The 72089-nt window shown below is 37.0% G+C and overlaps 5 protein-coding genes and 1 pseudogene across 5 annotated transcripts; 4 read left to right on the plus strand and 2 right to left on the minus strand.

Moving 5' to 3' along the window:
- Nucleotides 1-15605: 15605 nt before the first annotated feature.
- LOC137718421 (uncharacterized transporter C405.03c-like) lies at nt 15606-19395 on the plus strand. Its single transcript, XM_068457968.1, has 8 exons — nt 15606-15986; nt 16978-17379; nt 17641-17855; nt 18043-18113; nt 18212-18313; nt 18460-18577; nt 18691-18826; nt 19039-19395. Exons 1-8 carry the CDS (start codon nt 15903-15905, stop codon nt 19099-19101), a joined length of 1191 nt encoding a protein of 396 aa, XP_068314069.1. The 5' UTR covers nt 15606-15902; the 3' UTR covers nt 19102-19395.
- Nucleotides 19396-25063: 5668 nt separating this feature from the next.
- On the plus strand, nt 25064-27687 carry LOC137718318 (ER membrane protein complex subunit 7 homolog). Its single transcript, XM_068457842.1, has 7 exons — nt 25064-25271; nt 25374-25420; nt 25980-26088; nt 26244-26307; nt 26403-26519; nt 26614-26722; nt 27363-27687. Exons 1-7 carry the CDS (start codon nt 25177-25179, stop codon nt 27452-27454), a joined length of 633 nt encoding a protein of 210 aa, XP_068313943.1. The 5' UTR covers nt 25064-25176; the 3' UTR covers nt 27455-27687.
- Nucleotides 27688-28195: 508 nt separating this feature from the next.
- Nucleotides 28196-33416, plus strand: LOC137718547 (hydroxyproline O-galactosyltransferase HPGT3-like). The gene is made up of 12 exons (XM_068458099.1): nt 28196-28552; nt 28737-28800; nt 29189-29238; nt 29334-29521; nt 30040-30100; nt 30259-30331; nt 30659-30782; nt 30869-30956; nt 31698-31748; nt 32374-32445; nt 32631-32743; nt 32996-33416. The coding sequence occupies exons 1-12, from the start codon at nt 28428-28430 to the stop codon at nt 33016-33018; spliced, it is 1032 nt and encodes a 343-aa protein (XP_068314200.1). The 5' UTR covers nt 28196-28427; the 3' UTR covers nt 33019-33416.
- An 11093-nt stretch (nt 33417-44509) lies between these two features.
- LOC137717066 (tricyclene synthase EBOS, chloroplastic-like) lies at nt 44510-51324 on the minus strand (annotated as a pseudogene).
- Nucleotides 51325-57214: 5890 nt separating this feature from the next.
- On the minus strand, nt 57215-57526 carry LOC137717067 (uncharacterized). The gene has a single exon (XM_068456380.1). The coding sequence runs from the start codon at nt 57524-57526 to the stop codon at nt 57215-57217; it is 312 nt and encodes a 103-aa protein (XP_068312481.1).
- A 2328-nt stretch (nt 57527-59854) lies between these two features.
- On the plus strand, nt 59855-61506 carry LOC137717068 (uncharacterized protein At1g05835-like). The gene is made up of 3 exons (XM_068456382.1): nt 59855-59988; nt 60897-60910; nt 61211-61506. The coding sequence occupies exons 1-3, from the start codon at nt 59855-59857 to the stop codon at nt 61504-61506; spliced, it is 444 nt and encodes a 147-aa protein (XP_068312483.1).
- The last annotated feature ends 10583 nt before the right edge of the window (nt 61507-72089 follow it).

A 72089-nucleotide genomic window follows, 5' to 3' on the forward strand; every position in this document is an offset into this window, starting at 1 on the left:
TTTGGAGGGTCGGCGTCGTTTTAGGTAGAGCTGGAGGCAGTATAGAGAGCACATGGGATTAGAGAGCCGAGGATGAGGCCGCCTCTGCCTTGGACGACGCCTTGGAGTGGCACAATCAGTCTCATCGCGGTGACTCCGGTGGGCTTGTTTCGGGTTGGGTCGGAGTCGGGTTCGCGGGTCCGGGTCTCAAGCTGCAGTGGGAGGGTTTCGGGTTGGCCGTTGGTTGGCGTGGAGGGATTGAGTGAGATTCGAGAGCCCTGCGAGGGAAGTGTGTGTTTTGCAGTTTTGCTTCCAGAAACTTTTGGTCTGTTTATGATTGGCGCCTGCCAGTTTCGATCTTTGCATCTTTTGTTGGCGTACAAACACATCGTCGTATAATAACAAAAAGAGTGGACTATCCAGGACTATTATCCATGTTTGTTAAGTTTGGGGACTAAGTTAAATGAGACTAGCCTTCACTCGCTTGGACTCGGGGCTTCGTTAGGTTGTCAAATTAGTCCCCTGCTGAACCATGGGATTGCTAAGGACCTCACTAACCAAAGTATTGATTACAAAAACTGTGACATCTAACGGATCAAAAGAATAATCTTTACATTGATAACATACAAATGCACTTGGAGCAGAGACTGGCAAATCCGCTGAACTGCAAAGATTAACCTTTCTTTCATTCGTGTGTATTGGCTCTTCTGCACGAATGAGTCATGCAAACCTTGAACCCCATTGCCCCAAATTCAAACTCTCCAAAACCCTAAAAGAAAATAAAACAGAGCAATCAAACCTAAATATCTAAACCCCTTTTGACCAAAACCCATAAATTAGAACATAAAACCCAGCATTAACCTGGTAATTTTTTTGTAAAAAAAAATTCTTCTCATTACTCATTTACAAAATATATTAAAATTCATATAAACTAATAAAACCCAAAAAAAGGAAAACAGAGTTTGAAGTTTTTTTATGAACTTACAACAAACAAAATAATTCTTTTTTCTGCAACCATGTGGAGTTTCTTGATTCAATCACATAAAACAAAATTCTTAAGTTCAAAACAAAAAAAATATTACAAATTAAAGTGAAGAAATAGGAAGAATAAAGAAAGAAGAGCGTGCAAACGGAGGAGAATAAATAAAAACGAAGAAGTTCAAAATAAAATCATACAACAATCTTTAGATAGAATGAGAATGAAGGAATTAAAATTTGTAAAAATTTGGGGACAAATATTAATTAAATTACTGTAGCAACATGCTAAAAAGGGCGAAGTTGGAAATTCATGTACCGTTTGAAACGATCAGTATAATCGTTGCATGTCTCTTATCCTAATCTGCATGGAGGAAGCTGTCTCTTTTGCGCTTTCTTTCTGGGTTGTCTCTGTTTTCTCTCCCACCTATGCCTGTTGATTCAAACATAATGCTTGGTGCCCAGAGAGCAATCTGTGCAGGTTGATCAAGAGGTCACTAATTGGTTTTAGCCAACAAAAAAACACACATCGGTCATATAAAAAGAAAAGCAATAATTTAAATATCTTAACCTCACTCTAACTAATACTGAGGCCTTTTGTGATAAAACCCCACACCTGACAGATTGTGCAAGTGGTAATTACCAAGTTGGGGACAATATCGATGTTGTTGGAAGTGGGCCGTATGGCCCGTCTCTCTGATAATTCTACAAGGTATCAGAGCCAGGAAGCGGGCCTGTACCGTACTGTCACGTGCTGGGTGGGTCCCCTTGGCCCCGCGCGATGATGGTGGGTCCCTTAGCCCCGCATGTAAGGTGAGTCCCCTTGGCTCCACGTGGTTGTCGATGTGTGAATCTCCCACATGTGACCCACTAATTGGGTCCCACGTGAGGGGGCGTGTTGAAATGTCCCACATCGACCATCTCAATGAGAAAAGAAGAGTTTAAATATCCTAATCCCATTCCAACTAATACCGAGGCCTTTAGTGATAAAACCTCACACCTGACGGATTGTGCAGGTGATAATTACCAAGTTGGGGACAATATCGGTGTTGTTGGAAGTAGGCCATATGGCCCGTCTCTCTGATATTTCTACATGGTATCAGAGCCAAGAAGCAGGCCCGTATTGTATTGCCACGTGATGGGTGGGTCCCCTTGATCCCGCGCGATGATGGTGGGTCCCTTGGCCCCACATGTAGGGTGAGTCCGCTTTGCTCCACGTGGTTGCCGATGTGTGTATCTCCCACGTGTGACCCACTAATTGGGTCCCACATGAAGGGGCATGTTGAATCCCACATCTGTCATACAAAAAGAAAAGTAATAGTTTAAATATCCTAACCCCACTCTAACTAATACCGAGGCCTTTTGTGATAAAACCCCACACTTGACGGATTGTGCAGGTGGTAATTACCAAGTTGGGGATAATATCGGTGTTGTTGGAAGTGGGCCGTATAGCCCATCTCTCTGATATTTCTACAGTGCCTTCATCAAAGACAAATTCATCCTACAACCTAATCCATTGTCCTAACAACCATAATGTAGAGAAATTTGTGATGCTCCATTGCACATATGCAGCAGGCTATTAAGCATATCAATATTTGCATAAGATGAACCAACATTTGAAAAGTATACGCAGATGGACCAACACAGAGAGAAAACATCTAAATTTACAGCAAGATGAAAGCTTAATGAAAAAAAAAAATTGGGTAAAAAATACCTAAATTTACAGATATATGCGAAAATATGATGCAAACATAATGTGCCTCTTTTTTAATGTGGGTCAGTGAGGGTAAAAGAGAGTGTCCTTGGTGTTCTCTCTCTCAATGCGACCTTGCTTGACAGAGATATGACCTTACTACCAGAATGGAAAGAAGCCGGTATAACAGCATTGGTACTTACATTGGATATATGCAACCTGCTCTGGGAACTATGTGTCCAAAGTGGCAGATCTCACCAACAAAAGCATCCAAATCATCAGAATAATGCAGATAAAAATAGAACCGAAACTCATTAGCATAACGCATAAAATATGGACTTGAGTACCTGTTTGGACCTAAATTTACATCATCGGCCCGTGTAATCAAGGCCGTTGAGTAAGCATAACCGTTGGATGGAAAGTGAAGATAATTTTGTTATTGTTAAAGGATAATATTATGATTTTTATCATAATAATTATCTTTTAATATGAATTATCTTGGCATATTCTTAAACAGGATAGATAGGCTGCAGATTATATCCCCAAGTAAGCAGTGTAGTTTGAATGGGATTGAAATTCTTGTCATTGTATTGGAGCAGCATGGGTTTGATCAGAATTGTTAAGATGCATGATCTTCATGCATGCAAGGGATAATGATGAGGTAAAAATAATGTGATGTGATAATCACAAGTGAGGTGATATTGCTCTCTACTTGCAATTAGCTTTGCATGTTGAAGCGTGTGGAATTAGATATCATGGCTAGATGAGTTGTTTTAATATTAATGGAAGGCCACATTATTGGGCTCGACGTACGTGTTGAATTTCTATCCAGAAATTTAGGTTCACAAGGAAATCAAAAGGGATTTGGTTTGGTCACTGGTGGTATATCAAGAATATTCCGATAAGCATCACAGAGAGACGGGTGCAATTTGGAAAATGTATTGGCAAGCTGCAGCTAAAAAGCATGAAGGAGACATCACTGCTATAAATGTAAGACGATGTGCAACATGCCAACGACCTCCAATTCAACACACAACCGCCCTGCGCAAAACCTCTCAAACATCTTGAGATTTTTTTATTTTCTTTTTTCTGCTGACACATCTTCAGTTTGGATAAACAGCACTGTGAAGGCAACCGGCGAACACCTTCAGTTTGGATAAACAGCACTGTTGCCGTAGAATCAGCCGACCGATGAGCACCTTCAGTTTAGATAAACAGCACTGCGTCGAGGCCGACTAGTTACCTATCTAAGTCTCGATCAAGAAGGGTTTCCGAATCCTTATTGGCAGAAGTCATCTTATTAGCCTTCTCGACGAAGTAAGGTGTTACGAGTTACGACATTCGGTGCATTGAACGCCGAGTGATTTTATGATTGGATACTCTCAAGTAAGTTTTAGAGTTCCACATTTTGAGGGCCGAACCACATTTACCATCAAGATACACATTACCTTTGAATACTTGTGTCTATATAGTCTGGTGTCGATTCGATGTGCTTATACTCTCACGAATATAATCACTGTGACCGAATGCGGCGCTGGCGATTTGTGAACTTCGCAGAACTAGCAGTCTTGTCTTCAGGCTCGAGAACCAGAAGGCTGAGATTTGTTCCTTCCTCGGCCGCAGTCGCAAGATAAAGAAGTCAGCAACGCGCTCAACGCAACATCAACAAATTTTACTCCTCGGTCGAGCTCGGTCGACGAGTTGGCACGCCCCGTATTCAACCGAATGACGTGGTTAGCTTATTAGTTACTCGGCCTGCGCGCCATGTAGGCTTTGTAATTTTTAGGATCAACATTTTGGCACGCCTAGTAGGACCCAGTGCTAAAACTGCAAAGTTCATATGATATATCAAGATTCCAATCTGGCTCAACGTAGCCGATTGTACGAGCGCCTAGTGGAATTGACAAAACACAATGAGGAACAAAAAAGTTCTTTGGAAGTGGAAAAAGTTCTTCGTGGCCATAGAGAGATGCAAAAGTCATTCGCTTACTTGTTGAGAATAAAAGCTCTTGTTACCCTGCAAAAGCAATGGGTAAATGAAGATAGGGCTCAATTTAATGCCTGGCTAGATGGAGAATATTTTCCTTACGTTTTCGACTACAAATCGATTCCATTTGAGGAATAGTTGGTTGAAAAGACCGGGGGGCAATTTTTCGCTCCGGCCGTAATCAGACATCGGCCTAAGAAAATTGTTAATTTGACCGAAGAACAAAGGCCACCTATTTTTTCAGTCGAGACTGAAAGTGTGGTAGGCCTAGAAGAAAATGTTCAAGTTTCTAAGCCAAAAATTGATTCAGAACATGATTCATCAGATGAGTGTTCCAATGATAAACAAAACCAATACACGACTTCAGACCATAAAACCACATCAATTGATATGGTAGTTGAAGACATGGTTTTAGACGCCGAAACTACGCCAATCGATATGATTATTTGTGATAAAGTCGATATGGAGAAATCCCGTTTGGCTAAGTTGTTCGAATTGAAAGTTGAAATTGACGAAATTATTATGCCTGGGGGGCATAATAATTGTCCAACACATTTGGCGGCCGATGATAAAAAATCTTTTGTCAAGTTAGAAATATTTGGAGAAAATTCTTTGTTCGGCCTAGAGCGAAATCAATTTGAGAATTTTGATATTAAAAGATCTCGGCTTGGAATAAAGCATCGTTGGCTTCCTCCTGATTATGATTCAGTCGTTTTCATTTTCTTTTGCTAAAAAAAAAAAAAAGAAAAAAAAGAGAGTGAATAAATTTTTTAACCATTCGGCCTCTCGGCCTATGCATAAGAAAATAAGGGGACAACATGTGGTATAATCGGCGGTATCGACATTTCAGCGGTTAAGTTTTCATTTTAAGCCTCGCCGAGAGAAATTATTTGCTGCATTGTTGCACGTTTAATTTTACGAAGGCCACGAGGTTTGATGGCTGGGGTCCATTTGCTAGGCTACGGCAATAAGAACTAGGCCGAGCTTGGTAATCCTGGTCTTTTGTGCGGTTGACATCATCTGACAGCGCCTTGGGTCATCATCATTCTTTGACATTTTTACTGAAGGAGTCTAATCCAAGAGGCATGCTATTTAATTGGATATAGGCTTTGATGGGGTTGGAAGTACTAAAAATAGGCCACTTTTTGGTGGCCATTCGGTGTATACATGCAGCATCCTTTCTTGGTGGTAGAAATGCATACAAATTCAATATTATATATGCATGGCTCGGTTAGGAGGACTATCAAAGATGTATGGTTACAGAACGTGCTTAGTTGAGTTTTCTACATGGGCTTTAATACGTATGTATACATGATTAGCAGTATCACATCAGGGATTCAAGATGCCGCTACCAAATTTAAAATTGCCGAGGAGTGGATGCCCGAATGAAAAATGCAAATATTTCTTGGAGGCAAGCAGGCTACTTGGTGCGGCAAAAAGAGCCGAGAAAGAACCCAGATTTCAACACAGAAGAATTTTTGTGGCTGAGAAAGTATATGGTGAACTTATTTTGGTGGGCTCGGCCAGAAACATTATGGGGTTTTGGTGGTCAAGGTTGGTTTGCCATGATTTGGGCCAAGTACATGCATGCTGCATCCTCCAAATGTTGGAAGAAATGCATATAATAAAATTATATTATATACACATGGCTCAAGGGCACAAGGTTGCAGGACTTGCTCGGTTTATGCCTGCTATTTCATAAATATGTATGCATGGTTGGGGCTCCAAGTCTCGATTGTGTTATAGGTTCTCCAAGTCGGTAGGATAATGACGGCCGAGGCGCCATTTCATATTTGGCAGGGGTATGAGCATTCGGTAGAATTATGGAGTGCTATAAAGCTTAATTTCCTTTAAAATTCGGCCTATTGGTTGAAGCTCAAGGAAACTGGGGGGGGGGGGGGGGCAATGTTTGGACCCAAATTTACATCATCGGCCCGTGTAATCAAGGCCGTTGAGTAAGCATAGCTCCCAACCGTTGGATGGAAAGTGAAGATAATTTTGTTATTGTTAAAGGATAATATTATGGTTTTTATCATAATAATTATCTTTTAATATGAATTATCTTGGCATATTCTTAAACAGGATAGATAGGATGCAGATTATATCCCTAAGTAAGCAGTGTAGTTCGAATGGGATTGAAATTCTTGTCATCGTATTGGAGCAGCATGGGTTTGATCAGAATTGTTAAGATGCATGATCTTCATGCATGCAAGGGATAATGATGAGGTAATAATAATGTGATGTGATAATCACAAGTGAGGTGATATTGCAATCTGCTTACAATTAACTTTGCATGTTGAAGCGTGTGGAATTAGATATCATGGCTGGATGAGTTGTTTTAATATTAATGGAAGGCCACGTTATTGGGCTCGACATACGCGTTGAATTTCTATCAAGAAATTTAGGTTCACAAGGAAATCAAAAGGGATTTGGTTTGGTCACTGGTGGTATATCAAGAATATTCCGATAAACATCACAGAGAGACGGGTGCAATTTGGAAAACGTATTGGTAGGCTACAGCTAAAAAGCATAAAGGAGACCTCACTGCTATAAATGTAAGATGATGTGCAACATGCCAACAACCTCTAATTCAACACACAACTGCCCTACGCAAAACCTCTCAAACATCTTGAGATTTTTTTATTTTCTTTTTTCCGCCGACATATCTTCAGTTTGGATAAACAGCATTGTGAAGGCAACCGGCAAACACCTTCAGTTTGGATAAACAACATTGTTGCCGTAGAATTAGGCGACCGAGGAGCACCTTCAGTTTGGATAAACAGCACTGCGTTGAGGCCGATTGGTTACCTATCCAAGTCTCGGTCGAGAAGGGTTTCCGAATCCTTATTGGCAGAGGTCATCTTATTAGCCTTCTTGGCGAAGTAAGGTGTTACGAGTTACGACATTCGGCGCATTGAACACCGAGTGATTTTATGATTGGATACTCCCAAGTAAGTTTCAGAGTTCAGCATTCTGAGGGCCGAACCACATTTACCATCAAGACACACATTACCTTTGAATACTTGTGTCCATATAGTCTGGTGTCGATTCGACGTGCTTATACTCTCACGAATATAATCACTGTGACCGAATCCGGTGCCGATGATTTGTGAACTTCGCAGAACTAGTAGCCTTGTCTTCAGGCTCGAGAACCAGAAGGCCGAGATTTGTTCCTTCCTCGACCGCAGTCGCAAGATAAAGAAGTCAGCAACGCGCTCAACGCAACATCAACAAATTTTATTCCTCAGCCGAGCTCGGCCGACGAGTTGGCATGCCCTGCATTCAACCGAAGGACGTAGTTAGCTTATTAGTTACTCGGCCTGCGCGCCACGTAGGCTTTGTAATTTTTAGGATCAACAGTACCATACAAATAATAAAACGAATTTGATGCTTTTGCATAACTGAAAATTATACCCTTGATATATGTACCCCAGGACTCCTATGGATCCCTGAACATTGCATGCATATGAAGATACCAAGATTCACGCTAGCCAATCGTGAAGCTCTGCACCAAAAAATGGAAATACTACAACAAATTAGAAAAAAAAAAATGTTTGACATATCTGTTTGAGGTTACCCACATGACATGCAGTGTGAAAATATATAGGATGTTGTTTAAATTGAAAATATATCTAGTATTGCTGCAATGACATATCTGCAAATCAAAGTAATATTACAAAAATAAAATAAAAATTAGATTTCACCCATCTTACATAAAAATAAAACTCTCTAAAAAATTTTAATTTATAAAAAAAAAAAAAAAAACGAAAAAAACAAAAAAAAAAAAAGAAAGAAGGAAAGCTAAAATTATATTTAAGATCTAATATCAATTGGCAACTGTTAATTGACTACTCTCTTTGATGACATGCTTCAACTGAAACAAAGGTTCTAGGCAATTACATCTTTTATATGCATGCCTCTGTTTCTCCAAAGATCAGTGACGAAAAGCCTTCATCATTATTTGTAGATCTGTAACAGAAACAAACAATGAGAAACATGTCATTCAATTCTTGATTGTTACTAAGACAACTAATGAGGATGGAATTAGAAGTATGTCATTACATTTCTCGATTGTCATTCCAATGTGGATGTTAATTGGACTCTATTAATATTGAACCTATCGGATGATAAATTAAACAGAAGAAAAATCAAAAGTTTCTTAACTGAAAATGCTCATGAATGGGTAATAGGTTGTTGATAATAAGGGTAGTATTGCAAAAGATAAAACTTAGCTAGAACTTTCTGTTATTCTAGTTAGTTGAGTAGTTCTTTCATAAGTGTATATATAAGCATCAAGTGTAATTTGATTGATTGAGTGAAATACAGTCACATTTATATTTTTTACTTCTCTCTCTACATTCCTTTCTTTCACAGAATCTCTCTCTCTAGATTCTTTCATGGTTTCATCGCCATCTGTCTATCGACTCTCCCGATCCTAACCGGTTCTGCACCACCTCTCCTCACCGCCTCTTCGCACAAACCCTAACCGCCATTGTTTCTCCATGGCAGACTCTTTATCTCCTTCCCATCACATTGTTTCTCCGATCACTTCCTCCGCTGTTTCCACACCTTCCTCCATTACAATTCAGAACATTGGTTCTATGGTGCCAATCAAACTCACCACCACTAATTACCTCACCTAGAGCGCTCTCTTTGCTCCGATCTGCTGGCGGTACAATCTTACCGGCATAATTGATGGATCTCAGGTGGCTCCACCCAAATATCTATGTGATTCTTCTGGAAATCGTACCTCAATTGTGAATCCGGCATTCGGCGCTTGGTATGAAAATGATCAGAATATCCTGATTTGGATAAATTCAACTCTCTCCGATTCTCTGATTCCTTAGACTAACTCCAATTGGTGGGCTAAAAGCCAAATTACACCCCAAAATTCCCCCCTAAACCCAATCCAACCCAAGGGGAAAATTTGGGCTAAATGCTAAATGCTAAACCAGGCCAAATTCCCTCCAAAATTTAGCCCTGAAATTGGAGTGGACTCCACCCAATATTTATCGGAATTTAAATTTTTTTAGATTAAAATGTTCATAAAGTTAATTTACTATAGTCCACATATTTATTTATTTATTTTTAAATTTAATTTAACAAAAAAAAATAGCCTAAGTTCATTCTTTAATAATCCCGGTCTAAAATTTTAGGCTAGAACGGTTAGAGCAGAAAAGCTATTTCTAGGTTAAAAGCTAAATTTTCCAGGCTAAAGTATTTAGCTTTTAGCCCAACCATTGGAGATGGTCTTATACTGTTGGTGTGGCTTCGTCTCGTGAACTCTGGGCTAAACTCGAATCGACACTTGCGACGGCATCACATTCTCACATCCATGAACTTCGATCTCGGCTTCATTCTATAACCAAAGGTGATGCCTCTGCCGCTTCATATCTTCAGCGAATCGAAGAAATTGCTGATGCTTTAGCCAGCGCCGGAGCTCCGATTGATGATTCTGAGTTTATCTCTATGATTGTTCACGGCCTGCCTCCTGAGTTTGATTCCTTTGTTGATGCGATTCAGATTTGCATTGGATCCACAACTATTGATGAACTTCATGGACTTTTACTGAGCAAATAAATCCAAATTGAAAACGCAAGAAATCCACTTCTGCACCAATTCGGCCTTCCACACTTCCACTAGAATTCTGCCTCTACCTTCTGAACCGCCAATGTCTCAGGCCTACGTTGCTCAACACTTCTCAAATTCCACCCTTCCTTCAGGTCGTGGTTCTGATTACAACTTCTCAAACCCTAGAAATTCTCAGAATCGAGGAAATTTCAGAAACAAAAATCAGCGAACCGGTTTCAATCGCTCCAATAATTAGAAGTATAATCACAATCGTGGTTCTCGATTTAACAATTCAGGCTATGCTAATTCTGGGAGGCGAATTACTTATCAAATCTGCAAGTAATTTGATCATGAAGCTATTGAATGCCCTTAGCATCTGAATCCTACTTTTGGCGCATCCTCTCCATCTGCATTCTGTGCTAATATTTCTACCCCTCATCACTCGTGGTTGCTTGATTTTGGTGCATCCTCCCACATGACCAACTCCTATGCCAAGCTGCAGAATCCGGAATCCTACAGTGGACCTAAGCAAGTATACATTGGAGATGGCAAAGGTTTGCCTATACTTCATCTTGGTTCCTCTAGCGTCTCTACTTCTTCTCACTGTTTTAATCTCAAGAATGTTTTACATGTTCCTGACCTCAAGCAAGATTTGTTATCTGCAAACAAATTCATTCTTGATAACCAATGCTCAATACATCTATATCATTTTCACTTACAGTGAAGGATCTTTCTACGGAGAAGGTGCTTTTTAAAGGACCTGTGCGAGAAGGCTTTTATCCATTTCAAACTTCCATTGTTGCCAACCAACATGTGTTTGCAGCTTCATCTAAAGCACCTCAGGATATTTGGCATCAAAGACTTGGTCATCCCTCTTCTAGAATACTAAATAAAGTTGCATCTCATGTTGGTATTTCTTTTTCTACTGGTATAAATAAATCTCTGTGTTCCAACTGTGCAATGGGCAAATGTTCAAAATTGCCCTTCAGTTATATTTCTGTTATTCAAGTTAGTTGAGTAGTTCTTTCATAAGTGTATATATAAGCATCAAGTGTAATCTTATTGATTGAGTGAAGTACAATCACATTTATATTTTTTACTTCTCTCTCTACATTTCTTTCTTTCACAGAATCTCTCTCTCTAGATTCTATCAGCTGATACAAAGAAAAAAAGACAGATTTTATCTACACATCACCATAAGAAAGAAAATGATCACAAAGTACTTTTTTTCTTGGCAACTTCGTGGAACAGAAAGAAGCAGGATACATAAGAGGCAAAACAATCTTCTTACTTCTACATCAAAGCAAAAGAACAACCATTATATTAGTATGCCATCACCTTGTGCACCTGCATCATCATCATGGCAAACATTTTCATTAAACATTTCTATTCCATTTGTAGTGTCAGAAGTATGATCTTCTTGTATCCCCTGATTTCTTTTGCTATTTCTAGTTCTTTTTCGCATCATGTGCAAAAAAATTGTAAATGCCAAACTACAGATTGATAGCTGGGAAGAAAATAATGAAATTAAATTTAAAATTTTTCATCACACCTAAATTGTAATTAAATAAAGAAAATATATAACATCATATCACAGTCACAGAAGCAAGAATTTTAAAATGCCACAACATTTAAATACTATGCATAATTTTTTTTTTTTTGTTGTAATTCTTTCCAAACCCATTTGCATGCATTTCCTCGCTTTCCCATTTCCCTTTTCCAATTTTCTGTAATTCTTTCCAATAACAACTAATTCTTTCCAAATTCCAATCAAGAAAAATAAAAGATTGTATGTCAATTTAAGCTTTACCTGTAGATTAGCAACAACAACAACAAACTGATTCCAACGGTCTGGAGAAATTTGGGTTTTAGGGATTTGAGATTGTATGTAAATTTAAGCTCTACATGTCTCTAAGTATAACTATAACCAATGCAACCACTGACATCAATATGTACTCACATGAAGCTTACCTGGGCGTTCGCAGCATCATGCAATAATATGCATATCTATACTACTGCATATACTAAAATGTAATGCAATTGACATGGCATTTAAAAACATAAATCCATTTAAAACAATTTATGGGAAAATTAAAAACATATATACGTATACATAGAAAACCAAAAGCCCACTCACCTGAAGTCCGCACTACAACTCCCTAGCACAAACATCAAGGCGTCACGAATGATCGGCGCCGAGAACAATTATCAACTCATGTCTTAGAATTCTTATCATTAGAACATATAACTTACATATCCTATTCGGAAAGATCCGTACGTCGGATTCCCGATCCATAACTTTCTAATATCCTCAAATATTATGTATTATAACATATCAAAGTTTGGTGACGATCCAACGGTCGGATCGTCAATTGCTATAATAATCAAGCGGCGGACCTTAATGGAACTATGCTCAAATGATGGAAATTCGTCAATCGGACTTCACCAATGGAATCAGGATATTGAAATTTAGCCTAGGAAGGTCAGGGGACGTCTCAGCCCATGCGCCACTGCAAGTGCCGCAGGAGGTGATGGTCGACCGCCCCGACTTGCTGGAAAATTTAACTCAGTGAATAGAGCAACTTTCATACCTTTGACTAAGGCCAATTTGGCGGGGAAATGTCCCAATTTCATCCAAACCCGCCGAAACCCTTAAAATTGGGTAGTTGTTGATTCATCTCCAAACAAACTTCGACGCCTCCTCCAAGGCTTGGGCATTGCTCCTAGGATTGAGGAGAGTCCATTGGTAGTGGTGGTTGACGGAGTTAGCTTCACGATCATCGGATTTTCGTCGTGCACCCCTGGAACCCACGAGTTCCATTCTTCCTGAAATCAAAGCTAAATCTAGTGAAATTTGATTGGAAATGGAAGATGGGAGGTCATGGAAGGTTTCTCAAGTGGTGGGTGGCGACAATTTGACGGAAAAGCAGACGGAAACCGCCGGAAAAGATGGCGGAACCCGGCTGGGTCACGGGTCAATGGAAAACCCAGCAGGTTCCTTTCCTTCTCCCATTCTCTCCTTTTTCCTCCTTTCCTCTTTTCCCATTAGTTCTCCTCCTTTTCGCTTTTCCTTATTGGTCCGGTTCCTCCCTCATTTCTCTCCTTTATCCTCCATCTCTACCGACCATCTTTCTTTCTTTTAATCTGGGTCACACACGTGGCTCCACCAAATTTGGCTCCAAAAATCTGGAGCATTCCAGAAAATAACTAATTTACTAAAATGCCCCCGACTTTAAACGTTAATATCTCCTTCGTTATAACTCCAAATCACAATCCGTTTGCGCCCACGCGTCCGTAGTGACAAGTACTACCAGAATATATCAAGAAAATGAACCTTACGTGACACGACACGGCAGTCAAGAAAAGTCAACACTTTGTCTTGAAGGGTATTTTCGTAAATTCATTTTTTAAATTATAAAAATCATAATAATTGGGGACGGGTCGTTACATCTTTTGAAGTACATGAAACTGTGAAGAGAAAACCCTAATTAATCTGATTATGGGGGTTTTGGTTTTATATCAAGATATTGAAGCAGAAGCCACACTTTGAAGAATACACACTACACAGAAAGATGATGAAATGCCCCCCATTGAATCCATCATTGATCCACTGGAGGCAGAGCTTAAGCTCACTGCAGGAGGTATATTTTTGCTCTGCAATATGACCCCTTTAATTTTGTTTTAAGATAGATAGGCTTGAAAAAACTTCATGTAGTATTTTGTATCAGTTTTGAGTGTCTATTTTGGCTTCCATATTTGGTTTGTACCTATGAGGTATAGAGTGTTCAATATGTATTTGGTTTCTATATTGTTAATGGATCTATCAACTCATTTATTTACATGAATTAATAATTATAACGAGTTAAATTTTGGGAACTGTTTAATAACAATTTCCTAAATTTTTTTATGCTTTTGGATGTATTGGTTTTTTAGGTAACCAAGTTGCAGGATGACAACAAAACACTTGATCAACTTACTAAATCCAAGGAGGCTGGTCTGCTTGAGGCCGAGAGAACTGATCAGATTGCTTGGGCAAAAGCATCCTTGGTTGATGATCTGCAGGTAAACCTTCAATTTCCACATGAAGTTTGCATTTTCGTTATTTTTGGAATTTGAGTTTTTATTTTATTTATTTTTTATTTCTCAAGTCTATCACATAGATTACGATTTCACATATGTATTATTAATGGCAATTATATGGTAGAAGAATTGGGAGTGATGCTGCTAAACCTTATTATATGTATTATTAATGGCAATTATACGATTTCACATACATATGTATTATTTCTCAATTCTCATAACCTCATGCTCTGTAAACAATCTGTGTAGGTTTTGGAAGTGATGCTGCTAAACCTCATTTACCCCATATCGTGAGCCCAATCAAGTTGTTCTCCCCTGAACTCATGATAAAATTTATGGATCCGCCATGTATGAATACGAATGTATCTACTGATAGTGTTTAATTTTCACTTGGTCTTTTCTTTTTATTAATTTGTGGACCAATTTTAGATGCTAATCATTGTTGGAAAGATTAATTAGTCCCATTACTTGAGATGGGAGTGTTAAATTATGATTATGGTTTTAAACTTGCAGCAGAGCGCTGACATCTTTGCTAATAAAAACTATAGCATAACATGTCTGCTATTTTAAATTCATATTTCCTCCACCTGCAACATCGTTGAAAATGCCATTCCCTCTGTACAAGGTCCTGTCTTTTCTACCCATAGAGAGTTGCGATTATTTATTTGCATTATTTTGTTGTTGAGTATGTTTTTTTTTATTCAACTTGTATGGCAGTCCTGCCCATATACATTATACATATTTATGGCCCTTAATTTTCTATGTAAATAAATTTAATTTGTTTAAAAAATCAGATTTTCTTGTTGAAGCTATCACATGGAATATGCTATAAAAGTTTAAGAAATATATGTTAAAACTACTATATAGACATATAATAATAAAAAATAACTACGAATTCTCTTCAACTAAGTTTTCAATTTCTTACGTGGCGTTGAGTTAATTTAAGGCATAACTTTTTGCTGTTAAATTTGACAACGGTTGTCAAATCCATTTAATTTTTTTTTAACAGATGTGATGTGATGTGATGTATAATAAATGTCCAATTATTTAATCAGATGTCTTAATAATTAGACTCTTCAAAAAGATGAATTTTTTTATATATAGAATAACATTATTATCAGGTATAATTGCTACATAAATCATCAAATATGATTGTAATGTTTAAATTTTGATATCTGTTTTAAAGATACTCTAAATTCTTTACTAAGAGATATTTTTTAATATATACAAAACATGAGCTGTACTCTGTATTATTATACAAATATTTTTTTTTTCAATGTTACTCAATTGAATGAGATAAAACGTACTTGCCGTATTTCAGACAGGTTGACAAATCTCTCATCCTTTAGCTTTCAAGTTTACGTTTGATCCCACAAGAGGGAGGTTTTTAACCAATAACAGTCAAAACGTTTTCAGTTTTCTTTCCAATTTCGTCAACTTCCCTCCCGATTCTCTTTCTTCCCAAAGTTTCCGGATTTCCTTGTCACCCAGCACCCTAAATCTCGCTGCTTATACGTCGGTGACAGGGGCAATAATATCAAAGATCTGAGGAGCAACAACCAACCAATCAGATCTTTGAAATTCCTCTGATTTCTCTATCTGGGTTTTGCTGGGTTTATGATGGGGTGGAGATACAGAGCTGGGTTGTTCCTAATTGCTGCTGTTGTTGTCATTTGGGTCACCTCTGCAGAAGTTACCCAGGTTAGTTACTCCTTTCTTTTGACCTTTGTAAATTTGGAAACTTTAACATTAGTAATTTACTTTTGGAGTTTTGGTTTGAATTTTCTGCGATTTGACTTTTTTTTTCTGATGGTTTTGTGAGTTGTAGGGGTTGGAAATGATTGGAATTTGTTAAGGATTTGTACCCAACTGATGAACTTTATCAGAAGATTGTATGTTAGCTTGAACTTGTTTAAGACGATGTCCTCGGGCTTCACCCATTAGAGGAACATGGTTAAGATATTAGTTCAGTTATTGTTCATGAGTTAGTAGGGATCAAAAGAATAGTTAGTGAATGTTGTTCTTTTCCTTCGTTTTTACGCTGAGATCTATTGCAACCATGGGGCATAACTAATGCTTCTGGGTTTTATCAGCATAGGGAAAATAAGGGTTGTTAGATTTCCTCCTTGCATTAGGTGGTGCTTCCATGGAGGACAGCCATTAGCAATACTAAGATTGAACTTTTTGAGTTCTTTGCCTTGGCTTAGTTGGTTGACACTGAGTTGAATCCGAAAACTCTATGTTTATCTGCTTTTGAGTCTCCTCCATGCCCTCATCTCAAACTTAGTAATGAAAGTTTTGATTGATTAGTTGGTAAACCAACTTTATTTTTTGTTCTTGAATTGAGCTTGGAGTTTATGTGGTGGCCGAATATAATCCTTTAGTAAACAATTGTGATTATTTGATCATCTTTGACCGTGGGGGAAGTGATGCTGCTCAAACTCGAGCTGCTTCCTAAAAGCTATGGTGAATTGAACCCTTTTAGAAGATGATTGTGATTGTATCTAATTGCTTCAACTGGAATCTTTCCACATATATCATCCTCAATAGTCTGATTTTAAGCCGCAAATTTAGTCACGCATTTTAGAAATTTTTGATTGAGTTCTTTGATGTGGCGCATCCTATTTACATATATATTTGATAATATTGTGCACCGTGAGGTTCTAGCTGACCAATATTGTGACTTCTGCAGGGTATATTTACGGACTATAAGCAGCCATTTGCAGTAACATATCTTGGAGCTTCTCTTATGGTAGTTTACATCCCAATAGCATTCATTAAGGATTGGTTGTGTAATTTTCTAAAATGCCGCTCTTCTAGAAGTGGTAAAAATGTAGAAAGCGTGAATGAGTTTTCTGCTGGATTTAGTTCTTCTATAAAACTCAATGGATTGCAGAAAGAATTTGAATTGGAAATTCATGGGTCCTTGACCAGAAAAGACAGTGATGCAGAGCTTTCACCTCATATTGAAGAACAACCTTTGGTTTCTAAATACAAAGATGACTTGAATGTGCTGAAACATGATAAGGAGGTTACCACGAGGCAAATTGCTACTTATGGGTTTTACATTGCCCCTCTCTGGTTTATTACGGAGGTAAGGAACTTCCTAAAGCTACTCTGTTCAAGACTATATCCAATTGACTTTACGTGGTGTTGAGTCTGAGACATGTTTCTCATGGAATACACCCAAATCACTATTAGGATGTTCTCTTTTGCTTGCAGACAGGAAAATTTCCATATCAATTTTCATATTTATATGTGTTTATCAAATGAGATACGTTTCTTTGAATTGATAATTCAAAATTATTGTGAAGGACGTCAAGAAAATTCTTATTGATCTTTGTAATTGTTTCAGTACTTTTCAAATGCTGCTCTCGCGCGTACAAGTGTTGCAAGTACAACAGTATTATCCTCAACGTCAGGACTATTTACTCTTTTTGTTGGTGCATTCTTGGGCGAAGATTCTTTAAATATAGCAAAGGTGGTTGCTGTCTTTGTTAGCATGGCTGGTGTAGCTATGACAACTCTGGGCAAAACGTGGGCTACAGATGAGTCACAACTCAGTGCTGCGTATGTTTAATCAGTCAACCCCTGTTGTTCACGTCAAATTTATTCATGACTTACATGATATTTGTCTCGTTTTTTATGGAAGAAAAAAGATCTCTTTTTAGATATCAATACCATTACCATTATATATAATATCAAATTGCTCTTTGTAATGCATATTTTGGCATTGACAGTTAATATTTTTGTTCAGCAATGGGAAACGCTCTCTTGTTGGAGATCTGTTTGGTCTTCTCTCAGCCATGTCATATGGTCTATTTACTGGTTGGGGAAATATCCTTTTTCATTTACTCCTTGGCCCAAGTTTTTCATAGATTATTTTGACAATAATATTAACATTTCATCTTACTCTTATGCTACAGTTCTTCTCAAAAAGTTTGCGGGCGAAGGAGGAGAAAGGGTCGACGTGCAAAAGTTGTTTGGGTATATTGGATTATTTACACTTGTATCGTTATGGTGGCTTGGTAAGGGTTGCTTGAGTATTTATGATTCATTTCAGTTTTTCTCCTTCAGATCTGATTTCCAGAAATCAAGCAAGGCACAGTGAAAGGCAATCCATCACTTCTTTGATTGAATCATTATATTCTCTAATTTTTCTTTTATTTTCCAGTTTGGCCGTTGACAGCATTGGGCATTGAACCCAAGTTTATGATTCCTCACTCTGCTAAATTGGAAGAAGTTGTTATTGCCAACGGCTTTATTGGAAGTGTACTCTCTGACTACTTCTGGTATGTTTAAACAATCATTTTTCAATCTGCGATTCACACACTTATGTTTTCACAGACTGCTTGCTTTAAACTTCAGCTTTCCTATTCAGCCAATAAATAGAAATTCCCTACAGGGCACTATGTGTTGTGTGGACAACTCCACTTGTTGCCACCTTGGGCATGTCGCTCACCATCCCCCTTGCTATGGTTGCTGACATGTTTATCCATGGCCGCCATTATTCAGCAGTTTACATACTTGGCTCTGCTCAGGTACGATGTTTTCATGAATAATCGTTATATTGTTGTATTATTTAGCATTTATAGTTACCTTTGTGAAACTTTTTTTCCAGAAGGCGCTTCGTTTCAGCATTTCTTACTACCTTTGGGAGAAAATGATCTCTCAGTTGCAATATACGTATAAAAAAAACTTATGTCCTGTTGCATATATGAACTCTTTTTGTTCCTTCTGTGGTATGTTGCAGGTGTTTGCAGGATTTGTAATAGCTAATCTTTCGGATTGGTGCTCGAAGAAGTTGGGATTATAGCATTGTGTCGAAGACTACGTGATTTGTTTGGGAATCCTGATTCTTTTATGGGAACATTTTCTCTCTTCCGTTCTGATCGGACGTCAAGTTCTTAAGTTTACGAGCAGGAAATTTGTCTTGAATAGGGGTGGTTGGTTTGTGGAGAGGGAGAGCGAGGGGACGGAATATAGTTGTATCATACTTGATTGTGTAAATCAACTCTGGGGTGAGGTTTGTTCTTTCACCTTCATCAGGTCCGAGTGTGGAGCCCTGAAATGTAATAAACCTTTTTGGGTTCAAAGTAAAATCTTACATCGCGCGCTCTGTTCACGTGTCGTTTGTTTCTGTATTCGTCTTGAGTTGATCGCAAATCGTTCTTTTTAATGGCCACTGCTAACAAATCGTGACAAGCGAGTAAAGGTACGAAACTTCTAATCTGAGTTGGACTCTAACAGGTGCATTTATTGAGGTCACCGATTCTGTTTTGGCGAGGCTGCATGTGGGGATTTACTACGATGTCATTCGATTTAACTGCGGTTTTTTCCGAATCAATTTTTCATGCGAATGCACATCGTGCTAACAATTTGTTGACAATTTTGACAAAAAGAAAAACAATGTGTACAAATCGTTGGGTTTTAAGAATGATTAACACGTGTCAGTACAAACTTTGTGGTTTAAAAAAATGAAAATTAATTAAAAGGGTTTGAAAACTTTAAGTTTTAATGATAACGACAAAATAAAGGGTAAAGTGAATAGTACCAGGATTGACTTTTTAGTGTAAAAATGTGGTTATAACAGTACCGGCAGCTTTTCATTAAAGTTCTCTTTTAAAAATGATTAACATGTGACGGTTGCTTAGATGGTTCCAGCCTATCCTAAGGCCATCTCCAACTGAAGGGTCCAAAGGGTCGAAAATAGCCCGAAAACCATTTCCAACCGACGGCCAGGCTAGAGGGCTGGCCAGAAAATATAGCATTCATGTCGGTTATAACCGACATGAATATATTTATATTAAAAATTAAATGTATTCCTGTCAGTTATAACCGACAAGATTGCTTAAAAAAAATTTGAATACAACGGCTAGCTAGCCGTTGTATTCAAATTTTTTATTTTTTGGTTTTTTGGGCATTTTTTTTTTTTTTAATTCTTAAAAATTCTAATATTTTTTTCCCTATAAATACCTAAACCATTCATTAAATTTAAGTTCTAATTTTTTTGGTTTTTTTGGCTAGTTATCATTGTAATTTTTAAATTTAAGTTGTTGGATTTGAATTTAAGTTGTTGTAGTTTTTAAATTTAAATAATAAATTATGTTTGGCCCTCGGTTGGAGACAGTTTTTCGTGACAAGGCTAAAACGAGCCCTATGGCCCTCAGTTGAAGACGAAGGTAAATATGACCTTGTACTATTCATTAAAATATTAATATCTTGGAGAATCTTAGAGGACCAGATGGCTAAAACGAGCCATCTAGCCAGCCATCGATTGAAGATGGCCTAAGCCTCATTTGGAGGCAAGTATAAGGGATCGAATAGGATTAACAATCCAAATCCAGTTGTTTGGTGTTCTCTTGTATTAAATAGCCACCGAATTTTTTAACCGGTTCCACTTATTTTGTCCGGTGTTTACCCGCTTACTAATAACGTTCAAAATGGTTGTATTATTAGTCGGGTCGCGTTCACTTTCCTTCTCTCGTGAACTCTTCTGCACTGAAAAATTCATTTGCTGTTCTTCCTGTTTCTTCTCCGACCCAACAACAATTCTCTAGCTTTTCGACCGGCAAATTAAACCCAACCTGACCTCCTGCCGACCAACACAACAGAAAAGATCTTGAAATTCCTTGAATGTGTGTGGCCACAATCACGCCGCTCAGCAGCCACACCATCTTCGTTTTCACACCCATGATGGTGGATCAATAATTGAGAGATTTCATCTGGATTTTGGGATTAGTTGATGATTAAATTTTGTTGTTGTGAGGTAATTATACTCAAAATTGGGAAAGTTTGGAGATGAAAATCTGGCAGTAGTGATTGCGAAGAGAGATGGAATATGAGCTTTTGATTTCAATGGTATATGGTGGCGATGGTGAGTGCTAGGCGGCTGGCTGGTTTTGCTCTTCCTCTTTTCTGGGACTTTTTCTTCCTCTTTTTTGGGTTTTTTTGTTGGTGTAACAATTTTTTTTAATTATTATTATTTAATTTTCTCTTTTTATTACTCCATTTTATCTTTCATGAGTTTTTGAAATTTGTTTTGCTTTAATTTTTTTTTTTCCATTTTATCATCAATTTTTTCTTAAAGAAAAATCTTCTTATCTGATGCAGTACCAAGGCAATATAAATAATCTGCCGTTAGTCCGATACTGCATTAAACGTCCGATTATTTAGTCAGTACTATCCGATGTACAAATTATCATATCCAATTGAAATAGTTAGTACAGTTCAACTTCCCAAACAAGGTTTGAATGTCTTCAAACTTCCCAACAACTTTTGTTGTGATATTGATGCGGTCATTGCTAGGTTTTGGTAGGGGCAGAAAGAAACCGAAAGACGTATCGATTGGGTTAGTTAGGATGCTTTGGGGGCCACCAAAAAATGATGGGGGTTTGGGTTTTCAGAATTTGTAGTTCAACCTGGCTCTACTTGCTAAGCAATTTTGGTGTTTAATCCACAATCCTACCTCGCTTTGGGCCTGGGTTTTAAAAGACCGATACTTTCCCTAAGTATTGTTTTTGGAAGCTAAAAAGAGTGGAAGTGCTTCCTGGGCTTGGTCTAGCTTGCTGGAAGGGAGAGATTTACTTTTGAAGGAAGCCATTGGCAAATAATGAGTGGTGATCAAACAAAGCTTGGACTTGATCTAGCTTGCTAGAAGGGAGAGATTTACTTTTGAAGGGAGCCATTGGCAAATAATGAGTGGTGATCAAACAAAGCTTTGACTTGACAGGTAGGTCTCTAGTATTCCTTTGGGGCACCCAACACCAACCCTCGGGACCATTGTTGATGTCAACCAACAGGTTTCCTCCATTATCTACCATGAGACTAGGTGTTGGCAATTGGACAATATTCGTGACATCATTCCTAATGTGGTGTGTTCAGCCATTTCCGACACTTAAGTTAGCAATTGCAGACGAAATGATCGGCTAATTTGGCCGGCAAATGTAGGGGGTCAATATATCGTTGAACACAGGTATGGGTGGCTTTATGCCAATGCTCTATGTCTGAGAACTCGTCGGCCCTCTTTTTCTAGGGATGTGGATCTCATGGTGTGGAAGTGCATTTGGGGTATCAAAGCCCCTTATAAGGTTTGGAATTTTATGTGGTGGGGACTTCGGGAGCTTTAACAACTCAACTAAGTTTATTCAAGAGAAAGTGTTCCCTTTCTTCCATCTGCCTCATTTGTAACAAGTAGGAGGAATCTGTCGAACATGTTTTACTTCTATGTCTATGGGTTAGCTCGTGTCTCGTGGTGTGGAAGTGCATTTGGGTTATCAAAGCCCCTTATAAGGTTTGGAATTTCATGTGGTGGGGACTTCGGGAGCTTTAGCAACTCAACTAAGTTTATTCAAGAGAAAGTGTTCCCCTTCTTCCATCTACCTCATTTTCAACAAGCAGGAGGAATCTGTTGAACATGTTTTACTTCTATGTCTATGGGTTAGCTCATGTCTGGTTGGTGGACCGATCTTCCGTTATTACCCTTAATGCTTGGATCTTAAAGGCGGGTCAGCAGTGCTTTGGAAGTAAGGAAGAGAGGAAACATTTCCTCACGACGGTTGCCTTCACTTGCTGATATATTCGGAAGGGCCGGTGTGGGGCTATTTTTTACCATAAGCCTCTATCCCTTATTCTAACGATCAACGCCATATCTTCTGTTGTAGAGTTGTTCACGTATACTGGCGCCTAAGTCCCTAATCATACCCCTATTACACCGTCGCATCTGTAGCGACCTTCATGGACTCCCTCACCCTATCACATGGTCAAAATCAATGTTGATGCAAGTTGGAAGCTAGGGAGCTGTTAGGGTGTGGTTGGGGTAGTGGTTCGGGATTCATTGGATCGATGTCTTGCGGTTAAGAGGCGGGTTGTCAATGCGTCATGTGCGGTTGTGGTTAAGGCTTTTGCTGTGCTTCAAGGTTGTCTCCTTGCCCAACAAGAGAACTGGCCCCATGTCATCATGGAGTTTGACTCTAAGCAGGTCATCTCTAGTCTGTGAGGTGGTATTGATAACACACATTGGGAGGCAGTCCATGTCCTTTCTCAGGCACTGGATATTGGTGTCTCATTGGAATCTTGCACGTGATCTTGGATCCCAAGATCAGGGAACGAAGCGGCAAATTTTGTGGTGTCATATCAATTTACGAAGATGTGCGATTCTATTTGGGTTGATCTACTCCCATCTTCGTTTGTAAGAATCTTGAACAAGGATGGCTTGCCTTGTCCCCCTAATTAGCTAGCTTTTGTATGTCTTTCTTTGTCTCATTTGGCTGTTTGCCCTGGTAATAACATTTTCAATTCCTCAAAAAAAAAAAAAAGAACACGCGGCTTGTGATTTTTGCCATGTTGCCTACATTGGGGTTTTAAGAATGATTAACACATGGTGTGTTGTCATTGCTGCGATGTGGAAGTAGGACGAGGATTCTATTCGGATCCTCTTTGTTAGGATCTTAGGGATCAATTCATCTTAGTCATTTATCGTATAACGTGTAGTCAACTTTTGTTAGGTATTGTTTGTGCTTAATTTTAAATAAAAAAATTAAAATAATTTATGGCCACAAGATGACAAATGAACGAATGAGATGAACAGGTTTCTAAAATCCTCACAAAAGAATCCGAATCGGATCCTATTCCGTAGGGATATGATTTTCTCTCTCCTCCTATTCTCTGCCCTCCTATTTGAACGGTTGAAATTAAGCCATGTCAATATTTTATGTTAATTCTTTAATGACAAAAAGCAATATGTGAAAGGAGGGAAGGAAAAAGAAAGAAGGATCCTACTCCATTCCGTAGAAGTACTCACCGCACCATTCGGATTAGAGTCAGAATTAGGGATGAGCAATGGTTATGACGGACGGGTAACTGCGGTTATTTATTCATAACCATTTATGCTCATACTCGCATAATCATTTACCTGTTGGGTAATTGCCTAAACGGTTATCCCATACCCATAATCATTTATAAACGGTTAACCATACCTATAACTGTTTATAAGCGGTTAACCATACCCATAACCGCATACCAATTTAACCGTAACCGTTTAATACCTGTTTACCCATTTACCCTTTTTAACCCGTTTATCTTCTTTTTTATTTATTTATTTAATTTTATTTTATTACCATTATCCATTTTTCACCCGTCTACATGTTTTTTAACAACTTGAAAATTTAAAAAAAAATTGTCATAATTTTCTTTTTTTTTGACAATTAAACACCGTTATAGGTACATTCATCATACATTTCTGTATTTAAAATTTTTAAGTCCATATACCATTCCAATAATTGAAATAATAGTTTACGGACGATATTTTTAACTGTTACCAATGAAGATAAATATAATATTTGCTAAGTATTATTGGGTTACAAAAATTGTTTACCAGACATTTCTGTCAAAGTATTTATGTTAATTTCACGGTTACCCGCAAGGAATTTAAATTAATTTGGTGAATTCCTTGATGATGAGAATCATCATTCCTGTAACAGTGTTATTGAGAGAAGGACCGATGAATTCCTTGCTAATTTATTGGGTGCTAAGTATTATTGGATCGAGAACATGATTTGTGTTAATTTTACATATATAAAATAAATTGATAAACGGTTACCCGTTTATAACCGCAGTTAATACACATAACCGCCCATTTAAATTTCATAGGTAAACGGTTATATCCATAACCATTTATTTATCTAAATGATTATCTATAATCGTAACCGTTTAATTTAAATAGACAGGTAACCGCGGTTATCCATAACCTATGGTATTTGCCCTAGTCAGAATAAACAAGTGCAGACCTGATTTCGCCGGCTACAACAAAAACACAGCAAGCTGCGTAACACCAGATCCTCAAAACTCTCTCTCTCTCTGAAACTCTCGCAAAACCTCTCACTGTTTCGTTATGGCGCGGAGCTGGAGATCCAATCCGGTGGTTCTCGTGCTTTTCCTACAGCTCTGCTTGTCGCTCATCTCTTCGTCGCTCGCAGTTTCTCCCGGGTACGATTGAAAGTTCTTCTCTTTTATCCATACGAACTACGACTCATCAACGATTTCTGAAATTAATTTTGTTCAATATTCTAATTAAATTATCTGTTGCAGGTCTGCCGACGGATACACCATTCATGGCAGAGTGAAGATCCCACCCAGTAAGTCTTTCAATTGAATTTAGCTTCCTGTTGACTGTAATTTGTACCCTTTCGTTTTTACAGAAAAGTTTGAAAAATTATGATTTAGTGTGCAGTTTTTGGTGAATTTTTCGTGTTAGACGAATCAAATAGTTAGTTAAATTAAGAATAAGAATGTGAATTCAAAAAGACTGAAAAATCTGAAATTTTGATTGATTTGTTGTTGTATTGGGATGAGGAGATAGATGTAAACTGATAAGGGCTTGTGGAGTAGGACTGGTTTCCTGTTAATTTGATCGCTTCTGGTAGTTTGTGAGGTTATGGATTTTTACCCTGATTTTGGATGAGTGGTTCCAGTGTGGACTCAGAACTAGCTAAATTTGTGGTAGAAGATTTGCTCTGGGAGGGTTAGTCTGGATTACCCTCTACACTTCAATCACCGATATTAAACTCAAATTTCTTCCAAGGAAAAAGTTCTTTTACTGTTGCATTCTGTCTATTAGTTAATCGGACTGTGTTTCTTTCTTCTATGACACAAGTGCGTAGCCCATGTGTTTTAAGTCACAAATTTTTTATGCAGGTCTCGGGGTGAAAGGGTTTGCACCTTACGGAAAAATATCAAATATCAAAGTCATACTAAATGGTGGTCAAAGTGTTACCTTTCTGAGGCCTGATGGATTTTTTACATTGTATCCTATTTGTTCTCTTGATAAGGATATTTCTAATGCTGTTTTTGTATGTGCCTTGTGCGTATGTGTTTGATATTATATCCCGTATTAGAGAATCAAGAAATGATATATTGATTATTATGTATACCACGTTTCCTTAACGTGAGCGCTTAAAGCCATAATGTGCCTGCGGGGACTCATTTGATCGAAGTGTCTGCGATAGGCTATTTCTTTTCTCCGGTGAGATTCCTCTATATAATTGCCTCAATTCTTCGTGAAATGGAAGGATCACAAATCTGATATCCCCATGTTTTCATTTTCTTAAAAATGTTAAGGTCCGAGTTGATGTTAGTGCTAGAAACCCAGGCAAGGTTCAGGCAGCACTGACTGAGAATAGGAGGCCTCTAAATGAGTTTGTTTTGGAGCCATTGAGAGAGGAACAGTATTATGAGGTTGGTTTCGGTTTTTTCATTCTTCTTTATATGTTCATCACATTTCTGTATCGTTATGACTGTTTCACCACATGTCATGTTTGTGTAATTGCAGATAAGAGAACCCTTCTCCATAATGTCTCTTGTAAAGAGCCCCATGGGTCTGATGGTTGGATTTATGCTAATTGTCGTATTCCTGATGCCGAAGTTAGTGGAGAACATGGGTAAGTGATGTATGCTTGTATGGGTTTTAAAATTTCATCTACGAGATTGAGACTCTGGTGTGCTTTAGATTTACTTCCATCAATAATATTCGTAGGGACTCGGTATTCTCTTTTGAGAGTTATCTAGGCTGAATCCTTCCCTAATGGCATATAGCATGTTTTCTTACCTTCATCAATTTTTTACTTTTTACTCCTTAGATGGCTGTACAGTATTTAAAATGCACTTGATTGTTACTTTTAACTGCTGATTTTTTCCCCTCTATGTATAAATCGCTTGCAGTTTTATCTCCTCCAGTAATACCTTTGTTCGAATGAATGGCATCTGTTTTGATATTATTACACATGCCGTTCATATTCATCCCTTTTTGTGTCCTATCATGCTTGTTGACGGTGGTGTGTTTTGGTAGAGTATACATTTGTAAGAGTTGATGAATAAGTAATTTTTATATAAATCGCTTGCAGTTTTATCTCCTCCAGTAATACCTTTGTTCGAATGAATGGCATCTGTTTTGATATTATTACACATGCCGTTCATATTCATCCCTTTTTGTGTCCTATCATGCTTGTTGACGGTGGTGTGTTTTGGTAGAGTATACATTTGTAAGAGTTGATGAATAAGTAATTTTTATGGTGACAACAGATCCTGAAGAAATGAGGCGAACACAAGAAGAAATGAGAAACCAAGGCGTTCCCTCACTGGCAAGTTTGTTACCTGGTGCTGCGAGGAGTTAAAGATTAAAATGGAGAAGTTGGAACCCTCTCTGCAATGGAGGACTTATGTTTTCCTCTCCAGAAGCTGGGAGCTTGTGTATCTTTACGGTTACGAAAGAAATCCAAGAAATATTACGAATTGGTCTCACTCTTTTTTTTTTTTTTTTGTTTCCTTCTGTTTTGGCTAGGACCGTGATGCTATAATGTTCGTAATGTGTTTTTGATTCTGTATTTGATGGTTTAGCGTTGTCTTTGATTCTGAAACGTTTTTATTTATTTATTTTTTTTTGGGGTCAAAGTAAATTAGAATAATTTAGAACATAGCAAATGATGAATTGTGGTATTGTTGTGCTTTGAAGAAAAGCTGATTCTGCTGTGCTGTAAGAATAAGCGGCTGTGAAATAAAACAGCAGAGTGTTTGGTAAACTTTTTTGTAAAAGTGCTTTTGAAAAAAAAAAAAACAGTATTATAGTGTTTGGTAAACTTTTATGTAAAACACATGTGAAAAAAAACCGATTTTTCAAAGCTGGGTTTTGCATCTTCTTGTTTTTGGCTTTTTTTCATCCAAAATTGTGAACATACCAAACTGGTTGGCTACTTAGTACTGCAGTTTAACGTTATTCATTTTCACCAGTAAGTGAAATGTTTTAAATTTAATTTTTGTTAAAAATGAATTTAAACTACATTATTAATAATTTATTATGAGCGAACTGCCACCCAGATAATATCATGTTGAAAAAAAAAAAAAAAAAAAAAATCGGCCCTAAAAGGTAACCGCTCCAAATTTCCAACCAAGCCTCTACCCTTTTCTCTCTCGCGGAAAATTCAAAGTTTATGATTTCAGATGCCTTCCAAATTCCGCATAACCTAATGCAGTTTCAGAATCCCTGTCCGAATCAGTAAATCCGCCACTAAATCTGCACCTCCGATTTCTCCACCGAATCATTGCTTTGCACTCTTCGCTCTTTCCGTCTCTGCTGATTCGGAATCCGGGATGGAAGGCTTGCCGACGATGATGAAATCAGAGCGGCGATGGCGATCGAAGCCGCTTCAGACCTCCAAGCCCTCCATTCTCATGGCCTTCTTCTCCTGCGTCGCTTGGCTCTACGTCGCCGGCCGGTACGTTATCTCCTTCCAAAATTGTTTCCAAAAATGCACTCTTCCAGCTTTAAATATTCAAGGTTTACTATTCATATTCAAATTCCTGAGCTTTCTGTTTGATCTGATACAATTCAGTGTCGATCGCGTGTTAAGAGTTCATGGTAATTAATTATCAAGTTGATGACTTGTTTGGGAAATGCAGGTTGTGGCAGGATGCGGAGAACAGAACAGTGCTTTCTAATCTTCTAAACAAGCACTTGGGCCAGGTTTGATATCGGATCCTCTTTGTTTGGAATATTTTTTATTCGAGTGATATCGTAATTAATTTGATCTAAACGACGGGAGCGGGATTTCAAACTTGGCTGTAGAGTTTAGAAGAACTCGGGGCAGGTTTGATTTTGGATCCTTCTTGTTTGGATTTTTATTTTTATTTTTTTTATTCTTGCGATATTGTAATTAATTTAATCTGAACCACGGGAGGAGGATTTGAACTTGGGTGTAGAGTGGAGCACGCAGCTCTTTTGTTTCAAACTTTAGTATAAAGGTTTTGCTTTTTTCGATTTTGATTTCCCAAGCTAATCCAACCGTCGAGATGAAATTGCGAAAATTGGTGAATTTTATTTTTAATTCAATATTACTTCTGTGATGTTTCAGAGACCAAAGGTTCTCTCGGTAGAGGACAAGTTAACAGTGCTTGGATGCAAGTATGCTCTTACTTTTCATTTCTCTTTGATCGGTTTATTTGAGTTGTGTGTAGTTTTAGTGTCCGTATTAAGGGTAGCAATTTGTAATTTTGTAGAGACCTGGAGAGGAGGATTGTGAAAGCTGAGATGGACTTGACGCTGGCCAAGAGTCAAGGGTACCTCAAGAACCACTTGCAACAAAAGGTGTCTTCTTCTGGCCGATTGCTCGCTGTTATTGGAGTTTATACTGGATTTGGTAGTCATTTGAACCGAAATATGTTTAGAGGGTCTTGGATGCCTAAAGGTCAGTTGGAATTTCTGATGGCAATTTATACAGATTTACCACGTGTTCTCTCTCTGACTAAACTTACCGTGGCATCGCTTGAATTCAGATGAAGTATTGATTCTCAATCTTTTTACTTACACTCCTCTGGTTTGAGTTTTATGTTCCATCCTGTTAAAAGTAGCCCCTTTGTGAAAGTCAAGGTATTTTTTAATAATCCCGTAGTGTTCATTCAGGCAGTCCCTTGGCCTAATTTGAGTAACAGATGTTAGAATGAGTTGTACTGTATGAATCAGGTTAAAGCTGTTAGATATGCATACTAAGACAACCATTAAGGTGCAATTATCGGGTTACATCAGGCATCAATTGCAGGTTAACTGAATTAATTTACCATGGTAAACCCCCAGTGTTCAACAACAGGCACCTTCTGTGTATGTAGCGGTGGTGGTAGATAATGTGGATTCATGATTACTGTAGTCATTTTAAGTCAAAATTAAACTGGTTTACTAACAACCATTGGATCCTATTGGCCTTTGCAGGTGATGCTTTGAGGAAGCTAGAAGAAAGAGGAATAGTAATACGCTTTGTAATTGGTCGGAGGTTTTTCTTCGCACTTTAATCTCAATATTAGTACCATGCATTCCTGATTCTTATTATTGTTTTGTTTGCTTGGTCGAGTCACTATGCTACTATAAGTGTTATACCTGTGGTAACTATGGGTACACTCTTCTCATAATCTTTTTGCTTTTAACTTGCAGTGCCAATCGGGGTGATAGCTTAGATCGGAATGTTGATAAGGAAAGTCATTTGACAAAGGATTTCTTGATTCTTGTAAGCAGTACAATCTTAGGGTTACTAAAACATATATGTTCAATCTTTTACCCAAGACTGAAATGCCACACATTGTGATATTATGGTACATTACTCGTAATACCCATTAAAAATATGCGGGGAAATTCTATAGCTAAATTTTTGGAAGTCGGTTTATTGGATGCATGGTGGAAGTTATGTCCATATGTGGTGATTAGGCTTTTATTGTATTATGTTGAATCCTTGATAATATGTAATAACTAAAAGTTCAACATCTAATCATAGTTGTAGGATTCCTCTTATATATTTGAAAATATATAGTTCTAAACTGTAATATTGTTATATCAGGAAGGTCACGAGGAGGCTCAAGAAGAGATGCCCAAGAAAGCAAAGTTCTTCTTCAGTACTGCAGTTCAGAAATGGGATGCGGAGTTTTATGTCAAAGTTGATGACAGTATCAATCTTGATCTTGGTACAACTTCGACTCAAGACTAGAATCCAACTTATTCATCAGAACTTTTCATACATCATTGAAAATATCTTTCTTGACCTAAACAGAGGGGCTAATTGGACTTCTTGAACATCGTCGTGCTCAAGAAGGTGCTTATATCGGCTGCATGAAGTCAGGAGATGTGATTTCTGAAGAGTATATACTTTACCATCCTATATCTTTGTGCAACTTGATATTATTTTCCACTTTATTTCTAGATCTTGAGGTCCATAAGACCATCTCCAACCCATGGGATAAAGCTTAAAATATAAGCTTTAAAACCCTCCTAAACCATCTCCAACCATTGGGCTAAAATAAGCTCTGGCGAGAAAATATATCTTTGGGCTAGATTCTCCCCCCCCCCCCCCCCCAAAAGGATTTAAGCTTGGCTTAAATTATTCTGGACCCACCAAAACTGTCATATTTCAAACATTTGTTTTTTGTTTTTTACTTATAATCCAACGGCTATGATCAAATGAGATCAAATCTAATGGTAGAAAAAAATTTGACGGCCCAAAATTAAATCTAATGACTAAAATAATTTAAGAAAGTTATTTAAATCAAATTTAACTTTAAACTTTATAAATACCTATGTATTTGTATGATTTTTAATTACTTATCAGAATTTAAATATTTTTAGATTATAATGTTAGTACAAATAAATTAGGATAATCTACATAAATTTTATTTTCAAAAAAGTTACTGCCAAAAAAAAAAAAAAAAAAAAAACAAGGCTAAAATCATTGTGATAATCTCGGGCTAAAATTTTAAGCCATTAGGGTTGGAGGAGAAAAGCAGTTTCTAGGTTATGGCTTAAAATTTTCTGACTTAAATTTATAAGCTTTACCCCCAAGGGTTGGAGATGGTCTAAGGTTATACAACTGTTTTGGTCTGCAGGGGAAAGTCTTGGTATGAACCTGACTGGTGGAAATTTGGGGATCAGAAATCGTAAGTGATTGAACCTAAGGAAGAAAACTTCATCTATACTTTATTATGTGTTGATTACTTGATCCAGATGTGTGCACACACACCCACGATTTGGCTCTGGTAAAGTGCCAATACATGGAGGTCATTTGAGTTTTTTTAATCATGGTGATAGGAAGAAATCTGATGGCCTAAGATTTGCTCCGTACTGGAGCCTCTGTTTGTGTATGTGTTTATGTATGTAACTATGTATGCGCATATCTAGAGAGAGATTGGGTGATAGAAAGAAATCTGATGGCCTAAGATTTGCTCCGTACTAGAGCCTCTGTGTGTGTTTGATGTCTGTAATACCCATATCTAGAGAGATTGTTTTTGTCTCTGATTTTCTGTAGAGTTATGTCATGTCTGGACTGCTAGTCCGGGATAAAACATTCTCAGTTTGATTGTTTTAATGCTGATTGAGAAAGACATATAACCGTCCAAGAGCAAATTATGCATTATAAAGAGATTGACAAGTTTGACCATTCTGTATATTTCTAGTAAACATGTACAATATACCGACAGGCTAAGAAGATTTTTGTTTAAATTTGACAGTTCTATGTACTGGTAGATTTGGTTATATCATTCTTACCACTTCTCTCCCTTTCAGGTACTTCCGACATGCGGGTGGTTCCCTCATTATACTATCCAAGAACTTAGCTCAGTATATCAACATAAACAGGTTTGTTCTCAATGCTATTGCTGGGGAAAAGAGTTCCCAATGTTATCAAGATGATCATATGCTTAGATTGTATTGCATCGTGGCTTGGGAGAGTGATTTTAATTGTGGCTTGGGAGAGTGATTTTGTTGGACTTATTTGTGCTTTCATTATCCTGTGACTTATTTCTGTTTCCTTTCGTATGCAGTGCATCATTGAAGACTTATGCTCATGATGATGTATCAGTGGGTTCATGGATGATGGGTATCCAAGCCACTTATATAGATGACAACCGCCTTTGCTGCGGTAGCATTAGACAAGGTAAATTCACTCCATCTTTTTTTTTTTTTTTTGCAGTATAAAAAGTCGCCTATCTTGCCTGAACTGGCCTCGGTTTTGGAAATTTGAAATGATAAAAGTATGGATGCCTTTCAGGTCTTCTAGCTTGAAAGAAAATACTAAAATGGAAAGAAAAGGACACTTTAAATTGATGTAAAAGCATATGCTTAAATATTTGACTTGATGGATGCAACTTGTGTTGACAATTGCCATTTAACTCTTCCAATTTTGCAGACAAGGTGTGTTCTCTGGCTTGATCAAAGCGGAAATAAATCTTTCGGTAGAAGAGAAATTGATCTGTTCATGCAACTTTTGCTTGAACATGAGAATGGTGTTTGAATCATGATGTTCATACTTACGTTCAACTGGGGTTGCTACGAGGGTCGCAGTGGATGTGCACATCATTCTTTTCATGTGTGAAGATCGGCTGGAATTTTTACACCGCCCGTTGTGGTAGCAAATAGCTGTTGAATGTGAGTGATAGCATGATACTTTGTAAGATGAACTTCATCTGTTCTTTAGTGAATATATGATAGCTTGGTCTCTACGCGGTTCCATCTGGGCCGTCCATAGGAGCAATCCCCACAGCAGCTAAATCTTTTCTAATTGTATGTGATATTTCATATTCTTTGTTCATCCTCGCTGCATTTCTTTCCTCAATTTTTTGCAATACTTGATCTTCGGTTAACTTGGCACGCTTCAAGGCTTTATCCCTAAGCTCCTGCAGAATCTGTAGCATAAAAAAGTTCACGTGTCGCAGAAAAAAAACGTATTTAACAGAAAAAATAGGTGTTCTGCGACAAGCCCAAAAAACTCATAGAAGTATCAGAGTACTGGGCTTGTTCGTAGAACCCTATCTAGATTTCTTGTGGCACCAGCTTCTGTACCTCCGGCTATGTTATGATCTTGTGATTACCTTGGTCACAAGTAACCAATTTGGGGGTCAATTTGTAATTGTCTGGGGTTTTAGTGCAATTTACATCTCTTTATGTATTCTGTTTTAGTCATTTGGCTGTTTGTGCCCACGTGGCAGCTCACATCAGTGTAATGAGCTATTATATAAAGCTCTACTTTCTTTTTTTCTTTTTTTTTGAATCAAGAAAAATATATTAAAAGGATAACTTTCTGTGCTTGAGAGATAGCTGTCCATATACTGATAAGGGATGTATGGATTCTCGGGAAGAGAGGAGCCGTGGTGGTCCCTCCCGGACCGCCTGGATCCCACGAGTGAATAGAAAGTTGGATCTACATTGGATCTCACCTGAATCGCCCCATCTATCCTCCTGAGTACAAGTTTGGTTTCGAGTACAACCGTTCCTTGCAGAATCAAACTGAAGAACATGAAGAGCAAATGAAAGAATACAATGATCCTAAATATGACAATCAATAATAAGAAGACCTTGGTTAGCGAAGACATTCGTCACTAAGTTGGCCTCTCTATAAATATGTTTCCAGTCAATGCAATAAAAATTGGTTGCTGTCCACTTGTTATCTTCAATAATAGGAACCAGATTTTATGGCGTCGCACCGCGGTCTAACAATGACTGAATGACTAACTTTAGATTCACTTTCAACTGTAATCTTTGTATAGCCCTTCCTCTTAGCAAAAAGAAGGCCCTCTTTAAGAGCCCTAGCCTCCACTTCATAAATAGTGGCACCATCCAGATTTAAAGCTCCACCTCCAATAATTTGTCCATTATGATTCCTTAAGACAAATCCCCCCGTCACTTGTCCCCAGCCATTGAACCGTCAAAATTTAACTTAACAAAACTCTTATACGGCAGATGCCATTTAACAATTGTGGAAGCATCATTAGTATTTCTTCTCAAACCTTTACCATTGGCTTTAAGATTTCTCTCACCCATAGATATAGCCAATAACTTAGATCTTGCTAGGATGGGAAAAACATTTATGAACACCATAATATTACAGTAATTCCAAATTTGCCAACAAAGGAGCAAAAACAAGCTCAAATCACTAGGAACTTGCTTATCAACATGCTTTAAAGAATTTAGCCAGTCTACTGCCGAGTTGAAGTTAGCATTAGTGAAATTGCCCGACTTAATTGAACAAAGGTCCCAAATCAAGTTAGTGACACCACAATTAAAAAAATAAATGCATCTGGTTCTCGTCTACAAAATTACAAAAAGGACACATCTTATCACTATTAATTACAATATGACTTAATCTTTTTCTAATTTGAAGTCTTTCACGAATGAACAACCATGCAAACATCTTAACTTTAGGAGGAATATTAAGTTTCCACATCTTATTAATTAACTTATGCTTTGTAGATTGAGTCAACGTCCCTTTTTGGATCCAAGTAGCTAATTTAACAGAGAACTTACCATTTGTATTTGGACCCCAAACAATCACATCTTTGGAATCCTGCAAGGGAATTGTAATATTACAAATTTTCCTCACAATTTCATTAATAACCACTTGCGAAAGTTTTCTCCTATCCCAACAATAATACCCCAACAATAATTATCAATAAATTCATTAACTTTCAAGTCCCAATTAATGTTTTGGTTGTCAATATTGGGTAAGAGATGGAACAACAGGTAAGGAAAAACCCAATTGTGGGACCAGAACAAAATGTCCTTACCATAACCCACTCTCCATCTCATACCCTTGAGAATAACATCCCTACTTTTCAAGATATCTTTCCAAGTAAAAGAATGATTTTGTCTAATTTTATTATATAGAAAATTTTACTTTCTAAGATACTTACTTTTTACTAACTTCACCCACCAGTTATCCTCCTCAGTCATTACCTTCCAACCTAACTTAGTGAGACAAGCATTATTAAAATGATCTAGTCTTCTAACTCCTAAACCTCCTATCTTCTTAGGAGCACAGACTGAATCACAAGCCACTAGAAAGATTTTCTTGTCCTTACCCCATAAAAAATTCCTACACTTTTTATTAAGCTTATTGACAATCTTGTCAGGACACTTATAGCAAGACATAACATGATAAGGCATACCTGTTGGGTTAGAGTTAATTAAAGTAAGTCTCCTCGCTCTCGAAAGAGTGCTTGCTTTCCAACTAGCTAATTTTCACTTAACCCTCTTAAGTAACTCATTACCATTAACTTGGTCTTTCCAGAAAACAATATTATGAATTCCTAGATACTTACCAACAATAGCTTTATGTTGAATATGTAAAATATTAACAATATCAATTCTAGTTGGAGAAGTGGTATTCTTGGAAAAATACTAGGACGACTTATGAAAGTTTATTTGTTAGCCCGCCGCTTTAGAAAACATATTAAGGATTTGAAGAATATTCCTCACACCCCTCGGCGTGGCCTTAGTAAACAGGAGACAGTCATCAACAAACACTAGATTTGAAATTTTAAATCCTCTAGATGAGGACAAAATACCAATATGAGACTTCGGATGATTTGTTAGGGTATTGAGGTGTCTAATTAACTGTTCCATACAAATGATGAAAATATAAGGGGACAAGGGGTCCCCTTGTCTAATTCCCTGCTTCGAATAAAAATAACCATGAGGTTGCCCATTTATAAGCACAGAGAAGGAAGGAGAAGTAATACATTCCATAACTAATTCAACCCAAAGATTAACAAAACCAAATCTAAGAAGAACATACCAAATGTAATCCCAGTTTAAGTAATCATATGTCTTTTCCAGATCCAGCTTGACACCTATAGCTCCAGTTCTTCCGTTCATCCTATTGAAACCAGAAAACATTTCGCGAGCAATAAGAATATTATCCCGAATGGCTCTACCTGGAACAAAAGCACCTTGATTGTGAGAGATGCAAAGATCTAACAAAGGTTTTAGTCACTTAATGATGATCTTTGTGATAATTTTATAACTAACATTACACAAACTAATAGGCTTATAGTTACTAATAGTTTCCAGATTATCTATTTTAGGAACTAAAGCGATGTTGGTATGATTTATGAGTCTTAAGCTGGAACCATTTTGGAAAAAATCTTTGACCAAATAGGAAACAAAGTCCCTAATTTGGTCCCAGCAACCATGAAAAAAGGCCACACTCAAACCACCAGGACCCTGGGCTTTAAGAGCTCTAATACTACTCCCAGCATCCCAAAATTTCCTCATCTGTAAAAAGAGAGAACAAACTTTCATTATGATGATTAGAAATACAAGGTTGAATAATATTCACTAAATTACTTAGGGCAGTACTTGAGGGAAGACTGTCATAGGAAAAACACTTTTTAAAATTGTGCACAAAAACCTGTTCAAGGCCCTGACCAGTAGACCACCAAAAACCATTCTCATATTTGACTGTTGTAATTTCATTAATTTTCTTACGAATAGTAGCCTTAGTTTGAAAGAATTTAGTATTCTTATCCCCAAGTTGCAGCCAATTAGTTTTAGCTCTCTGGGCCCACATAATTTATTCACAAGGTAACACGTGATTCAATTCATCTTGAAGAAATATTTCCGTCATCAAATCAGCAGAGTTGTTACTCATAATTTGCTTTTGAAGCTCATCAATTTCATTTAACAATTCTTTCTTTTTCTCCTTTAAATTGCCAAAAGTGTCCTTGTTCCATTTACAAACTAGAAATTTAAACTTACCAGCACACACTCTGAATTTATCTTTAGGATTAATACTAGGGTCACAATGCCAAGAATTTTGCACAAATATTTTAAACTGAGGATAGCCTCACATTTAAACGAGAAGTAGTTATTCTTCTCCTCTTTAGAATTTAGAGATAATAAAATAGGACTATGATCAGAACAAAAAATAGGATAGTTATGCAAATGATATTATGGAACATATTTAACCATAAAGGGTTAGCCGCCACCCTACCCAATCTCTAAAAAACAACTGAATGATAGTAGGACAATTAGTCCAAGTAAAAGGAACTCCAGACACATTTAAAGACAAAAGGTTACCACGATTAAGAAAATTGATAAAATTGTTCATGTCCATGGTATGGGTTTGATTACCTCCAACCTTCTCTGAAAGATCAACAATATTGTTAAAATCTCCAACTAAGCACCAAGGACTATGAATTGGATCTAACTTGAGGACCTCCTCCCACAGGTCACACTGCATATGTTTTTGGGGAAAGGCATATATGAAAGTAACTATTTGCTCTAAATTAGTAACTAAGTCCTTCATAGAATAGTGGATATATCTCAGAGAGGAAGAAATTATGCTAACAAAAACCTTCGTACCATTCCAACATAAGCATAGGCCCCCAGATCGGCCAATTGGATCACAGTAAAAAATATTGCCAAAATACTTGGATTAAAAGTTCCTAGGGACCTTATGAACAACCACCTTAATCTCCATCAAGCAAAAAAAGTCCAATTTAGCTAAACTACATACAAAATTAAAATTACTAGGAAATAACTTTCTCCTAATACCCCTACAGTTCCATGCAAGACACTTCATCAATCTAATTCTTCAAGATAACTAAACTCTTCCTTAATTGCAATTTCCTTTTGGATTCTCTTTCTCGGACTCATTATCCTAACAGTGGCATGAGGGGCACCATCACTAGGCCCAGCTTTAATAGCATCCTCCTCACAGACTCTTTTCTTTGGATTCATCATTCCTATTTTGGGCCTTGCACTCACAGAGCCAACCTCTACATTAAGAAAAGCAGAAACCATATTTCTAGTGTTCTCCCTAGTTTCAGCGTTCTCAATTTTCACATTTGACATATCAACAACCAGGTATAAAGCAAGATCATTCATAACATCAAAGAGATCAAAATTAATACTTTTATAATCACAAACAAGATTATTGCCACATGGCAAGATAAAGAACTCATCATCACCAAACATAGAGTCAATAAAATTAATACTAGAGATAATTATCCATCTATCCCCATCATTACCTTAAGCATCCCATGAAAATTAAATCTTATTTTCACAATGTCAGGTTCTTGCATCAAACCTTCAAGGCTGCAATCATCTACACTGCAATTTGGGTCATGGATCCCACCACAGCAACCTAGATTAAGATCTTGTAGGAGCTCATCACATCTATGGTATGAAATGAATTAAATATAATTTTACAGAAACAAAAAACCGTTCTTCCTGCTACCACATCCATTTATGTATCTCGCAACTTTGATTAAGGTCGAATAGGCTCCTGGATTTGGATCTTATCATAAGTATCACCCATTTCCTCGGTCCTGGTTTCCCTTCCCTTGTATGCCTCATCATACCACCACCAACTCTAAACTCTCTATTATGGACACTTGAGTAGCTTCCCTTCAAGCTTCCATGGCGAACCTTGACTCCAAAATCAATTCAGCAGTTTCCAATGCCTTCGATCATAAACTTTCACTCTACTTCGAGCAACTTTGTCATGAATTGTAGTTTGGAGGGCATAGGGACTTTCACTCTACTTCAAGAAACTTTGTCATGAATTGTAGTTTGGAGGTCATGGGGAAGGTCCTACTTTTATTGTTTTTGCAAACCTAAATCCTCAGGTTGTTAAGCAAATCCAGCCACCTCATAGCTCTATCTTTGTATTTGGTGGCCACACGCCTTGCCCACAGTGGTCTCCTCAAACTGACTTCCCTAATTCGTTGAGGGTGATGACCCCTTAGCTTGGATCTTTAAAGCTGAGCAGTTCTCAGCGTGTACTCACTACTTCATTTCGCTTAGATGAAGAGTCTTTACAGTGGTTCCAATGGATGAATTGTATCCGTTCAACTCTACCTTGGGAGAATTTCACCAAGGCTTTGTGCAAAGAATTTGGGCTTGGAAATTCTAGGATAGTGCTGAATCTCTCATCAAACCATACTAGATAAGTACTCTCAAGGATTATATCACTGAATTTCCCCACTTGGTTAATTGTACTAGTGATTTAGGTCTTATTTTACTCAAGAGCTGTTTCTTAGGTGGTTTGAGAAAAGGAATTAAAATTTGATGCTAAGCTGTTAAAACCTATCACTGTCTATGAGGCTATATACATTGTTGTGTAGATTGATTCTAAACTCACCTTGATGAAAACATTGCCACCCAAACCTTTCTAACCCATTAAACATCCACCCTTGTTGACCACACCCCCATTACACCCAATACCAAGGCAGGGTAACTTAGGTATCAAAAAATTATCTCCTGAGAAGATCCAAAAAAAGAGGGAGAGAGGTAGATGCTGGTTTTGTCTTAATAAGTGGACTAGGGGTCATAAGTGTGGGCTTAAGCAATTGTTAATGCTAGATGTTAATGAAAATTGTTAAGAGTTTGAGGAGTTCCAACTTGAGTTACATCATGTGCAACTTAGTGAGTGTGCTTTTTATGGCACCACAACTAGACAAACAGTCCACACTATGAAAGTGTAAGGCATAGTGCAAGGTCAAATTGTTACTATTATTCTGGATTCAAGTAGCACTCATAATTTCATTGACTATAAGTTGTTGAAGCAATGGGGACACCAAACACATGCTACAAAACCTTTTGAGGTTATGATAGTTGATGAAGAGAAAGTAGAGCTCTGGTTACTGCAAGGCTATGAGATTAAATGTGGGATGTTACAATTGTGCTGTTGATTTATATTCCTTACCTTTAGGTGGTTGTGATATTGTTAGGGGTTCAGTGCCTATCCACAGTCAGTCCAGTACTATGGGATTTCCATTTACTCACTATGGAATTCTCCAAGCACAACCAACAATATAAGTTGTGTCTTAATAGGCTTGCACTCTATTGGTTCAGGAAGTATCTCTTCATCTTATTGACAAAGAGCTGTCTAATTCAAATTTGGGTTTGTTCTTATAGCCCATGGAGAGTCAAAAAGTTAAGGCTTGCAATCTTAGTTCTCAGCAATTGCAAGAATTGCATACTTTGCTTGGAGATTTTGAAGAAATTGTTGTTCGACCTTCTAAACCACCCTTCCAGAACCCAGGATCATCATATACCTTTATGTCTAGGAGCAAACCCCCTAATATCAGGCCCTACCATGAAGGTTAAAAAAAGAAAAAGACACATTGACCTAGCCAAGGATGATGAGATTCGAAGTCCAATGCCTTCACGCATGAAATGTCATTCGACATTAGATGTCAGTTCGAATGGTCAACTCAAGGTGAAACAATGTACACTCATACACATTAGTCAATCCTTAAACCAACGAGCCGGAAAAAATGATGAAAGGTGGTACTGGACGTTTACCATGTTGCAGTTAAAGAGGTCGACGAGGAAGAAGTCTCCAAATAAAACGTTAGAGAAACTCCACCACAACTCGATGACGGGGGGCAAGCAACTATCAACGACTTGAAGTTAGCACCACCACACTTGAAACGATGCTACGCTTAAAACTGTGTATGATACAAAAAAATGAAATAAAAATGTTTGTTGAATTGAAAATCTGAAAGGGTGGCTCAAGAAAAAATTAGAACTAACAAAAAAACCTTTTAACTACGTGATGACTGGGATCCCTTCAAATCGAGGGTACATAGACAGCTCGAACTTTCAATTTTGAGTCTAGTCACATCAAAATAAAAGTAAGGGTTCATTTATAATTGATACCTTTGTTCTCACAAGGTTCGGCTAGAAAATGTCAATCTTAGTACAAAAGAAAGGGAAAATAAAAGGAAGAAGTACAATCAAGACACCATTCCTGTCACATCCCCGCCCGGGCCCTCACCACATCCCAGGCTCGACTCCACCGTAGCACGATAATGTCTGCTTTGGGCCCCGACCACGCGCTCATGGTTTTATTTCTGGGAACTCACACGAGAACTTCCTAGTGGGTCACCCATCATGGGAATGCTCTCGTGTGAACTCGCTTAACTTCGGAGTTCCTACAGAACCCGAAGCCAGTGAGCTCCCAAAAGGCCTCGTGCTAGGTAGAGATGGGAATATACATATAAGGCTTACATGATCTACTCCCTTGGGCGATGTGGGATGTTATAATTCCATAGAAATTCAAAGTGTACTCCTTCTTCTTTGTCGTTAATGTCCCTATGAATCCACTTCGACAAAATTCGTCCATGCATCATCCCAAGAAGAAAAGAAGCAGTCCATGCCACTTCCACAAAGCCATCAAGGTAGCAAGGTTGCAAGCAGTATGCTTTAAGGCTACTAGCTGCAAGGAAGCAGAACGTAGTAACGACAAAGCAGCAGCACAACGGATAGCAGCGGCAACGCGTATTAGCGGCAGTGCGAAGTGAGCAGCGGCAGTGCATTAGCAAAACAAAGCAATTTGTAGCAGCGGCAAACACACACCCAGACACTCAAACTCTTAAGCCCCAAACAATCTCAAAGACTCTGAAAACTCTCAAGCCTTAAACATTCTCAAACACTCAGAAGACTCAGAAAACTCTCTGTATTCTTCATCACACTTGTGAAGAATCATCAAGCACCACTGCACACGCCGATTGTGAAGGAAAAATTTGTGAAAACAAGTTCATTTAAGCAACATTTATGCATGCAATTAACAATTAAAGGTGGAATCATGCTTGTATGCACTCAAAAAAAAAAAAAAAAAAAAAAAAAAAAAACTTTACCCATGAAATTCAAGGCTTAGTAGTTGTGGTGAACCAAGACTCAACTAAAATCTTAAAGAAAAGAGTTGAGAAACTTTTATACCTTTGAAGCACCTCTTTGCTTAGCAAAGGATATTCACCCATGTGAGGGCCTTCTTTCCTTAGTCTCCTTGCTCCTTGTCTCCATGGATGTAGATGGAGGAACTTTGCTTCTTGACTCCATGACTTCTTGGATATGGATGAAGGAATGGATTCTCTAAGTTCCCAAGAAAGGGAACCTCTAAGTTTCCACACCAACGAGAGAATTGAGGAAGAGATGAGTGACCTAGGAAGAAATGGATGCTAGTCCATTCTTCCTAGGGTGGCCGGCCTCCTACGAGAAGAGAAAGCTTTTTGTGTTTTTCTCTTTTCTCTCTAGAAAACCCCTATGAGGGAATGAGTTATAATTTCCTTTCTGTAGCCTCTTACATTGAGTGGCATAATTGAAATTAAAACCAATTCTCTCTCACACTTTGTATGGCCGGCCATGTGGGTTCATTAGGCTTTCATGCCCTTTGTGCTTTCAAGTTGTCATACAACTTGAGTTATTGGATTTGACATTTGAAGCCCATTGGGCCTTGAGGCCCAAAACTAACCCAAGGTCTAAAACAAACTTATTCGTTTGATTAATTAACATATTAATTAATCCTAGCCATAAATAATTAAACCATTTAATTATCCTTACTCATCTCCGTTGTTTCTTCAATCTCTACCTTGCTCAGTGTACGATCCATTAGGTTCCTTTTAGTGAGGCAGTGGGCGATTAGAACTCTTTAAATCGATTGTGAATTGAAACTTACTTTTCAATTCTCCCTTTAGTGATTATACACCTTTAGGGCTTCCACAAACCATGAGTGACACTTAGCAGTATGTCATGGCTACCCAATCTAATGAAAAGTGGTGGAGAACCTATTCTGTTTGGGATTACAATGCAATACGGTCTTTCCCTAATACAATACTCTTGACCACATTGTTTGATTTGATAGTTTATTCATGTCTACTATCCAATACGATTCTCTTACTTATATGATTACCTTGAATGTGATTTGGAACGACTTCCTAAATCTCTTTCATACTCTGACCAGAGATTCTTAATCATATCATTAGAGTATTCTCCCTCAAATGGTATGAAGGTTAGATATACCTTGTTGTGCATTCACTTGCCTCCATGGCTAAGTGGCTTAACCCCAACTATGCCGTGGACACCTTTATGAGTGACTTTGACATAGTCAAAGATCAAGGACCTAACCATAAGACAACTATGATCCCTTAGGTCAAAGGACTACTTTGCATTATCCCAACTATGAGTTTTCATGTGACATGAGTATGAGAACTCCTTGTTGATCGCGTTCAGTGGACTCATTCTCTATTGAGCACCTACAAGCTTGTCTTGCTGTCAATCACACCAATGACTTGAGACTAGTCACTCTCTCTAAGAGAAGACATAGCACGTACTGATCTTAACGGACTGTCAATGCCCAATTGGCAATCATATGATTAGGAATGGTATCATGAATCTAACTTCTTTAGATCACATTCTCCCAATTACATATTCCTTGGACTTATCATTTAACCATATAACATTTATATGAGACGGCTTTAAACAATAATCTTTGCCCTTTATATTAAACTAGATTAGTTTAACATGTGAAATGTCCGTAAAGTATCATCATATGATTGGCTTTAGGGCACATTTCCAACCGATTGTTCCATTGCCACAAGCTAAACCTTGAGGCATCCATTCATCTGAGATAAATTCATCGCGACCCTTGGATCAACAACCATACACATACATCCTACAAACCTGGAGATCGAATCAGAGGATTCAAAGTTGTAACAGAGATTGTACCCCTAAACACTCATTAATACAAATTCTTTATTTTGTACACGTGTTTTAGTTTCATTCGTTGTAGGAATGTTGCGTATATGTATATATAAATATTCAATATCCAAATTATACATCTCCTTATATATGAGACACGTATAACTTAGGCAATGGCTATTAATCTAGAGCACTTGGTAATGATTTTGTAATTTTTGTCAATTTGTATTGATATGTAGTACCATCCAATCACACTTTTTTGTATATATTAGTAAAACCAGTCAAATGGCTTTTAAAGTGTTAAAACATTTGGAGCTTTGAGAGATTAAATATTAAATATTACATGACTTTTACATTGAATACAAACATTTTAGAAATGCCACTATGTTAGTGGCTAATAACAATCCAACATATATATGTGTCTGTGTTGTGGTCTTTAAATAGGATCAGTAATCACTGATAGGATTCCATTCTTTGCTCTTGTGTCTGGAGCTCCATGCCCATCACCATATTGGTATATGCATTGGGAAATCCGAGCAAGGTTTATTGCTGCTTTTACAAATTCCTTGGTAAATGGAGAAGCAGAAGCTGCATCTTTGTTCAACTTCTTCCAACTATTTTCAAACAAATTACTTATATATTGACGAGCAGATTCCTCAGACATTCAGACTGCCACGCATCATGCATGAGATTGAGTTCGTAGTTTCTTTTCTCTCCACTTCTGCCTGCAGTGGGACAACAAATTAATACTTAAAATATTCAAGTCAAGATAAATTAATGCATGCATGATTAAAGTAAAAATTAAAAATAAATTAAAGGGTAGTTTGATAATTATTTCGGTTTTTGAAAATTGAAAACTTGTTGGTAACTTTTGTGAATTTTCAAAATGGGAGCTGTCTTTCACATTATTTTTATCATTTTCCTTAAATATTGGTTTGATTTTGATTTTGAGATTTTATTTTTTATTTAAAAACCTAAACGCATTAAAGAGTTCCCAAACAATTTTTTAACCTTCAGTTGAAAATGAAAAACTAAAATAGTTTTTAAACCGACTTTGAAATAAGTACATACCGCCGAAGTACTCAAATCATTGGAAAGCTGGAAAATAAGAGATGGCCAATGCAAGAGACCGTGGTGATTCTCTGATATCCATGCATTGTCAATATATTTTTCAAATGTGGGTGTGTGCTTATCATAACACCATGTTGTCTCCTCTAAAAATGCTTTGCATAAATCAACCCACTGAGATTTATATAATTCAAAAGATTGCAGTTAATTGATATTAGAAATTGAAGTTATAATTCAATTGGAGAATAATATGATATTATTAATGTAATAGAAGATTGATTACATTGCACACTTTGTCCAGTACGATGGCTATAGTGTACGTTAATGTGGTTGATTTTGTATGTCTAAGTAGCATTGTTGATATGTGATAATATAAATGTAGTGTACGTAAAACTTTTATGACATAAGGGAGGACGTATTCTCCTTGCTCCTTTAAAGTGTCATAAACCATCTCATTCACTGTGTTGTAAAGAGCTAGAAAACAAAGCTTCATGTAACCGGGGAGAATTTGTATAGCTTTGATATCCCATCTGACTACGATAAGTACGTAATTAAGAATTAATTAAGAAAGTTGTTAATGAAACGCGAAGATATAAACACAAAAGAAAATTTCTAACCTTTCAACAGCAGAAGTAAAAAGCTCTAGTTCATCCAAAGTACCATAAACATCATAGACATCATCAATGGTGTTACTAGAGCAGCCACTTTTGTCAACCCTTTCCTGATATGACTGTGTTGAGGTTCAAAGATGATTCCAACCGACTAAAAAAAGCACTCCATCACTCTGTCTCTGGTGAACCTCAACTTTTTTGCTAACTCCATATCCACCCACCACCACCTAAATGAATTAATGAAGCAAACACTGATTGAATTAGGATTAATACTTACACTCCTAGTTCTTTGTTTGATTCTCTCTTCCCAAATATTGCATATATAAGAGGAACAAACTTGTTACCTTGATACTTCTTGAAGATCCCTTTGGAGTGTGAATTGCATTGCACCCTGTTAAAATCTCGCTTGGCAATTTCAAGTAGCACTTGATTTGCATCTGGCTTTTTACTGTATGCCTCAATATACCGTCTAGCTTCTAATCTTTGCATTCTGTGGTGCAGTGGAAGTTCCAGTGCATCACTCACTTGTTCTGCTAGTCCTTTGGTAGCATTAGCTCCACTGTGGTTCTTGAGATAAATGGTTGAGAATGCAAGGCTTTCATCCAAAAGGTTCTTTCCTTCGAAAGCAAAATATGAAGCTTCATACATACTCAACAGTCCTTTTATATCCTTACAAATCCATGCCTTTAAACTTCCATTACCGCCCGTGAATCTACCGAATACATCTAGCAATTTAGATTAAGAAACTTTAATGTCGTAATTTTTAAATGACCAGAAGTAAATTTGAAAATTCGATGTTTAATGTCTTAATTTGTAGGGCATTTGTAAGTTTGACGTGTTTCAGAATCACATTTCGAGTGCTTGAGCAGTTCATTGTTAGTGTTCTCTTCAAGTGCATTTTCAAGCATTAAGTCTACTACAATTTGTGCCATTTAGTACTACGGTTTAGTGATATTCCTCTTCATTGGTAAGTGAGAGGTCTTAGGTTCAATTCTCGCCAAAGGTGAATTTGAACTACATTAGTGCCAGCCCATTGTGAGGCTAAACCCACCCCCTTCTCCTTAGTGTAGATAATATCGATTAAAAAAAAAAAAATCTACTACTATTTTTAACTTAAAATTAGCGAATATAAACATATTATAAGTGAGTTCATACATGGTACAGTGCTAATAACCAATACTGATGTTAGAGAAGCGCACATATCCAAAACTATTTCTATTTTCTAGAAGCCTTGCACCTTATGTCTCGCATATGTATCAATACTAGCTAGAATCCTACTAAATATAGTTTTAATGTAATTATACAGAATTATACCGAATGAAACTGTGTGGTAATCAACTGTAAACGATACAATGTATTTTTCTATACATCAATATATTACACTAAGACCTACTCAAACTCTTGAAGTAAAACTCAAATTTTAGATTCTAAATCTACCCCAACTTGTTCCAATCCTTGGGGCAAATATGAGTTTTAACCAAAAATTCAAACTTAGGCCAAGATTCTTCCCTAAGTTAGTGGGTGCACCATATATGTGTATTTTTTTTTGTTTTATATTTATAAATTCATTGAATCCAACGGCTAAAATCTAGTATGATCCAATCCAACAAGAAAAAACATATCTAATGGTCCAATTTAAATTCAACGGCTAAAGTAATTAAAAAAAAAAAAAATCTTTCATGTGTTTCATATTCTTTCATAGTGTTCCACGAGTTTCATGTTTTCGGTTTAGTGATTTTTAAATATTTATTGGCATCTAAATATTTTTAGGTTAATATGTTCATAAAATTAAATTAAGGTAGTCTACATAATTTTTTTAAAAAAAGTTACTTTAAGAAAAAATTATCCTAAATTCATTCTTTAATAATCTTGGGCTAAAAATTTAACCCAGAAGGATTGGAGCAAAAAAACTGTTAAAGAGAATAAATTAGATGCAAACTCTCCTTTTTCGCATCCACAATTGAAAATGAACATCACTATATCCTGGTATTGAGTGGCAACGATAAAAAGTTATTTGTAGGTGTATCTTGTTTAGATTTAAGGTAGGTGTTAGTACACAAATTAAGTACTTTCATGATTAAAATCCCACCAAATAGTTTAGACGAATTTAGTATAAATTATTTATCGCTTGTTACAATAAATAACAAAACGTTCACATAGTACAAACCATTGGAGACCTCAAACCCATGTTGTCTAAGGAGCCTGAAGCTGAGCAGTGAGGTGGAGACTCTGGTTTGTTCCCTAGCCATGAATGTTGTTCAATAATTTATCAAGAGCTCTTGTTATGCCCTCTTCAAAGTGATATCCCAAACCTAAGCCTTGGATGTCATCAATGAACTCAAGCGTAGTCAGTGTGTTGATATCATCATCTTCGTAATCAATAATATGCTTAACTTTCTCCTCAACGAACTTCAACTCATCCTTGTATACTTTATCCTACAAAAGTAATCAAGTGTAAGTAATATGTCTTGATAAAATTTGTATCATATATACTGCATTTTCAGAATCCGTCTAGCGGTCTACGACTAATTACTTTGATACTATGTTCAATTTTAATCATGGATGTACAATTCAATATGTATGAGCCAAATGCCTCAACGTAAAACAAAATTTAACGTCACGAGATTTCTGATCAATCTCCTGTAGGGTATTATCATCAATCTTCAAGGACTGAATAAAATCATAATTCCATATGCTTGGCTTGTAGGCTCCAGTGCGAGGAGCAATGTGGCTACATGCAACAAGCTGAAGCTACGAGAATTAAGCATGTGAATTTGATATCAAACGACGGACATATATATAGGCAGTGATGCGGGGTATGCTAGTTTGTCGTGTTTTATTGGTTCAGTTTATTTTGATGAAATTCTTTCATGCTTTTTGTCGACATCACCTAATTGCTAGGACATGACATGTAGGCCAGTTTATGTGAAAAACATGTTGCATGCCTTTAACGATGAAACATAACAATGTGGGATGGCCAAATGAAAAGAACGACATACACATTTATATGCCCTTTTTTCGGTTTCACTTGTTATGTGATTATCTAAAATACATTAAGGGGGTGGGGGGAGTGGGCTAGCCTCATAATAGACTAACCAAAATAATGTGGTTCAAATTCACATTTGGCAAGAACCGAACTTAAGACCTCTTATGTTCAAGTGAAGAGAAATACCACTAGACCATAATACTAAGTTATTGACATTTGTTTAAAAAAAAGAAGGCATAATATGATATAAGTCCATACTGATCTTAGTTGACCTCTCATTTTTTAGTGTTAATAAAGCAAAATGGTGCCTACCCGGTTTTCCTAGTCTATTCAATTTTTTCATGAGACAAATGAGTAGGTAACATACCACATAAGGCAGTATAGTACAATATTTCCTTCTTTATTTGCCTAAACCACTGAAGATGCTTGAACAATAGTTATTTTGCCCCTTTCTTATGGGCGTAGAAAACTTGGTGCGTAGGTATGCATGTTGACATTTTAGTTAGGGTATTGAATTTTACTCTTTGCTTTCTCCTTATGTACTATTTTTTTTTCTACCTTATTTTCTTTTAATTTTTTCAATACAAGGTTAAAACAAATAGGAGCGCGTGAAGAAAAAGTGGTGTGTGAAAATCACTTTACATTTTAAATTTATCCAACAATCTCCACAAACACCAAAGAAGATTTGAGCTAGATCATACATTAGGCTAACCATAATTAGGTATTGAACTAGACATAATAGCTACTCATCCAACATAATAGGAGACAAAATAAAAATTAAAGTTATATTCATCGCATGTGGTCTAATATCCTAGTGGGTATAGTGTTGGTTTCCATCCATGCGTCTCAAGTTCGAAACTCCTCCTTCCCCTAAATTATAGTTATAGTTTCGAACCCTCCCACTCTCTTAATAATAACATAAAAAAGTTTTAACTTTTATTGTCATTTAAAAAAGAAAGAAAGATATTCAAAAAAAGAAATTAGAAAAAATGATTCATCAACAAGAAGTCCAAGGCCCAAAACAAAATAAAGAATGTAAGGCCATCTCCAACTGAAGGGTTCAGAGGGTCGAAAATAGTCAGAAAACCGTCTCCAACTAAGGCCTAGGCCAATGTGCTTATGGGTCCCACTGGACAAAAAAGGGCCAAAGGGCCACATGGCCGGTCCCTGGCCAGTCCAGAATTCAAATTGCAACGGCTAGCTAGCTGACGTCAGCTAGCCGTTATTTTTTATTTTATTTTTATTTTTTACAAATTTTTTTTTTAAATTCTATTTTTGTTTTCTATAACTTCCTAAGCCATTAAACAACATTAAATTAAATTAAGTAACATGAAACAACATTAAACAATATAAAACAACATTAAATAACATTAAACAACATAAAAAAAAAACATTTATCAACATGAAACTTAAATAACATTTTTAACAACATAAAACTTAAACACCTACTCCATGCTTCTTTTGGCCCAAAGATGTGCAACAAGATTACTTGTTTGTGGCACATGAACGTATCATCCTATAGGGCCTCATGTACTCATTTATAGAGATACTACCAGTTCTTGGATTGAAAGGCAAATTAAGCCCATCATCTATTTTTCCACGAGCCCTTCTTGACCTATTTGGATTCTCTTGGTCGTCATCAGACTCTTCATCAATATACCCATCTTGCTAATCCTCCATAATCATGCTATGTAATATGATGTAAGACATCATGATGGAGTCCAAATTTTCTCGACTCCACCCTCTTGCAGGTTCCTTGATGATCTTCCACCATGCTTGTAGAATACCGAAAGCTCTCTCAACATCTTTCCGGTATGCCTCTTGGTGTAAGGTAAAACACTTTTTGGCGTCATTTTTAGGGTTTGGAATTGCTTGGACAAGTGTCGCCCACTTTGGGTATATGCCAATTGCCAAGTAATACCCCATTTGTACTAACGGCCGTTGATGTGGTAGTCAAGTTAAGGTGATTTACCTTCTGTCAGGTTATTGAAGAGGGGTGAACGCCCAAGATTTGTAATGTCATTTTGGGATCCAGGGACTCCAAAGAAAGCATGCCAGATCCATGTGTCATACGAGGCAACCGTCTCTAACACAATAGTTGGCTATCTCGACCTTTCACTAAAGCCTCATTGCCATCCGGTGGGACAATTCTTCCAATTCCAATGCATGCAGTCTAATGACCCTATCATGCCCAGCACGGTCTTAAGCTTTGTGAAGGAGCCGATCTAGATCTTCTTGATTTGGCTTGCTGAGGTACTCCTCTTTGTAAAGTTAAACAATTGTGTTACAGAATTCAGTAAGAGTATTAAGGCATGTAGACTCAGACATAGCATGGGTTTCATCCATCGAATCAGCTGGAGAGCCATAGGCCATCATTTGTAGTGCAATAGTAACCTTCTGATGAGGTGAGAAACTAGGGTAGCTTGCTCTGTCTAGCTTCTGTTGGAAGTATGGATTAACCTGCTGGACATCGTGAAGTAAATGCTCGAAGATATGATGCCTTATCCAAAAGTGACGTCTGAAATCATTTTTTGTGTATAACGAGTTGGGGTTAAAGTAGTTGTTCATCAGATTGGCATGCGTCATCGCTCTGTTCCATGGTTTGTTAAAGTAACCAACAATAGAGCCACCCCATTGAGGTTGTTCCTCATTGGCTGACACACCATGGTTGCAGCCATGGCTGCCACATATTGTGTGTTGCGCCATGCTTCATCTTCTTGTCTCATCTGTGCCCATTTTTCCTCCAATCCGGAATTGGATGAGGACCCTTAGTTGGAATTCGAAGAGGATCCAAAGTTGGAATTCATTGTAAACTTAAATTGAAAGAGATTGAATTTAAAGGTGTGTGAATTATAGCCCAATATCCATCCTATTTATAGCAAAAAAAAAAAAAAAAAAAAAAATTCAAATCCAATGGCTATTTTTTTTAAAAAAAATATTAAAAAATTCTCATTTTTTCCCTATAAATTTAAGTTGTTGTAGTTTTTAAATATAAGTTGTAGTTTTTAAATTTAAATAATAAATTATGCTTGGCCCTATAGCCCTTTAGCCCTCGGTTGGAGACGGTTTTTTGTGACATGGATAAAATGAGCCCTATGGCCCTTTGGCTCCCGGTTGGAGATGGTAAGAAATATGGCCCTACATTGTTCATTAAAATATTAATTTCTTGGAGGGTCAGAGGGCTAAAACGAGCCCTCTGGCCCTCATTCGGTTGGAGATGGTCTAACAACCCATAATCCCCCCTCATAAAAAAGCCCAACCCATTTCCTACCTCGAGTAAGAATTACCAGTAAATTAAACAAAAATTCTCGTTTTTGGGTTCTTCCGTTTCTGACTTACCCCTTCTTCTTCCGTTGAAGGAACATCGTGAGTGAGTGAGTGAGTCAGTCAATATTGCTAGTCAATAAGTCATCTTTCTTTTATTATGTTCTTGTGAAGTAGCCAATTTAGGATCAATTTGTAATTGTTTGGAGTATTAGTGCAATTTACATTTCTTTATGGATTTTCTTCAGTCCTTTGGCTGTTTGTGCCTACGTGGCAGCTCACATTTGGGTAATGAGCTAATATATAAAGCTCCACTTTCTATTCCAACGGTATGAAATGAATTAAATGTTGTAAAAGCTCAGGGTTTGAATGCCCACATGGTTTAGTCAAAAGTTAAAAAGTAAGGATGACTAAATGGTGGTGGTGTCATATTTGCTATTGTTGGATAACATGATTTTCAACTTGTATGACATGGTTTTCAACATGCTTAAATTGGCTTGTAGACCTATGCACGTAAAAGGCTCTACCAAGGAATCCCTTAGATACGATGCAAAATGGATCTTGTTCTATCGTTAATCAGAGATTTCTCTATGATGAACAATGCAAATTGGAGTTTGAATATATAAAGAGCATGCAGTGTATGATTAAACAACACACCAGGTCAAGAGTGAAAAACAATAATACCTATATCCTTCCATTCTCTTTACCTGTATCCTTTGCACCTGTTCCACTTCTATCTCTAGCAAAGGTTTATATATATATATATATATATATATATATATATATATATATATATTTCTCTCTCTCTCCCCCTCCCTCTCTCACTTTTGCCTATTTATAACGTTAAATACAATTTTACAAAAAATAGAATTGTTGTTCTTCTTCCTGGTTCCATTGCCATTTCTGCATCTTGTAGCTTTGGTTAAGGTCGAACAAGCCCTTTGGATTTGGAAGCTATCATTAGTATCGCCCATATCCTCGATCATGGTTTCCCTTTCTTTGTATGCCTCGTCATACCACTAACTTTAAACTCTTAGTAATGGACGCTCGTGTAGCTTCCCTTGAATCTTCCATGACCTCGACTCCAAAATCAATTATGCAGTTTCTAACACCTTCAATCACAAACTTCTACTCTACATCGAGCAACTTTGCTGTGAATTGCAGTTTGGAGGTACTGGGGAAGGTCCTTCTACTTTCATTGTCTTTAGAATCCCAGATCCTCAAGTTGTCGAGCAAATCCAACCACCTCATAGTTTGATCTTTGCATCTGGTGGCCAAACCTTTCGTTCAAAGTGGTTTCCTTGAATTGACTTTCCTCGATTCATTGAGGGTGATGACCCTTTTGCTTGGATCTTTGAAGCCAAGTAGTTCTTTGCATTTTATCATACTTTTCACTCTCAATATGTGCTCGCTATTTCATTTCACTTAGAATGAGATTTTTACAGTGGTTTCAATGGATGGATTGTACCCATTCAACTTCACATTGGGATGATTTCACCAAGGCTCTATGCAGAGAATTTGGGCCTTTGGAATTCGAGGATACTGCTGAATCTCTCATCAAACTACGCCAGACAGGTATTGTCAAAGATTATATCACTGAATTTCGTTGTTTGGCTACTCATACTAGTGATTTAGGTCATATTTTTCTCAAAAGCTGTTTCTTAGGTGGATTGAGAAAGAATTAAAATTTGATGTTAAGCTGTTAAAACATGTCATTATCTATCCATGAGGCAATATCCATTGTTCTACAGCTTGATGTTGAACTCATTGGGATGAAAACATTGCCGCCCAAACTTTTTGAACCCACTAAACATCCACCCTTGTTGACCACACCCTCAGTACACATAATACCAAGGCATGGTAAGTTGGGTGTGAATAAATTATCTTTGGAGGAGATCCAGAAAAAGAGATAGAAAGGTGAATGCTAGTTTTGTCTTGATAAATGGACTATGGGTCATACGTGTGGGCTTAAGCAATTGTTAATGTTAGATGTTGATGACAATTGTGATGAATCTGAGGAGTTCCAGCCTGAGTTACACCATATGCAACTTAGTGAGTGTGCTTTGTGTGGCACCACAGCCAAACAAACAGTCCACAACATGAAAGTGCAAGGCATAGTGCAAGATCAATATGCTACTATTCTTCTGGACTTAGGTAACACTGGTAGGAGCATATTCATGCGACTTAAATGGCTTGTTCTCGTGCATTTACGTTATGTTTCTTTAGTTATTTTAGTCCTTTAAGCTATTTTCGTGTGTTTGTAGGTCCAAAGGGCTAAAGGAGCAAAAAGATGCATTTTGGAGACTTTTGGAGCACTTTTGGGCTAAGGATGGATAGCTTATGCTTGGCGCCAAAATGTTGGACGAAATTGAAGACCAAAGTGTTGGAACCTTGTTCCCTTTAGTTTTAGGACATTTAAACCTTTCCAATTCCCTTATGCCGTGCATCTCCACCTTTCTCCCAAAACCATACACATGCATTCATTATTCATTCCCTCACATGCTTCCATTACTTATCATCACCACTTATCACTTATCATAACCACTTATCATTCATCAAACACATGCATTCACATGTTTTCACAATCCAACTCACATGCACATTCATCCACATGCACCCTTTATTCTTTCATCATTCCATCCACTCATTCATCAAACCACTCACATCCATTTAATTCACATGCATCTCACTTCATCATTGCAGCCACATTTCCACTCACATCCATTTAATTCATACACTTTCACATGCATCTTGGCAGATTTCACATGCACACACAAGCATTAGCACATGCAACCTAGCTGTCATGTTCCCCCCATTTCACCTATAAATACTCATTCATTCATTCTCATTGAGGAACAATTCATTTCACAACAGAAATTGGTCCCTTGGGGCCGTGCCCTTCACAAAATCCATCCATTCCATTCATACACTCATCCATTGCAGAAATGTAGACCATAAACCACCCTTGCCATGACTCTCCCTTACAATCCAAACACCATCCTTCCATTTCCACCACTCCTCATCCATTTCCATAATTCCCCAATCCATTCAACACACCAACAACATCCCTTAGACCGTGTGCTACGACGAAGAGGAAGATAAGAGGGCCTAAACGTTCATACAATTCAAGTTTGAGTTGTTGGAATGTTTAGGTGTTTCTTTGATTCTACATCAGTTTTGCTTCAAGGGTTCTTTCTTCTTATTAATTCTATGTTCATTCATGTTTTATATTTTTATGTTAAATCCTTTGCAAACATGAATTGTAACTAATCCTCCTCTCGGGATTTGATGTAGCCTTGCAAAGTTTGCCATGTAGTTAATTCGGAATTCTCATTTAATCTATCTATTTCTTGCTTCATTCTCCGATTTAATTGTGACTTAGTGTGTTGATTTTAATGCTTGATCATCATTTGAATTAACCACAGGTTGTTTAGCCAAGATTAAAGCACACATCATGCATAATCTTGGTAGATATGTGAATGAATGAAGGGAATGTTTTGCAAACATCCTGCCGAGTGTTCCCTTTGGTTTTGTGAAAGTTTCTTGTGCACTACATAGTCTTGATTATGAGCCAAAGTTGCACATCACAATTAGGCTCATAATTAGAGACATTTGATCAAATCCACACATCATATGGCTGATCATATCTAAGTGAAACAAACCCAAGAAATAAGTAGAGGGATGAGTATAATCTGACTTAACAAGCATGGACTTGGCTTAGCAATGGTGAAATCGAATCTCTAGCTTCATCTTCATTGGTACTATCTTATTTTATTAGTTGTTGATTCATTCATCTTGTGTTTACTTCATTTCCTTATGCTTTAATTTACAATCTGTTTGTTTCCAAGTTTCTGTTTTTATTTCAAGTTTCATTCAAAACCAATCCCCCATTTCTTTTAAAGTGTTAGATTAGTTAGAAATACATTTAGTTTGTGTTTGTAAGTGTTTTGATTCATTTTGTTTCCCAAATTCGTCCAAAGTACTCAAGGTGCTCAAAACTGCCCAGAAAGTGATTTTAAGGCAGTTTTGAGTGTTTTGGTGCTGTTTTGAGTTTTTTGGTTTGTTTTAGTGTTTTAAAGTTTAGTTTTGCATTCCTTGAGTCTAGTATAGTGTTTCATATTGTTATTTTACGTTTTTGAGTCAAATCCAAGTGGTTAACAATCCCTCCTAATCCCCGGTCTAGAACGATCCCTACTTATACATATACTACAATTTGATGAAAAGAGGGTTTAATTTGTGTGCGTATAAATCTCGCATCAAACACTCATAATTTCATAGATTCTAAGTTGTTGAAGTAATGGGGACACCAAGCACAGGTTACAAAACCTTTTGAGGTTATGATAGCTGATGGAGGAAAAGTGAAAAGCTCTGGTTGCAAGGCTATGAGATTAAATGTGGGAGGTTACAATTTTGATGTTGATTTATATTCCTTACCCTTAGGTGGCTGTGATATTGTGTTAGGGGTTTAATGGCTATCTATAGTCTGGAAATTGTGTTAGGGGTTCAATGGCTTTAGTTCCAGCTACTTACTATGGAATTCACCAAGCACAACCAACAATATAAATTGTGTCATCATAGCCCTACCACTTGATTGGTTCAAGAAGTATCTCTTCAGCTTATTGATCAAAAGCTGTCCAATTTCTAATTTGGGGTTGTCCATGGAGTAAAATGACGACTTTTAAATTTTAAGGGTAAAGTCGTATCAAAATCGAGTTTCATAAGATAAAGTTAGATCAAATGGGGTAGATTTGACAGAAGAAATAGAAACATGGTAAAGTGAAGCATTCTTGAGTTTCAGGAAGTAAAATGGTGACTTTTGAGTTATAGGGGCAAAGTGAGATATATATCATCGTAGGCCAGTAGTAACCTACGTTAAGAACCTTCTCTGCTAAGGATCAGCCTTCAGAATGGTTTCCACAAATGCCTTTGTAGATTGAGTTTATAACCTTCAAGTCATTGGGAGGTGTTAGGCAGCGAATATGTGGTTCGGTGTATGATCTTCGGATGAGAATGTCGTTCCACATATAGTAGCGTGTTGCTTTTATTTGGAGCTTTCTTACTTCAACCTTTCTGTGGGGGCTTTGCTGTTGACTAGGTAATCTGTAATAGAACTTTGCCAGTTGGGAGTTATACTAACATGTGACACCCCGGCTGCTGGTTCTACCTCTGTCCTTGGCTTGTCTAGATACTCTATCGAAATAGAATGTTTGAGTTAGTGGTCAAGGGCGGGGCCTAGACTGGCTAACGCATCTGCGTAGGCGTTGTTTGCCCACAGAACTTGACTGAGAGTGTAAGTCTGAAATGCCTCAAGTTGCTTATGTACTTTTTTTAGATATTGTGCCATCCTTGGATGTTTTGCCGTGTACTCCCTAGTAGTCTGGCTGGTGATTAGCTGGGAATCGGAATGAATTGCGAGCTTCTTCACCGCCAAGTCTTTTACTATTCGAAGGCCTACTAGTAGAGCCTTGTACTCTGCTTCATTGTTGGATGCTTTGAAGCCTAGAGTGATCGCCTGCTCAAGCATTGAACCATTTGGGGTGACAAGGACCACGCTTGCTCCCAAGCCTTTGTAATTGGATACGCCGTTGACATGCAAATGCTAGAAGTCTTCGTTGGCAGAAACATGCATGGCTAAGGTGTGCTCGGCTGCTTCTGGGGCGTCGTTGGGCCACTCTGTTGCATCGCCTAGGTTAGGTGGGACCTAGGCGGGAATTCTGCTATGAAGTTCACTAAGGCTTAGGCCTTTATTGTCGTGTGGGGTCGGAAAACTAAACAGAATTGGCCAAATTCCAACGTTTATTTCATCACTCGTTAAGAAGCGTCCGGACCATGTAGGATTAATCATAGTGGATATTGATTTGTAGCTAATTAGTAAATTAATTGAATAATAAATCAATTTATTAGGTAATTAATAAAATTAAAAATGAATGATTTGGGGGTTACCTTGTGGAGAAGATTTGATAAGGATGGATGAAATAAGTTTTGAGTTAATACCTATTTTGGGCACTTTTGGCTTGGTTGAGGGATGATTGCCTGTTGCTCGCGCGTAGAAATCTCAGTGTGCCTCGAGGGTAATTTTGTCATTTTTACCCAAAAATCCATGTTTCGCCTCTTGATTATTTTTGGCTCCACAAAGATCACTAAGGGAGCGCCTAACAAGCTTTCCAAGATTAAGGTTATGAGGCTGTCGATGCTCAAATGTGGACATTGATGTCACAGAAGTCATTACCAGTCCAAGCAATCACTAAAAGTGATCTCAATTCTGGTCGAAGAGACTCGATTTCAATTGTAGGGATAATCTTGATGGTGTAGATCTATTTTAAGAGCCATTTGTGATAAAAACTTGATTTCAATTAATGAGAAAGAAGTTGACGGATGGGAAGTGATTTGTTACCCGTTTGGAAGTGGTTTGTGACCTGGAACATTCGGGGAAGCACTCTTTATGTGCTTGTCAAAATACTACTTTAAATCTTCACTCTAAATGATTTATCGAGTAGCTTGTGAAAGCTATTTCTCCATTCAAATTTAGAGTGCATGCTTATGTGGGCTTTGATGCTCGAGACCATAGATTGTATAAATTATAGAACTTAATAAGTTTTTTTAATTGATGTACAAGATAGAGTAACTTGATATCCAAGATAACAAGTGAGATATGGATAAGCAATAATTAAGTCCTAACCCTGAGGTATAGAGGCATTTTTAAGTATATGACTCTATCTTGCCAATTAGTGCTATGGTTTAATAGTATTCCTCTTCACTTGTAAGTAGGTCTGGCAAACGGATTGTGTTTACCATGTTTCGTGTCGTTTTCATGTAACACCTGTTATCTTAATGGGTTGTGTTGTGTCACACCCATTATCTTAACAGGTCCTTAGTAGGTTGGGTCACTTTACCGAACAGGTAAAATGACCCGACCCGTTAAATTTGCACATACCACATTACCACATAAATATTACTTCAAAGCAGAAAAATACATTTGTTGTTAAGTACTACATTTACACTCCAAAATAAGAGCCTAATAAAAAAGTACCAATACACTAATAGTCCACTACAAAATAACAAATGTGTAAGGATTTGCAAAATGAAGGAGTGTTTTCTTTTCAAGGTTGTGAAGCCTTTCTCAGAAGTTAAAACATTGCCAATGAAACTCAAAACTTGCATATTAGTCATTTTACAAAATTCTTCAATTTTCATTGATCATCATGGGGAAATTGTATTGGAACTTTGGCTTGATCTATTGCCTTTGAGAGTTATGTTGATAATGTTTTCAGTAAGATTTTCCACTTCAGAACTATTTTCCGCATAAACTAAGTATAGAAAAACAAACATTACAAACCATTCAAATTATGAGAAGTTTACCAAAATAATTATGAAAAAAACATAAAACAATAGTACTATACCTATAAAAATATATTACCTCATTTTGTAAATTTAATAATATATATATATATATATATAATTATTATAGTTTTTTAGGGGTATAAAATTATTAAATTAATATTTTGCTTATCATGTATCAGGTTACCCATATGTATACCTGAGCCAACCTGTTATTTAAACAGGTGCTTATCGAATTACCCAATAATAACCCGATTCTTTATCGTGTCGACCCGATAACCTCTTAATTTTGTGTCGGTTTAACGGGTCGTGTTAGAGATTGTCAGGCCTACTTGTAAGTGTGAGGTTTTAAATTTGATTCTCGCCAAAACCGAATTTGAACCACATTATTACTAGCTTATTGTAAGGCCTAGCACACTCTCTCACCCCTTTAATATAGATAATATCGTTTGGTTAAAAAAAATAAGTATGACTCTATCTCTAACACTAGGGTTTGGGGTTTATGCCTCAAAAGATGGATTTAGGGCTTGGGTTTGGATCACTTCGGTTTCGAAGTCGTGGGTTTCGGTCTCGAGTCCAAGATCTACGCTCGAGATCCAAGGCTTGGGATTCAAGGAACATCCCCAATCCGGGTTCTGAGGTTCGAAGGTAGGTCGAACATAAGGACTGGGTACCATGGCTACATGAATACAGTGTATTCGAAAACAGACTATACAGAGTAACACTGTTAATTAAAATTTTTAAAGTGCAAATAATCATTTAAATTCATGCATTCCTTCAATTTCGTTTTACACAAATAAATTCCATATTCAAACTCACTTAATTATTATTTTAATGTGGAGCCTTGACATTATCCTTCCGTTGAGTGGATTGGCAAGATTCATTTTTCTCTGTTGCCAATTTAATCAAGATTTTAGAGGATTTTAATTCTTTTAATGAATTTAGAGGTATTTAATTAGGATTTTAAGTTATTCTAAAAAATTCAGCCTGTATCCAATCAGGATTTTAAGATGATTTATGATAATCCTTAGAAATCGGGTGCATTTAATTAGAATTTTAAAAAGTATGTAACATTTAATGTGTATTCAATTAGGAATTTATTTTAAAGAATTTGAAAAGTTGATGAATTTGAGGAATTGGAGAAATTTTGAGTGTATTTTAAGTATTCACAAATCTCATCTCTCACCTGATATTTTGAGGGGATTGAATCAAAATTTTATATGAAAACTCTATAAATCAATTAATTAAACTCCATCAAAATCTATAGTTTATAAATCTTAAATTCCTTCAAAATCTCAATTTAATACACCCTTCTACATTTACCTTTTTGTCCAAATATTTTAAATATTCATTGATCACAAAAGATTTCAAGTATTAATGCATGGATATCTTTACATTTTTTGTTTCCCTAGAAGCCCTTATAAATTGGGTTAGATTTCTCTAACTTTTACATCAAATAACAAGGGCACCCAAGAGCAAAACAAAATTCTGGTTTTTGTCTCCAATCCAATGGCATCTAGATTCGTGAACTTTCTCTGCTTGGTTTTCGTTTGCAGTCTCATTGTAAGAGGTAAAGTTTTACCCTCTTTTTTTTTATCCAATGTTACTATTCCTTGTAGTCTTGCTTAACGAATGATCTAGTTAATTTTTAGTTTATGCATCTTGCTTATTATTTTTTACTTTTTATATGAAATACTTGGTGGTAGTAACAATTTATATAATTTTCCCTGACATTCTTTTTTAAGTTTTTCTCTTCAACTCACTATATGTTATGAGTTCAAATCCCTCCTCCCCAGTTTAGAATAATTAGTGCATGGTATTTTACTGTCAATATAGTAGTTTACCAACTTTACATATTCGATTATTGCAGGAAATTGCCAACCCTGCACGTTCGACAATCTTGAAATTGCACAAGGAAAGATTAGCGATGACAAGTGGAAAGTAACAATTACTAATGACTGTCCATGTTCTCAACTGGATGTGAAGCTTAGTTGCGATGGATTTGATCAGTCTGCAGTTGATCCTTCAATTTTGTTACAATCTGGTGGCGAGTGTTTGGTCAATAAGGGTCAACCAATCTATGGAAATAAAAATTTCAATTTTGCCTATGCTTCGAAAACTGAGTTTCCTTTCAAGCCACTCTCTTCCCAAGTTGCTTGTTCTTGAACGAAAGATGTTTGGAGAAAGATTAATTTGGATTTAAATAAAAGAGCTGATCAGTTTTGTGGAATGTGTTTCAGAATCTGTCTATTTTTATGAACTTTTAATCTTTTCTTATTTTGCGTTATGTTATCAGATTGTCTCCTTATATTATCTTGACCAACCATTAATTGGTAAATCATTTTAAAAATAGGAATGATTTTGTCTAACCTTTATCATCATCAAATTGTGTGACAGATTCGATGAATAAAATAGATAATGGTTTTATTTGAATTCATTAACCAGGTAAAATCAAAAGATTAATTTCACTGGTATAATTTTTTTGAACAAACGATATTATCACACTAAGTTGGTGGGAGAATAGACTAAGCTTCACAATGAACTAGCAATAATATGATTCAAATTTGACTTTGAAAACTCTCTGACGACGGTGATGTAAAAGATCTTGGCAGGAAACTGTAAATAAGATCTCAAATTTTCAACAATAAAACTAAAAAGAAGACCAGCTACAATAATCGCAGTCAGGGATTACAAATTCAGCTAACAGCGATTAGTAATGTGGAGCCAAAAATAATCAAGAGGCAACAAGTAGATTTTTGGGTAAAAATAACAAAATTACCCTCGAGGCACACTAGGTTTCCTATGCGCGAGCAGCGAGCAAGCATCCCTCAACCAAGCCAAAAGTGCCCAAAATAAGTAACAAATTCAAAATTATTTTGTCCATCTTCATCTTATATTCCCTACAAGGTATTTACTCCATAACCTTCAAAACATTCCATATAAATTGAATTAATTGGCCAATTAATGGATTTATTACCTAATTAATCCATGAATTGTCAAATAACTCACCCATTACACCCCAAAAAACACCCAAAGGCCAGCCACTCTCTCTCCCAAAGAGGGCCAGCCATGCTAGATAAATTGGACCCCCCATTTATCGTGGGCACGTGAGACTCTTGGCCTTGATCAAAGGTGTTGATTGTTTTGTAGGTGCAATTTTATCAAAGAAGAAAAAGGTGAAAATTTGCATCCACAAGTAACAATATTTCAGATCATCTTAATCTCATTGAACCAACCTTTTAACAATACTTGCATACAATTTCATAAGCAATGTTGTTACGCTATGAAACAACAGAGGCACCTCCTCAATCCCACACCACGGGAAAATATTTATAAGACATCGCCATATCGAAAAATATTAATTTATATATTAGATTTGAGTATAATAAATTAGAAAACAGTATGAGAAAATATTTTATCTCTTATATTACTCAACTATGTTGAGGTTTTAAGTTGCCTAAGCAACAAGAGGGAGAAGGGAATCTAACCCAGCTAGACCTTTTCCCCAATAATCTGATGAAAAAAATCATTAGTAACATCTTTCTCACCCCTATTAGCTTTAGTTGATTAGAGCAGCCTTTTCGGGTTCAAAAGCGAAAGACAACTCATATTTACTCTTCGTATATTTCTGACTTTACTTTCATGTTGCTTATATGTATGTTCCATGGCATTGCAGTTAACAGCCAACGTGGCACTGAGCACAAGTACCTTTCAATTACAGTCTCCAGCTCGAAAATTTGTCCAAAATAAGAAAGTGGACAGTAAAGATCCCTAATGACCGATTGTTCTTGTCTCGAAGAAACAGGGAATAGAACCTAGGAATCACTCAATTAAGGGCAACGGAGGTTGCTCGACGCCGTTGATAGTGGATTCGCTCACACGATCAAGCCAAACACTTGATTGGAGAAGGAGAAATCACTCACCTTAAATGCACAAGCCAAATAAACTATTTTTTCATTAATCAAGTCTACCAAATGCTTGTATTACAACATAATTTTTTATTTTTTTGAACAAACGATATTATTTCATTAAGGGAGAGGGGGTGGGCTTAACCTCACAATGGGCTAGTAATAATGTGGTTTAAATTTACTTTTTAGTGAGAATCAAACCTATGACATCATAATTTAAAGAAATTAAAGATAAGCAAAGCATAAATGTTAAAACTTCCAAAACGACTCTCATCATAATCTAAATGGACTAAACAAATTGCTATGTAATTCAATGTAAACAGCCATTATTATTCCAAATCCAATGCAGGTGAGCAATTTCCAAGTTGTATGCTGCTCCTGCATCATACTGTACTCGGCTGGATACTAAAGCTAACTTGCAATAGATTTCAAAGTGCTGAAAACATTGATCCTCCAATCTTAAGCAAAACTGGTAGCGAGTGTTGATAACAGCAGCAGCAAATATGAAATGAACCAGTGAGAAACGAACACTTAGTAAAGGAATATGAACTCAAATCTTTGATCATTCAACCAGTGCTTGCAAATGAAGTACAACCAGACCTGTATAGCTCAATAGGAATCTTGAGGTTAAGAGTTAACAGACTCAACTAACTCTACCAAACTCGAACAGACTTTTTAACAGCTTAACAAACTCTGCTGAGGTGTCACAGAGGTGGCATTCCTAACTGAGCATATGTGGCATTGCTGATGTGTAAAATTGCACAAGGCCCTAGATTTGAAGGGACCCCAATTTTGCTATCTAATATTATGTAATAATATTCTATATTTAAAAAATTACATTTGTTAGCACCTAAAAATCTCAATGCACACTCCTTATAAGAGTTTTTTTTTCTTTTTTTTTCTTTTCTAAATATAAAAAGGTAATTTCAGGAAGACTAAATTTATAAACTAAATGACGTGTCATTAATAGGAAATGAGTACATTGATATATTTTGAGTGTCAATAATAACACCCAAAAAAAGGATAATTTTTTTTTCAATTTTTATCATATAATAATGCTATATACATTCAAGTGAAACTTTAAAATTAGAGTTTTGAAGTTATTTTTTTTTCATGTTTGATTGTTTAAGATTGAACTGTTTTTTATTATTTAGTGAAATTTATGTTTGCAGCTCTTTTTATTTATAATTAATGACATTTATAAACTTACAATTAGTAAGTACTAAAGTTTGTTTTGATTTAAGTGATTATTTTCTAACATCATTACATTGTCCTACCTTTTTCTTTTTTCTTTAAATTATGTACCTTAAGGAGGGCCCTTTTATAAATTTCAGATAGGGCCCCTAAAATCTCAAAGATGGCCCTGTTATATCCAACGTCCCCTCAATCTCAACTAGGATTCCCAAGTTTGGGGTTGTAACAATGCCTGATAAATGCTGGACTAATAAGTCATTTGGTTAAGACATGAAAGTTCTAAGATGGGTACTAGTTTAACCTAGAGGGGGTGAATAGGTTCCAACTTAAAAAATCCTATTCAATCTTCAATTTATTTTCACATCCACAATACATATCAAGTTATCATACTCATATGCAGTTAAAACGATAAATAAAATGTGCACACAAGAAAATCCTCGGGCTCCCAAGACAGGACAAACACTAAGAGAAATGACAGTAGTACAAAAAACACTTTGGGTGACGTAGGTCCTTCGTCGCGTAAAGTCAAAAAACATCGTGCAAAAATTTGCGTGACGAACCTTCGTCGTGCCAAGCCTGTGAAAGAAGGGTTTGTGCGACGAAGAAGTTCCATGCGTCACGCAAAGTGTCTTTGCGTGACGTAGTGACGTGGGTGTGCATCATGCAAAGTGGGTTGGCGTGATGTATGTGTGCGTCACGCAAAGTGTCTTTGCGTGACGTAGTGACGTGCATCACGCAAAGTGGATTTGCGTGACCTATGGAACTTTTTCGTCGTGCACACTTTTTATTTTTTTATTTTTTTTTATTTTTATTTTTTTGACAAAAATATTTTGGATTTAATTTTTAATAAATATTGTAATTCAATTCTAAACAATAAATAATAAACCAAGAAAAAAATTAATTATAAACCATATGAAAATGTGCATACATCAAACTACTGGGTATCAGGTAGGTGAGGTGGCTGGGAGGTCGAAGGTGGAGTAAGATCAGGTGCTGGCAGCTGGATTTGGAGACCGGACACCGCTAAGGCCTGTACAATCATACTCATATGGGCCTTCATCTGCTCGCCATGGGCCTTTATCTGCTTTTTCTCAACCCTCATCTGCTTGTTCTCAACCCTCATCTGCTCGTTCTCAGCCTTTATATGCTCACTCTGGGCCCTCATCTGCTTACTATGGGCCTTTATCTGCTCGTCCTGGGCTGCAAGCTGACCTTTTAGGGTTGTCACTTCCTTCTTTAGGGCATTGACCTCTCCTGTGGTCGATTTGGAAGAGGAGGCACCCGTCTAACGAACCCGTGCCTTCCCTATACCCCAAACAACCTTGCCATGACGACGACCGTACTTTTGATCCAGGACCTCAGTCATTGTCAGGTCGAACGTAAACGTCCTTGAACACGTCGATCTCTGGGAACTTAGAACCCTCCTAAAAAAAAAAAACATTCGGAAAATTTTATTAATCAATAATAAAAAATAAATTATATAAAATTTCAAAATTAATATACTTTTACCTGACGTCGTGACTCAAGCCTATACGAAAAGGGCTTCGAACCGGAATGGTGGAGAAGTGTCTTAGACTCCCGAGCTATCTTGCCAGCAACATATTTCTTTTGTTAAACACACAATATACATGTTAGTGCGATTATTTGAAAGAAATTATTTTAAAAAGCTTAAAAAAATAACTAAAACATTAATGAATTATTATTAAAATATTATATACATACCACAAATTTTGGGTCCGTAAAATGGTTGCAGAGCCATTCCCAATCCTCTGGCCGGTCCTCCAACTCGGATGGGCAACCTTCTAGGCGAGCAATCTTTGGATCATTAAATTTCTTAAAATGCGCATGAAGATTGCTTTTCCAATTTTTGTACCGATTTACGAAGGTCTCGTCTAAGTAGGTGATGACCTCAAGGGATATGTCCTTAAATTCAAAATTGACCTACAAATAAAACAACAAAATAATAGTAGGAAATTTAATAATATTAAGATAATATACTTTGGTTTATAATATTTGTAAACATAATTAAAAAAAATGATAAAAGGCTAAAAATTAATATACTAACCGACAACTTGTCTCGTACCAGTATCTTCGTCTCCTGAGGAATTTCTGCCCAAGTCTCCCACTGCATAGGACAACAATTCCGAATAACACAACTACAGCTAGTAGCGACGATGCTATGTTGCTGTGAGGTAGCCGCTCCACGATGTCGCGAGTCATACGCAATCTTGATCAAGGAGGCGGACAGACGTACATTCTGTGCCGTCTTCAGCATTCGATTAGGCCCCCTGGTTTTTTTTTTTTTTTAGCTATCCAAAAAAACTTAAATGGTGAAAATCCTAAGCTTAAATTTCTATAGAAAATTTTGCAAAACCTCCCCTAATAGTATATCATTTCCCAAAACCTTAAAAAAGTAAAATAACAGTAATTCACAACTCGCAGCAAATTTTCACAATCATAAAAATAATAGTTTTAAAATGAAAAAAAAATACAACGTAGTGAGAATTAGAAAAAAAAAAACTACCTGCTGCTCTCATGGTGAACATTTGGCCAGTATACTTATCATATGTACGAACACCGTTTTCCCATAAATCTTTTAGCTTATCTACCAACGGCCGCAAATAAACATCAATGGACTTTCTTGGATCTTCGGTAATTAATAGAGTCAACATCATGTATTCTTTTTTCATGCACTTCCAAGGCGGCAGATTATAAGGAAACACGACGACCGGCCAAGTGTTGTGGATTTGGTTTAGAACCCCAAAAGGATTAAATCCGTCGGTGGCAATTCCCAATCTGACGTTTCGCGGGTCAGCTGCAAAATCAAGGTACATTCGATCGAATTCTTTCCATGCTTCTCCATCTGCAGGATGCCTCATAACATCGTCATTTACTCGTCCTTCTTTATGCCATCTCATATCGGTTGGTGTGTGCATCAATATGTACAACCTCTGCAACCTAGGCTTCAATGGAAGATAACGCATTACTTTTTGTGGAATCTTGGTCTTTCTATTTTGTGATGTCATTTTAAACCTTGGCTCATTGCATACAGGGCATTTATCAAACTGTATGTTCGCCTTATAGAACAATATACAATTATTTACACATGCATGAATTTTTTCATACCCCAATCCAAGACCGTTTTTGGGCACTTTTATGATCTTCAGGTAAACAATTGTCCTTTGGAAGCATCCTCTTGATAACTCCTAAAAAGTAATCAAAACACTTGTTTGACAAAAGAAACTTGATCTTGCCATGCATCAACTCCACAATTGCTGTGAGCATCGAAAAATTTTCACACCCCGGATATAATTCTTGTTTGGCATTTTTCAATAGTTTTTCATAGTTTTTTAATGCCTCACTATCCATGGTTGGACGACCGTCATCTCCCCCTTCCTGATTGGTGTTGGTTGTAGCATATGGATAAACATCATTTAGAATATCCATAACTTGTTCATTAGGATCCACATTACATTCAACAGTCTCCACTCATGTTACGTATGAAGACGAAGCTTGGTCTAATCGTTCTCCATGATGATACTAAGTAGTATAGGTCTCCATCATCCCATTTCTTACTAAATGAAATCGAACATTTTCGAATGTTTCCCTCATTGAGTTGTTACACTTCCTACAGGGACATCGAATATGAGTTAAACCTCGGTTGTGTCTAGTTGCGAATTTAATGAAATCATCTATTCCATCCAAGTACTTGATAGCACATCTATTATGATTCTGTATCCACTGTTTGTCCATTTTGCCTGCAATCCCAATAAAAGTACAACAACTTCAACTATTGTCTTGTCACCTTATTCCTCCGGTAAGGGCCTATCCCATTCAAAAATGCACAATTATGTACCGTAATTTACGATTCCAATGGATTAAATTTCGACGTGGGCAAATTTCGACAGCATCTCCTTACAATTTTTCAAGTGTACGCAGTAGATACATAATATCCACTGTGTACTCGAAGAACATCAGGAAATGTTACCAAAATTTCCACTATCGAAACCTAATCTGTGAACCGCAAACTACAACACATAACTATGCATTCCCAAACTGTCCAAAAAATGGGACAATTCAAGAATTAATTGGACCACAGGCATGCTTTTGCATCCATGCACAAAATCCAACTAACTCTGAAACGGGAAACTAACCTTTTCTTGAAAAAAAGTGTACGAAGTTAAGTAGTATTAACTTTGTACAACACAAAACAATTTTGTAATTGATGTACAAAAATATGTGCATACAAATAAATTAAATCATAATAATTAGTGAAACTAAATAAAATAGATACAAAATATTAATACTTGTAAACTATAATGTTGATGGCCTTAGTTTTTATTTGTTTATACTAATTATATCATAGAATATACATATTCTAGTTAGTTACACTCGAGTAATTTTGGTGGTGAGATAAATGTACTGTTAGAATATGAACACAAGTGTAAGCGTATTTTGGCTAGATATTGGTTTTAAAAAATCTTATTGAAAGATGTTTTGGTTGTCTTCAAGTTTACAAAGGATTGAGACTAAAAATGAATCCTAAATTACTTACTTGTATTAAAATTGGAAGATGATATTGAGTTTCTACAAGGATTTAATAAGAGAATCATAGCCATTGTTTATCTACATAAGTATGGCATATGCTCACAAAAATCAACCCTCTCATTATTGAACTAAAACCTATTGTCTTAGCATTGAGAATTTAATAGTGATGATAAGATTAGCTTTGAAGATCATGGCTTTTGTAGGTTTTCTATATAATTCTTAGTTACCTGCAGCGCATTGGATTTACCCTCAATTCAACTATATAGCACAAATTAGGGAAATTTCAAGGGGAAACCAACATTTCTTACAATTTCTTCTATGTAATTATATAAGTTAACCTCGATAAAGTATTCAAATGAAGCCCAAACAAGTCTTCAACAATATATCTACAGTCTCACTCTTTTTAATAGGTAAAATTAATAAATATTACTTCAAAATTCAATCTCACAAAACTCCACCATTACCAAAAAAGGGCATAGCAAGTAAGCGAAGGTACATATACAAAAATCCCATATGCAATATGAAAAAAATACCTTCAAATTCGTTCTTCAATGATAATTGTATACAAAAATCTTGTACAAAACAAATTTAGTAGTTTTAGTTTGAATTCTCAATTCAAAGTTACATATACAAAATCAAATCGCTTACCGGATACAAATAGATTAAGGAACGGAGAGAATTGGAGAACGTTTTGAAGAGAGATGGGGGAGGGAGGTAGCTGCTGCAACTAGTTTGCAGTTTCTACCACCCAAACTGATTAAGTGAAGTAAAAAAAAGTCGTTGACTTTGCGTGACGCAAGTGCACGTACGTCGTGCAAAGCTGTTTTGCGCGACGCCACATGCGTCACGCAAAGTTGTTTTGCACGACGTAAGTGCACATGCGTCACGCAAAGCTGTTTTGCGCGACTCATGTAGCCCTGCGTCGCGCAAAGTCAACAAAAAAAGCAATAAAACATTCTTCGTTTAACGCCAAAATCTTGCGAGACGCAAAAAATGTCGCGCAAACGGCCTTTGCGCGATGCCAATCTTCGTCGCGCAAAGGCCGTTTGCGCGACATTTTTTGCTTAGCGTCGCGCAAACATACTTTGCGCGGGGAATTTAGCTGCGTCGCGCAAGTTTCCATCGCGTAAACATGTTTTTATACTAATGTGAATACAAAAAGGACTTACAAAACTCATCTTGCTAGACACTCAACTAGAAGGTAGGTTTGTCTCCGTGCCTTTGCTACTTGATCTCTCTTTAGTCTTCGAGTGGAAGTAGCACGATACTAATGCGGCCATCAATCACCTTCTCCTTGAACTTTGTAGGATACTAATGCGATCATGCATAATGCATGTATGATGAAATGATTTTTGAAAAACAATCAATTACAAAAATCACAAGGCACATTTTCATAATCGATCTCTGTGCACTTGGGGCTGCCAACATATTTTTGATCTCCAATGATATTTCATGCAGTGATACAGAGTATAATACAAATATCAATGCTTACAGCAGCAAAAACCAAAGCCCAAAAGCATGTTCTAATACATGCAGCAGCAAAAATTATGATATGATGATGACTTGTAAAAAAACCTAACGCATGCAGCAATACTCTAAAAAAACATTGAAGAAAATATGATTTTCTTTTCCTCCTAATGCATGGCTGCCGACTAACATAATAAGGAGGCTGCAAAAATGTCTTTTACCAGTGCATGTATATGACCGCAATTGAAAAGCAGAATTTGTATATTAAACGCATGCGGCAGCAGCAGCCAAAACCCTAATCTAATGCAACTATAAATAGGCTGCAGTAGGAGAAGTCAACATGACTAGTAAGCATAACTGCTTTGGCAACAAAGGGAAAACCATCGCGCAAAGGCAAATATGGTCGTCGGAAACATTGGGCGGCAAACACATTGTCACGCAAAGCTCGTGATGTCAGACATTGCGTAACAGAGGAAAATGCTTCGTCGCGTAGAATGAATGTTGCACAACGGAATTGGTGGTCGTTGTGTGAAACAAAGAGTGACGAAGCAGTGTTCGTTGCGCATGATACTTCGCGCGACAAAATCGCAGTAAGATTATAAAATTAATTAATTATTTATTTGGTTTTTCCTTTTAAATGTTGATAACATTGTTTTATGTCTAAATTAATTTAATGAAATTAAAAACAGAAAATGTAAGGAAGAATATATATGGAATTAAAAAATTATTGAAAATGTACATATAAGGGAAAAAAATATTTTTAAATTTGAAAACAATTTAAAACAAAACTAAAATAGGTAGTTGGGGGGCTGGGAGGTCGTAGCTATTGCCGCGGGGGGCTGGGAGGTTGTTCTTAAAGGTGGTTCAATGTCGGGCAACCAAATTCCAGAGATTTGAAGGGTGAGACGAATTTGGTTCATCAAACTACTTTCGACCGCAAGCTGAAACTGTTGGACGACTATCTGCTCCTTTAGGTCCACCACTTTAGATGTCAGTGATTGAACCTCTTCTGTTCTTTGCCTGGAGGATGAGGCAGAAGGGTCCTGAAGGCGTGCTTTCCCAAGCCCTCGGTGAACATTCCCATTCTTATGACCGAGGGTCTGATCGAGTATGTCTATCATGATCTGAAAATTGGCATCCCTAGGGGGAAACACCTCCTTGATCGGGGTCTCTAGGAGAAGCTGGTAAGCCACCTCCTCTATAACAGTCCGGCCCTTCTCCACCATGGTGGACTAGCAAAAAGAAATAAAAAATTAATTTTAATATAAATGTAATTAATATTAATACTAATTGAATATTAAAAAATTGAAATAACTTACATGAAGCTGCTCCGTCAGCTCGTCCCAAATGTACACCTCCTTGAACATGTCAATCTCATGAAACTTTGACCCCCCCTGAAGAAAAAAAAAAATTTTAACATAGATTACCATTTGTGTAATAGTGAGTAAAAAGAATGAAAACTTAAAATAAATATACGGTTACCTTACGTCGCTCCTCCAACCTATAAGAGAAGCATTGTGAGCTGGATCAGTGAAGAAGTTTCTTCTTCAATTGGTTGATCGAGTTTGCCTTCACTTTTTTCTGTTGAATTAAAAAAACATATTAGTTTAGATATTTATAAAAAATTAATGA

The sequence above is a fragment of the Pyrus communis genome, chromosome 15 (genome assembly GCF_963583255.1).
Source record: "Pyrus communis chromosome 15, drPyrComm1.1, whole genome shotgun sequence".
Classification (NCBI taxonomy): domain Eukaryota; kingdom Viridiplantae; phylum Streptophyta; class Magnoliopsida; order Rosales; family Rosaceae; genus Pyrus; species Pyrus communis.

Bases quoted from the DNA above. Each gene is read 5' to 3' on its own strand.
- LOC137718547 (XM_068458099.1), top strand. From the start codon at position 28,428: ATGGAAGGCTTGCCGACGATGATGAAATCAGAGCGGCGATGGCGATCG. The intron at 28,801-29,188 runs GTTTGATATCGG...GTGATGTTTCAG, and splicing joins TAAACAAGCACTTGGGCCAG to AGACCAAAGGTTCTCTCGGT. The intron at 31,749-32,373 runs GTAAGTGATTGA...TCTCCCTTTCAG, and splicing joins AAATTTGGGGATCAGAAATC to GTACTTCCGACATGCGGGTG.
- LOC137717067 (XM_068456380.1), bottom strand. From the start codon at position 57,526: ATGCTTGAGCAGGCGATCACTCTAGGCTTCAAAGCATCCAACAATGAA.
- LOC137717068 (XM_068456382.1), top strand. From the start codon at position 59,855: ATGGATTTAGGGCTTGGGTTTGGATCACTTCGGTTTCGAAGTCGTGGG.
- LOC137718318 (XM_068457842.1), top strand. From the start codon at position 25,177: ATGGCGCGGAGCTGGAGATCCAATCCGGTGGTTCTCGTGCTTTTCCTA. The intron at 25,421-25,979 runs GTAAGTCTTTCA...TTTTTTATGCAG, and splicing joins CAGAGTGAAGATCCCACCCA to GTCTCGGGGTGAAAGGGTTT. The intron at 26,089-26,243 runs GTATCCTATTTG...GAGCGCTTAAAG, and splicing joins CCTGATGGATTTTTTACATT to CCATAATGTGCCTGCGGGGA.
- LOC137718421 (XM_068457968.1), top strand. From the start codon at position 15,903: ATGATGGGGTGGAGATACAGAGCTGGGTTGTTCCTAATTGCTGCTGTT. The intron at 17,380-17,640 runs GTAAGGAACTTC...TAATTGTTTCAG, and splicing joins CTCTCTGGTTTATTACGGAG to TACTTTTCAAATGCTGCTCT. The intron at 18,314-18,459 runs GTAAGGGTTGCT...TTTATTTTCCAG, and splicing joins TGTATCGTTATGGTGGCTTG to TTTGGCCGTTGACAGCATTG.